Genomic DNA, 72,089 nt, shown 5'->3' with positions numbered 1-72,089 from the left:
CCTCTAAACATTTGGACCAATCAACATGCTCCTAATAGGCCAAATACACCCCAAAACCCCAGAATAACCCTTCTTGGACCTGGGAAGTGACATAAAGACCATTATGGTCATTTTAATTTACGTTTTCTGCTATTAACATGCCTAATTCGAGACCTTCAAGGTCAAACATGAAAACCACCTCATTTGAGGGGGAGGGTAAAAAACCCTAAAATCTCTTCAATATTTCATGGGGAACCACCGAAAAATGATGATAGGAAGCTTCTACAAGCAAAATCTTCGAGATTTCATGCATTGAGAAAGCCCTATGAAGTCTTAGACACATAGAGAAGAAGCTGCAGACGTTGTTTGGCTTATATTCTCTATAAATAGCACATTTTTGAAGGGAAAAGAGGAGGAAAAATAGAGGGAGAGCACCCACAATTCAAAGAAACTCGACTTTGAGTGAAAACATATCCAAACCCCATGTCAATGGGAATCCTAGGGTTTTGAAAGGAGTCCAAATCACTCAAACTCTTCCAATCTTGTTCCTAACACATAGCTAAGTCTAAGAAACTCTAAAATATCTATTTCCTACCATCCAATAATATTTGGAATCAAACTACCAACGGGGATCACCCTCAACGTGCATTTCAGAGTCTGTTTTAACTGCAGGAAATTATCTGTCAAGGTTACACTCGAGAGGTAAGCCTCTTAGCTCATCTTGTCAATGTTTTTGCTTGATTTTTAGTAATTTTATTTGATTTTTAAGTCATTTGTGATGGTGCGCAATCCGGCCGGTCCTAGCTGTCAACGATCTTGCCTCAGGCTGGAGCACAAGGTGCCTGAAACGAGGGAGAAAGCGAGTAATCTCCAGGGAAGAACCTAGTGAGAATGCTCCGAAGCTCAAGTTAGTATTTCTTCAAAGGCAAGATAAAACCAGATGGCGCAAAGTTCACATACCTCTTCTTGGGGGAAAGGGGGCCTTTTATAACCACTTCGCGCACTCACTCCTAAGCTTCTGTCAGGTCGGGTATGATTACCCCTGCGCTTCTGCCAGTTCGGGTGTCATCACCTCTACTGGGGCTGAACCGCCACTGCTCTTTGTCGGAGCCGTCTCTGTAACTGGAGATGGCGGTGGCAGGTGGTCGTTGAAGTGCGGCTGTCAAGCATCAGATCCCAAGTCAGTCGGGTGCGCCGCCCCTGGATACGGACTCCTTCGGTGTCAGGTACGGTGCAGTTGTTCAGTTCGGCGTCCTAGAGGTGAAGTGCTGGAGTGGTGTGCGAGGTGAAGTCTTGAGTTCGGATAGAGGTGTGGCCCGAACTGCCATGGGGCAAGCCAGTTCGGGTTGTTGCCCTTTGTGTTCGTAAGGCTTGGGGTCTAAGGGAGAGCTTGGGCTCCTTACGGGGAGTTCAGGCTCCTTGTAGGGAGTTCAGATCGTTGGTTCCTCCTTTCGGAGCTTGCGCCTTGGGCGGGCTGTTGTGCCGATCTGTTGCCTTTCCCATGTGTTGAGTGGCTACGAGGTTGGGCCAAATCTTCCTTCATCAATTGCCCCCACTCCTCACGCAAAAGGACTTGCCCTGGCGCGGGGAGTTCGCAAGGTGGCGGGTGGATTTGTCCCCTACTTTGAACTGGTTTTGACTGATAGCGTGAAGTGCGCTTTCGTTAGGATTTTTCCGGGTTTCTCGAACGCCAAAAAGTCGGGGAATGCGCCAATCTGTCTATAAATGCTGACAAACGTGACAGCGCGCGCTTATTTCAAAATTCAAAAAGCGCGCCGCTTGGAGACGTGACAGCGGGCGTCTTTTCAAATTTGAAAAAACGCGTCGTTGCCGCCTTTAATGCGAGGAGACGTGCGCTGGTGCTCTTTCAGTTTCAAAAGACGTGCGGCCAATCACGTCTTGGTCTCAGGAGACGTGCGGTCAGCGTGACTGCGGGCCGTTGGATTTGCTTTGATTAGAACTGTTGATTTTCGGTTACTGTGGGTATAAATAGTGGGGGACCCCAGTCGCTTTGTCATTCTTCTGTGTTTTGCTTCTTGAGCTCACGTCCAAGTTTCAGCTCGCGTTCAACCCTTTAGCTCGCGTTCAAGTTCCCGTAGTCCGTTTGCTTTTTCCGGGTGAATACTTTCAAGGAATCCTTCTTCTCCTCCCGATGTCTAGCTCGGATAGCTCAGACAGTTCTTCAAGGGGGTCAGATGCAAGTTCTACGAATCGAGTTTTATCCCCCGACAGTCCTAGTGAACCCGAGGTAGAGCTTGAGGAAGAGTTCGAACCCATAGGCCGAGTCGCCTCAGGTAGTTTGGCGTCCTCCTCTCGTCGAGGTCGACGTTAGACAAGTTTGGGCCCTCGACCATGACGCCTGAGGGGCTTCACTCCCTTATTACCCAGTTCAACTTGCCTAGGGAGTACACCTACTTCATACCCTCGGGCAGTTTCCCTTGGGAACACGGTCCTGATGAGATCGTGATATTCCGGGAGCAGCTCGTTGCTGGGTTGCGCCTGCCTTTCTACCCCCTCATTGTCGAGGTTATAAACCACTTTGGCGTTACTGTCGGCCAGCTTCACCCGAACTCTATTCGTAACTTGGTGGGGACAATCTCCCTATTTTGCGAACAGGTCTTGCCTTTAGACCTGAAGATCTTCTCTTCCATTCTAATGCTTAAGAAGCAAGCGGGTCCCCTTCCCGGGCGTAGGCGAGCGTATTTCCTGTCTCCTCGCCTGGGTTTTAAGATTTTACACGATCTTCCCAACAAGGTTCCGGCGTGGAAACGAGACTACTTCGGGGTGTGAAGTGCATTGGGGTGGCCGTTCCAAACCGGGTGGGGGATGGCTGCCCCTGACGCCGGTGTTACGCTTGATAGGGAGACGGCGAAGGGCCTCCAGCAATGGGCACGGCTTGGGCTAAAATGCCACCATTATCTGACGGAGGCCAAGCTCATCGAGGCCAGTCTGAGTTCGGGTAGGTTCCTTACTCAGAGGCTTGCCTTTTGTTTTGCTCTTGTTCTTTCGTTTTCCTGATGCCGAGCTCTTTTTGCAGGTGTGATGGACTCAGAGAAGACTCGTGGTGGGAACCTGTTTCACGTCATGAAGAGGAGGAAGTGAGTCACCAAACGAACTCGTGCCGAGCTGCCACGAGATGCGGAGCCCGAGGTACCAGACTACCCGTCAGTGGATCCGCCCAGGGAGCCCGAGATGGCCCCTCCAGTACATGAAGCGGCAGGGGCCCCTTATGCCGAGGCTACTTACACGGGGGCTCCCACTTACTCTGAGTCTGCTTATACGTGAGTTGAGCCTTCAGGCTCGGGAGCCCAAGGTGAGTTCAGGAGCGTGTTGTCGCCGAACCACGCTCTTCAGAAGAGTAGGGAGGCCATTTATCCTGAGGAGGTCGCGGAATGGACCGAGCATCCTTTGAACCAGGTAGCTTGTCGTACTGCCACTCATGCCATGGTGGTAAGTTAGCGATTTCTTGTCGGGCAGAGGAGGTCGCTCCCGTCCTTGAAGCAGAGCCGAGCTGGATCGACCCACTCGCGAGCTTCTTGCTAGATGGAACCCTCCCTGCGGACCGCAATGCAGCCAGGAGGGTGCAGCGCCAGGCAGCCATACGTCATAATAGACGAACGACTGTACCGATGGTCCTACACGCTCCCCTACCTGCGTTGCTTGTGACCTGCCGAAGCCGAGCTCTTTTTGCAGGTATGATGGACTCAGAGAAGACTCATGGTGGGAACCTGTTTCACGTCATGAAGAGGAGGAAGCGAGTCGCCAAGCGAACTCGTGCTGAGCTGCCCCGAGATGCGAAGCTCGAGGTACCAGACTACCCGTCAGTGAATCCGCCTAGGGAGCCCGAGATGGCCCCTCCAGTACATGAAGCGGCAGGGGCCCCTTATGCCGAGGCTACTTACACGGGGGCTCCCGCTTACTCTGAGTCTGCTTATACGCGAGCTGGGACTTTAGGCTCGGGAGCCCAAGGCAAGTTCAGGAGCATGTTGTCGTCGAACCACGCTCTTCAGAAGAGTAGGGAGGCCATTTATCCTGAGGAGGTCACGGTGAAAGAATGGTAGGATCCATCTAATGGACGCCATGAAGCTTGCGGAATGGGTGGGGCGAATTTCAAAAATTTCCTACCTTCTCCCAACTGGGAATCATATTCCCTGAATTTAGAATACAATATTCAAGGATCTACTTGAACCCTAATCAAACCAGATCTGTACCAAAAGATAAATGGGAGGATTATACCTGATCCGGAGAAGCAGTATCTCCCAAAGTTGGTGTTCACGCCCAAAGAATGCTCCAAGATCTGTCCCTGCTGAAGATGACACAGCTGTGGATGGAACAGAACCAGCAGGGTGCGTCCTACACACTGGATCCTTCACAAGAATCCCCTGGATGTACTAAACACTGAATTCTTTCAGTCTTTCTTGCAAGACTGATGTCAAGAACTGGTTTCTTGACTTTCTTTTCTGCAAAGATCGAATCTTGCAACAATACAGATGGCGGCGGCAGGAGGAGATTTCCAGAAACGAAAAAGGGCTGAACTGTTTTCTTTTCTGGAGAGTATGAGATCTAATCTCAAATCGCAGGAACCCTTCTTGCTTACCAAAAACCCTTGGATCGAAAATCTGATTTCTCTCCCTCTTGGTACATTCGAAATCTCCTCCTTTCTTCTTGATTAAGAAATCTCCTAATTAGGAGTTATCCCAATCCAAATCAGTATTTGGATAGGGGATATTCTTAATCCTTTTCCCAGATGGAGTTAGCTTACTCCTGATCTTATCAGGAGGTTACCAGATTCAAATCTGATTTGAATTTGGTCTCTAAGAGTGGATAAGGCTAAGAGCCCAATCCTTTTTGCTAACTTCAATCTCAAATTCGCCCCATTGATGGGTGATCATATCAGCCCACTTCGAAATGGGCTTTTGGCCCATTAAGTATTCAGTGTTTAATTAGTTTCCAGTCTGCTGCCCAGTTGGGCTTCTTTGTATGGCGTGGGACCCAAGCATTGATCTACACACCAGCCACATGGGTTCGGCCCAGCCTTTAATACAAGGCCCAGCCAAATTCACTGAAAATCTCAATGAACCCCTTGAGTCCATCGTATGAACCCTATGGGCCCAACACTTACATTAAGTGGTCCCTGGGCCAAGCCATCTTATAAAAACCCAGGGACTGTGGGCAGGTGCAAGATTAGCCCATCAGGTATTATCCTAAATGGTCTTACACTTAACCTCTCAGCCCTTAATGATCAAGCACTGCCCGACAAGAGAGGACCTCTCCCTCGGCTGCAAGGAACAGTGCCGCACTCTCCTCTCACATGGATCCCGGGAATTAAAACCATTTGCAAACATTTTGAAACCGTACATATATATGTAAATATATTAATTTTGCAAAAACAAAATTCCAACGATGTAAATCAACTGCCGGCAGTTTGGTTTCCATCAGAGAGAGTGCATTCCCGATCATTACCCTTTGTCCGACAAAGTGGCTGATTCTGTCACTATGACCACCCACTCAGATGAATTCTCAAACTGCCCCAACATACCCAGGTTTTGATCCCCACTAAGGATCTCACTGATTGGCATATCAAAGGCAGCCTGATCCAACACCTAGTGAAGTGTCACAATCGAGTCTAGGGGTCAGGTGTAACTTTCCAGTTTTGCCCATCTATCTCCAAGGTCCAGGGCAAGACTGGAAATCTGGTCCGGTTCAAGGATTCAAGTAATCCCATGCTGTATGTGCCTCGGGTCTTACCCTGATGGTTGAGACAGGCCATCCCAACACTTGGTGGCACACCAGTATCAGCCTTGGCAGGATAAATCTCCCCAGACTTATCCAACGGCTGTGAACATTTAAAACTAACATGAGTCTCTACAAATGTCCAGTTTTAGGGTTTTACACAGAATTAAACCAAACAACATGAATCAAACATGCACTTTATTTATTTCCACTAAACAACAAAAGTACATCAAAATGATTGAAGCTAAGGGCATACAAAACTGTCTAACAGCTCCCACTTGCACTTAGGTCCAATCTGGTACAAGCCGGAGTCCCATACTTTCCACGTGTTTCTCAAACACCTTCTGTGTCAGTGGCTTAGTCAATGGGTCTGCCACATTATCCGCTGATGCTACCTTTTGAATTAGGACGTCCCCTCTACCAACGATCTCCCGCAGTACATGGTACTTCCTCTCGATGTGCTTTGACTTCGAGTGGGCCCGAGGCTCTTTAGCCTGGGCGATCGCTCCATTGTTGTCACACAACAACGGGATGGGTGATGTGCTGGATGGAATCGCTCCCAATTCGTGTATGAATTTCTTCATCCACACGGCTTCCTTGGCAGCTTCACTTGCGGCAATGTACTCGGCCTCGGTTGTGGAGTCTGCAGTGGACCCCTGTTTGCTGCTTTTCCAGCAAACAGAACACGATCCTATCGTGAAAACATACCCAGATGTAGACTTTCTATCATCTGGATCCGACTGGAAATCGGCATCGGTATACCCTAGAACTTGCAGTGAACTACCATCGAATACCAGACAAAACTCTTTCGTCCTTCGAAGGTATTTGAGTATGTTCTTCACAGCAGTCCAATGCTCCTGTCCTGGGTTTGCCTGGAATCTGCTTACCACACTCACCGCCTGAGCTATGTCCGGGCGAGTGCACAACATGGCATACATGATGCTCCCCACAGCTGAGGCATAGGGAACGTCTCTCATGCTCTCAATCTCCTCAGAAGTCTTGGGAGACATCTTCTTGGAGAGAGTGACTCCGTGCCTGAAAGGAACGTTTCCTTTCTTGGAGTTTTCCATGCTGTATCTTTTGACAATTTTGTCAATGTAAGCAGCCTGGGATAATCCAATTATCCGCTTCGATCTATCTCTATAGAGTCGAAGACCCAGTATGTATGAAGCTTCTCCAAGATCTTTCATGGAGAACTGCTGTGATAGCCATACCTTGACCGAAGTCAACATTCCTACATCATTCCCAATGAGTAGGATATCGTCCACATACAAGACTAAAAAGGTGATCTTATCCCCACTGGATTTCCTGTAAACACAGGGCTCATCCGGATTCTGCTCAAAGTCAAACGTTTTGACTGCAGAATCAAAACGGATGTTCCAACTCCTAGAAGCCTGCTTAAGTCCATATATGGATCTATTAAGTTTACATACCATGTGTTCCTGACCAGCAGCAATGAAGCCTTGCGGCTGCTGCATGTAGATATCTTCACTAAGATCTCCATTCAGGAACGCTGTTTTGACATCCATTTGCCAAATCTCGTAATCATGGTACGCTGCTACAGCTAGCAGGATCCTAATGGATTTAAGCATGGCCACCGGTGAAAAGGTTTCCTCATAGTCGATGCCTTCTTTCTGAGTATACCCTTTCGCCACCAAACGAGCTTTAAAGGTCTCAATCCTGCCATCGGGGCCCTTCTTCCTCTTGTAGATCCATTTGCAACCAATTGCTTTTACCCCGAAGGGCGGATCCACTAGAGTCCAGACTCCATTGGTCTCCATTGAGTCCATCTCGGCTCTCATGGCCTCCACCCACTTCTGGGAGTCTATGTCTAACATAGCTTCCGCGTAAGACACGGGATCCTCTTCACTAGTCAAGGCTTCCACCAGGTAACTATCCTGGTCATAACCATATCGGACTGGTGGTCTGGATACCCGGGTGGACCTTCTAGGTTGGTCATTACCTGGAACATGTGGGACATCTCCCACTGCTCCTGAGCTCTCCTCATCAAGAACTATTTCCTGACGATGGGTGTCCAGGATGTAATCGGATTCTAAGAATCGGGCGTTTCGACTGCAGAACACTTTCTGCTCACTTGGGTCATAGAATAGATAACCCACCGAATCCTTTGGGTAGCCTATAAACAGGCAACGGCTGGTTTTAGATTCCAACTTGTCCGCACTTGTTCTTTTAACGTGTGCAGGACAACCCCAAATCTTCAAGTGTCTCACACTTGGCTTCCTTCCGGTCCAAAGCTCATATGGAGTTTTCGGAACTGATTTGGTTGGAACCCTATTCAGCACGTAGATAGCAGTCTCTAATGCGTATCCCCAAAAGGATGTGGGTAATTCTGAGCGTACGAGAAGTGACCGGACCATGTCTAATAAGGTCCTATTTCTCCTCTCTGAAACACCGTTGAGTTGAGGTGTAGCAGGAGGAGCTAGTTGTGACACTATCCCATTGGCCTTTAAGTAGTCCCTGAATTCATCAGAGAGATACTCGCCACCTCGATCTGATCGAAGGGCCTTAATTTCTCTCCCTAACTGTTTCTCGACTTCCTGTCTGAACTCTTTGAACTTTTCAAATGATTCAGACTTATGTCTCATTAGGTACACGTAACCATATCGTGAAAAATCATCTGTAAAGGTGATGAAGTACACGTGTTGATTCCGTGTCCTAACACTCAGGGGACCACATACATCAGTATGTATTAGGTCAAGTGTGCCTGCACATCTTTCAGGCTTACCGTCAAATGGCCGCTTAGTCATCTTACCTTGGAGGCAAGGTTCACAAGTGGGAAGATTTTCTACGGTTAGAAAATCCAAAGGACCATCCTTTACCAGTCTTGTGATTCGGTCAACACCGATGTGGCCAAGTCGGTAATGCCAGAGGCACGTGAGATTTACTGTATCACGAGTCCTTTTCTTGGGATTTTCGACCGACGTAGTTTCGGTTAAGTTAGTTTCCAAAGAAGGATGCAGAACATAGAGACCGTTCTCTAGCTCCCCGCATGCGATGAATTTATTATTCCGTTTAACAGTAATCATATTACTAAAGTAAACAGTATATCCATCAGCACACAATTTTGAAACAGAAATTAAATTCCTTCTCAAGTTCTGTACATAAAGACAATCTTTAAGTACAAGGACTCCTTCTTTAAAAACTAATTCTACGGTTCCTATTGCCGCAGCTGCAACACTTGCAGTTGTTCCCAAGAACAGTGTCACTTCTCCTTCACTCAGCCTTCTGCTAACTTTGAACCCCTGCAGTGAGTTACACGCATGAGTTGAAGCCCCGGAGTCAACACACCAGGACACAGAAGTAACTAACATATTAGTTTCTATGACACAAGTTTCGATATTACCTTTCTTAGATTCCAGGTAGGTAGGACAGTTCCTCTTCCAGTGGCCGGTCTGCTTGCAGAAGTGACAGACATCAGATGCCTTGTTCTTCTTCTGCTTCTTGGGTTTGGTAGTCTTCTTCTGGGGCTTCTTTGCCTTTCTCTTTCTCTTGCCCGATTTGTTAGCTTCAGCAAGCATAACCACAGGCTCATCCTTCTTGAGTAAATCCTCGGCCCTCTGCAACATATTGCTGAGTTCCTGGACGCTGACATTCAGCTTATTCATATTGTAGTTCATAGTGAACGCATTGAAGGAAGAGGGCAAAGAATTTAGGATGGCATCCACTTGCGTGCCAAGATCTAGCCCGGATCCAAGAGCTTCAAGTTCGTTGATGTACCCCATCATCCGAAGACAATGGTCATGAACTTTCTGCCCTTTGGTCATCTGCGCAGTCATGAACAATTTCAGGACCTTCTGTCGAGTAGAACGGTTCTGCTCCTCATACATTGTCCTTAGACTGTCCAATATGTCCTTGGCAAGTTCGATCTGATCGAACTGCCTCTGTATTGAGTTGTCTAATGAGGCAATGACAAAGCAGCGGGCTAGGGAGTTCTTATCCTCCCAATCTTGGTAGTCCCTCCTACGGGCCTCAGAAGCCCTATCACCCGGACGTTCCGGGGCAGGATTTTTCACTACCTTGTCTAACTTTTCAGAAGTTAGGACCAGCATAAGATTTCTGTACCAGTCGGCATAGTTTGGGCCCTTAAGCTTGTTATCGTCTAGAAGCTTTGCAAATTGACCGTTTGCCATTTTCTGATAAAACAGCAAAATCATTAGTCCACAACCTTAGTTCGATTCATGTTTACCTACATAGATATGGCTTTTAATCTATGTTCCATTTCCATTTTGTTCATCTCTGAGATTTCCCTCCTATCTCAGTGACGGAGACGACGAAATGTCTCTGGAAATGTGGGAAATCACATGGGGTGCGTGAAGCCAACTGTTTCAGCTGCATAACCCCACCACCTTTCTGTGACAGATCATATCCACTCATCAAATGAGTTTCCCTTTGGCCTCTGTCAGACAAGGTTCAGAGCCGTTTTCAGGTAAACCCTTCTGTCAGTGAGTGCACACCCATCATATTCAGGTTACGCCAAGGTACCGTGAGAGAGTTCCCATTTTCTGGTGAAGCCCCTCCCACATCGGTCTATGACGCCCCTATCATCTTATGAAACACTCTAACAGATCCAACAGCAAATGGATAGCCCAATTTTATGGTGCGTTTCCTCATTACTGATGGACCCATCATTGTGCTAATGACGGAAGGCCTTTAGAGAGTCCATCATATGGATCTCCCTATCACTTGCATTCATATTTGCTGGAGGGAACAAAATCACGGCCTAGTTCTAATTTAGGTCAAACCAAAGTGGCTCCCACTGACTTTCATAAAGTCAGATTTCTGGTGGGCCTTAATCGGCTAGGGGTTCCGTACGCATCCCTTTTCAGGGTTGTGGGGCCCACCAGGCAAAGAGGGGGGTCATCCAATGACCTTCAGGGACACTATGGCAATGATGTGCATTCAGCCATGGTGTGCGCAAGAGCCACTAACGAGTCATCACGGGCCAAGTACTTATGGCCCATGGTCGCAGCACATCAAACATCCAAACATCACATGTAAAGGAGGAATTGATCCAATCAATTAATTGCTGTAAAGCCCATTCAACGGCCCATTTAAAAACCAAGTCATTAACGATTAATGTCCACTAGGTGTATGGGCTGAATCGCAGATAGCAGTTCGGCCCATACAGCTTATCTCACAATAATGGGCTTTTGCAGTTTTAACCCTTTAAAACTGGGCTTTACAGGTGGGCCGAATTAATCCCTGTAATTGAACATCAGATTTGGAACAAAAGTGTGAGACAATTGGACTGAGAACAGCCCCTTTCGAAACCCAGATTCGGTCCAAACAGTTTTGGTCCAATCTAGTCCGAAATGGTCCAAAACTGATTTTCAATTCAAGAATTAATTATTGAATGATCTGAAATTAATAGTTTTGATTTCTAGCAAACACAAAACAATTATGGACTGTTCGCACCACCTGCAAAACAGAGGTTAATCACAAGGGTTGCAGTTTCATAAACTGCAAATCGCAGAAAACGATTTCTCCATCTGCAAATCTCCAGCGCCGCCATCTTCTTCCATCTTCTTTAATCAAGAAAAATAACAGAAATCCTATTTCTATTAATTACATTCTTGATCAAATCCTATACATTCAGTCTAAAAAATAAAAAAAAATTATTTACAAACCGAATTGAATGAAATAAATAAATAGAAAAGAAAAAGGGTGCGCAGACCATCTGCGCTAAAACTGCACTGCGATCTCCAGGTTTGAACAGTCCATTAAATCAAAATAAATAAAGAACAATTCCAAATAAATTTTGGATTTAATAGAAATTAATTTCAGATCAATCGCCCTTAACAAGAAACAGTTTCTTGAAAAAAAAAGGAAAACAATCTGCGCAAATCTTGAAAGAACACCTTCTATCCATCTGCGCAGGGTCAGATCTGATTTTCTTTTGGTTCAAGATTTGAACCTGCGGCTCTGATTCCACTGAAAGAATGGTAGGATCCATCTAATGGATGCCATGAAGGTTGCGGAATGGGTGGGGCGAATTTCAAAAATTTCCTACCTTCTCCCAACTGGGAATCATATTCCCTGAATTTAGAATACAATATTCAAGGATCTACTTGAACCCTAATCAAACCAGATCTGTACCAAAAGATAAATGGGAGGATTATACCTGATCCGGAGAAGCAGTATCTCCCAAAGTTGGTGTTCACGCCCAAAGAATGCTCCAAGATCTGTCCCTGCTGAAGATGACACAGCTGTGGATGGAACAGAACCAGCAGGGTGCGTCCTACACACTGGATCCTTCACAAGAATCCCCTGGATGTACTAAACACTGAATTCTTTCAGTCTTTCTTGCAAGACTGATGTCAAGAACTGGTTTCTTGACTTTCTTTTCTGCAAAGATCGAATCTTGCAACAATACAGATGGCGGCGGCAGGAGGAGATTTCCAGAAACGAAAAAGGGCTGAACTGTTTTCTTTTCTGGAGAGTATGAGATCTAATCTCAAATCGCAGGAACCCTTCTTGCTTACCAAAAACCCTTGGATCGAAAATCTGATTTCTCTCCCTCTTGGTACATTCGAAATCTCCTCCTTTCTTCTTGATTAAGAAATCTCCTAATTAGGAGTTATCCCAATCCAAATCAGTATTTGGATAGGGGATATTCTTAATCCTTTTCCCAGATAGAGTTAGCTTACTCCTGATCTTATCAGGAGGTTACCAGATTCAAATTTGATTTGAATTTGGTCTCTAAGAGTGGATAAGGCTAAGAGCCCAATCCTTTTTGCTAACTTCAATCTCAAATTCGCCCCATTGATGGGTGATCATATCAGCCCACTTCGAAATGGGCTTTTGGCCCATTAAGTATTCAGTGTTTAATTAGTTTCCAGTCTGCTGCCCAGTTGGGCTTCTTTGTATGGCGTGGGACCCAAGCATTGATCTACACACCAGCCACATGGGTTCGGCCCAGCCTTTAATACAAGGCCCAGCCAAATTCACTGAAAATCTCAATGAACCCCTTGAGTCCATCGTATGAACCCTATGGGCCCAACACTTACATTAAGTGGTCCCTGGGTCAAGCCATCTTATAAAAACCCAGGGACTGTGGGCAGGTGCAAGATTAGCCCATCAGGTATTATCCTAAATGGTCTTACACTTAACCTCTCAGCCCTTAATGATCAAGCACTGCCCGACAAGAGAGGACCTCTCCCTCGGCTGCAAGGAACAGTGCCGCACTCTCCTCTCACATGGATCCCGGGAATTAAAACCATTTGCAAACATTTTGAAACCGTACATATATATGTAAATATATTAATTTTGCAAAAACAAAATTCCAACGATTGAAATCAACTGCCGGCAGTTTGGTTTCCATCAGAGAGAGTGCATTCCCGATCATTACCCTTTGTCCGACAAAGTGGCTGATTCTGTCACTATGACCACCCACTCAGATGAATTCTCAAACTGCCCCAACATACCCAGGTTTTGATCCCCACTAAGGATCTCACTGATTGGCATATCAAAGGCAGCCTGATCCAACACCTAGTGAAGTGTCACAATCGAGTCTAGGGGTCAGGTGTAACTTTCCAGTTTTGCCCATCTATCTCCAAGGTCCAGGGCAAGACTGGAAATCTGGTCCGGTTCAAGGATTCAAGTAATCCCATGCTGTATGTGCCTCGGGTCTTACCCTGATGGTTGAGACAGGCCATCCCAACACTTGGTGGCACACCAGTATCAGCCTTGGCAGGATAAATCTCCCCAGACTTATCCAACGGCTGTGAACATTTAAAACTAACATGAGTCTCTACAAATGTCCAGTTTTAGGGTTTTACACAGAATTAAACCAAACAACATGAATCAAACATGCACTTTATTTATTTCCACTAAACAACAAAAGTACATCAAAATGATTGAAGCTAAGGGCATACAAAACTGTCTAACACACGGCATGGACCGTGCTTCCTTTGAACCAGGTAGCTTGTCGTGCTGCCACTCATGCCATGGTGGTAAGTCAGTGATTTCTTGTCGGGCTCTTTGCTTTTATCTATCTTTCTTGTTATCGTTCTTTTGATCATTTGTTTTTTCCTTTTGGTAGGTGAATTCTTCTATCCATGCCTTGGCGGACCAAGTGGAAAGGAGCTCGAGGCAGGCGCGAGCTGCCGAAGAGGCTTCCCGTGCTGCCAAGGTGGCTTCTCGAGCTGCTGAGGCGGCTTCTCGCCCTGCACAGGCCAGGCTGGCGAGGTCTCAGAGAGATACCGAGGCCATGGGAGTTGTGGTGAAGTATATGGCGGACCTAAGGCTAGATTTGCAGCATCAGGTTGAATACCTTCAAGAGGATATTGGGGAGAGGACACAGATCTTTTCTCAAGGCATCGAGGATGCCAAGAAGAAGGTCGTCGATGAATATATCGCCTCGTCGCTCTTTGATGACCTGATGGTGGGCTCGTACAGAGGGGGCTTTAAACTAAGCCGGTGGATGATCCGGAATACGTACCCCGAGCTCGATATTAGCGCTATAATCACTTCGCGCATTACTCAGGAGATGGTCGACGCTACAGACGGTGAACCGGACTCTAAGGATGAGGCAGGACCTTCGGGTATCGTTGAAGTGCCTTCTGATGGTGAAGAAGTACCTCCGAGCCTGTGAGCTCGATATTGTATATATATCTCTTTTTTTTTTGGAAATGTACACTCCCTTATTTTGCAATGGAATGACTTTCTTTTGGTTAAGTGTTGGTCGCTCTCTCTCCCGAACTGACCGTATTTGCCGAACTGACCATATGCCTGATCTGTTTTGCCCGGGCTACTGCACTCGTGCGGCTTGTTTTGCCTTCGCTTGCCTATGCTGAGGTCCTTGTTAACTCGGAATTCTAGCCTTAAGGCTCTGGTAGCGACTTAGTCCACTTCGCTTAGTGATCTATAGATAGTATCGTCTCAAGTTAACGACGTTCCACGCTCGGGGTACTTGTTTGCCCTCTAAAGTTTTGAGCTCGTATGCCCCCCCCGAGCGCTCTCTTTACTCGGTAGGGCCCTTCCCAATTTGGTCCAAGTTTGCCCACGCCGGGCTCGGGTGCCATCACCTTACAGAGAACCTGGTTGCTAACGCGGAAGTTCCACTTCTTTACTCTGGCATTGTAGTACCGAGCTACTCTTTGCTGGTAGGCTGCGGTCCGGATATATGCGAGGTCTCTTACCTCATCCAGTAGGTCGAGGTTGGTACGTAACTCGTCTCCGTTTGTCTTATTGTCATATGCTTCAATTCGTAGTGTAGGTATTTCGATCTCCGCCGGGATTACCGCTTCAGTGCCGTAGGTGAGGTTAAAGGGGGTTTCTCCTGTGGCGGTTTTTTCAATGGTTCGGTGAGCCCATAGAACACTTGGTAGCTCGTCCGTCCACAACCCTTTAGCTTGGTCTAGTCGCGCTTTCAGTCCGTCGAGGATAGCTCTGTTCATTACTTCTGTCTGGCCGTTTGTCTGCGGGTGTGTGACCGATGTGAAGTTCTGTCGAATTCCCATATCTTGGCACCATTCTTGAAACTTGATATCCTCGAACTGCTTGCCATTGTCGGAGATCAGTACCCGAGGTAACCCGAAGCGACATACTATGTTCTTTCAAAAGAAGTTTTGTACGTTTCGGGCTGTGACTGTTGCTAGAGGTTCAGCTTCTATCCACTTTGTGAAGTAATCTACCGCCACCACTAGGAACTTCCTCCCACCTGTTGCTGGCGGGAATGGCCCTAGGAGGTCGATGCCTCATTGCGCAAAGGGCCATGGACTGGTGAGGTATTTGAGGTCGGCAGTAGGCTGATGGTGGATATTGGCATGCTTCTGACACTTGTCGCATTTTCTGATGAGCTCGATGGCTTCTACCTTCATCGTTGGCCAGTAGTACCCATGTCGAAGTGCCTTTTGGGCGAGGGCCCAGCCTCCCAAGTGTCCGCCGCACAGACCTTCATGAGTGTCGCGGAGTACGAGCTCAGCTTTGGCAGGTCGCAAGCAACGCAGGTAGGGGAGCGTGTAGGACCGTCGGTACAGTCGTTCGTCTATTATGACATATTTGGCTGCCTGGCGCTGCACCCTCTTGGCTGCATTGCGGTCCGCAGGGAGGGTTCCATCTAGCAAGAAGCTCGCGAGTGGGTCAATCCAGCTCAACTCTGCTTCAAGGACGGGAGCGACCTCCTCTGCCCCACCGAGAATGCTAGGTTGAGGTAAGTCCTCTATGTACACGGTTCTCATGGTGTTGTGACTTGTGCTGGCTAACCGGGACAGGGCGTCGGCCTCAGTGTTCTTTGACCTCGGGATTTGCCTGATGAAGTGTGACTGGAAATTGAACAGAGCCTCCTATACTTTTGCCAAGTAGGCGATCATAGTCAGCTCGCGTGCTTCATATTCGCCCGTAACCTGGTTGACCACAAGCTGGGAATCGCTGTAGATAACTATGTGTTTTGCTCTTACCTTTTGCGCTAGGTTCAGCCCGACTATCAATCCTCATATTCCGCCTCATTGTTGGATGTCGCGAACTCAAAGCATAGTGCGTATTCCAATTTCGTGCCACCCGGGCCGCGCAACACTATTCCAACCCCGCTGCCCTGCTGGTTCGAGGAGTCATCTACGTGAAAGATCTAGTGCTCTTCATCCCAGTTCGCGTTTGACCTAACCAGGAGAGATGCCACACTGGCTGCTACTTCACGGGGTTCAGACTCTATTGGCTTGAGAGCTCCAGGCTCACCCGAACCAGGGATCTCGGGCTCAACCGGCCTAGGGACTTCGAGGCTAAATGTGCACTCGGCGATAAAATCTGCTAAGGCTTGGGCCTTAATAGCAGTTCGTGGCTTATACTGGAGGTCATACTCGTTGAGCTCGATGGCCCACTTCGTCAGCCGACTGGAAACCTCGGGCTTGAGTAAGACTTGCCTCAGAGGTTTGTCAGTCAAGACGATGACATGTGAGCATGGAAATATGGGCGGAGTTTCCGAGCTGCAATTACCAGTGCGTATGCTAGCTTTTCTATCTGCGGGTATCTTGTCTCTACTCCCTACAGAATTTTACTAACATAATAGATGGGTCATTGGACCCGATCTACTTCTTTTATTAGTACCGAACTGACCACCTCGTCGCTTGCCGAGAGGTACAGTTCTAAGACCTCGCCCTCCTCGGGCCTAGTTAAGACCGGCACACTAGCGAGGTAGTTTTTTGGCTCATCGAACGCGAGCTGGCAGTCTCGGGTCTATTCGAACCCTTTGCCTTTGATTGCTTTAAAGAAAGGCAGGCAGCGGTCTGCCGATTTAGACATGAAGCGGCTCAGAGCGGCTATGCGGCCGTTTAGCCTCTGAACCTCTTTTACTTTTCGGGGTGGTCTCATATCTAGGATGGCCTTTATCTTGTTCGGGTTGGCCTCAATACCGCGCCGGTTGACAATGTGCCCTAGGAACTTATCCGAGGTGACACCGAAGACACACTTGTTTGGGTTTAGTTTCATGCTAAATTGACGTAGAATTTGGAAGATAGAATCTAAGTCGTATTAATTCCTGTGAAAACTGTGTCTTGACGACCATGTCGTCTACATAACATTCTATTTTTGTGCCAATTAAGGGCCGAAACAACTTATTCACAAGTCTTTGGAAGGTCGCCCCAGCATTCTTCAGTCCGAAGAGCATGACCTTGTAGCAGTACAGGCCGAACTCGGTTATGAAGCTGGTTTTTTCCTCATCGGACTGGTCCATCCTGATTTGGTTACAGCCCGAGTAGGCGTCCAAGAAGCTTAGCAACTCATGTCCCGAGGTCGCGTCCACTAGGCGGTCAATTCTGGGGAGGGGGAAGTAGTCTTTTGGGCAAGCTCGGTTCAGGTCGGTGTAGTCGACGCACATGCGCCACTTGCCGTTTGCCTTTTTCACCAGCACTGGGTTGGCTACCTAGCTCGGGTAATCAACTTCCCTTATGAAGTCTGCTGCGAGGAGCTTTTTGACCTCCTCGTCGACCGCCCTCCAGTGCTCTAGGGCTAAGTTGCGTTTCTTCTGTCTAATGGGTCTGACTACAGGGTCAGTATTAAGTTTGTGAGTTATAAGGCTAGGGTCAATACCGGGCATATCGGCCGCGAACCATGCAAAAATATCTAAATTTTGAAGTAGGAAACTCACCAATTCGGATCGTAGAGGTTCCTCGACGGAAGCACCGATCTGTAGCGTTCGAGCTGGGTCCATAGCCGAAGTTAGGATTGTGATTGTTTCCTCTGTGGGCGAAGCTCGTTCCTCGCCCTGCTCTGTAGGCTGCTCCAGTTCGAGGTCGTCGGCCGCCTTGGTTTTTCCCTTCAGGGCGGCAACATAACACTTGCGGGACTCAAGCTGGTCGCCCCGCGCTACCCCCACACCGAAGTCTGTAGGGAACTTCATTGCCAAATAGTAGGTGGAGATCACTGCCCGTAGGACATGCGTAATCGGCCACCCTATTATGGCATTGTATGGGGAGGGAGTCGCGACCACCCGGAAATCGTGGTTGAGTCTGACCGCACAAGGCCATGTGCCGACTTCCATAGGTATTGTTATTTTCCCGAGGGGCCTGACTTCCTCTCCGCTGAAGCCCACCAGAGGAGTGTTCGCGGGCTTCAACTCGCTTCTCTGCAACTGAAGCTGGTCAAACGCCGACTTGAAGAGGATGTCTGCCGAGCTACCTGAATATACAAGTAGGTGCCTGACTTCAAAGTCGTTGATCCTTAGTTTTATGACAAGCGCGTCATCGTGGGGGTAGTAGACCCCTCGCGCATCGTCTTTCGTGAAGAAGATCGATTCTTCCGTCTTTGGCCTCTTTGGAGGGTTCTGTTCTTCTCGGGCCGCTTCGCGAACTGACATTCGGGCCATTGCCGAAGTACAACCTGCTACCATCGAACCTCCCACTATTACGTGGATGGTTCCCCGAACTGGCCTCTCTTCCGGAGGCTATCATTGTGGCGGTTTGGCTGGCTTGCTGCTGGATTCGGGGGCATCCCTTCCGTGCTCCCCTTGCCGACCTGTCTTATTATTATTATTATTATGCTGTACAAAATTTCTCAAGTACCCGCGACGGATGAGTCCCTCTATCTCGTCCCGGAGATTATTACACTGTTCGGTACTATGACCGTGATCCCTATGGAAACTACAGTATAAGTTTTATTTCTCTCGCTTGGGTTCCCTTCTAGGCGAGGTGGCCATTTTACGTATGGGGCGTCTTTGATCATCATCAATATCTCGGTCCTTCTCGTGTTTAAGGGTGTGTAGTCCGTCCGAGCTGCTAAGGGAGCTCGAAACGGCTGGCTCGGCTTCATCTCCCGGGCCAGGTTTTTTCTTCTATCAACTGAGTTGGAGGGCTCTTCTTCCCTCTTCCTTTTCTCGATCCCGCTTTCGGTCCTTTGGTTGATCTCCTCCTCTATCCTCATGAACTTATCCGCGAGCTTGAGCAATTCGACTACAGTTGCGGGCTGGTTAGCTACCATGTGCCATTTGAACTCCTTGTGTGTTACTCCTCCCTTGGCCGCCGCGAGCTGCACCGCGGGGTCCAGTCGCGGTATCTGCAAGCACGCGTCATTGAACCACTTGATGTAGCCCCGGATGGACTCTCCTTCCCTCTGGACTACTCCGAAGATGCTTTCCTCGGTTCTGGGGCACCGCTTGTTGGTAACGAAGTGTGCGGTGAAGACCTGCACGAACTGGGTCCAGCTTCTTATTGACTCGGGGGCCAGGTTCCTGTACCAAGTGCGGGCCACCCCCTTGAAGGTGGTGGTGAAGGCCACGCACATGCACGATTCACTGGCCCTGGCTAGGTGCATTTGGGACTGGAAGGCATCGACGTGGTCGTTGGGGTCGATGGACCCATCATATTTGTCTAAAAGGGGGAGCTTGAAGTCTCTGGGCATGGGGACTACAAGGAGTTTTGATGAGAGGGGGGAAGGAACTGAGAGAATAGGGGCAGCTTTTACCTCGTCCGAGCTTGTCTCTTCTTTACCTCTGAGCTCGGGCAGGACACGGGTGGCAGTTCGGCGACTTCGCCAGCGTCTTCATTGCTGAGTGGGCCTGGTACTGGCGCTGCTGGCCTCTATGTTGCCGAGCTCGATGGGCCCAGACTGTTGGTAGTCTGCCGCTAGAATGCTGAATCGATTCTCTGTCAGCGGGAGCTCAGACTTGGAGTGCCGAGATACTGACTTGGTGGGCGAGGTTCCCGACCCGCCGGTGAGCTGCGAGGCGGGGGTGATTTTTCTTTCCCCTCGGCCCGAGGATGAGGCCTGCCTCTTGTGGGGGTTCTGAAGTTGGGAGGCTTCTCCTCGGTGATGGCGTCCACCCTGAGGGGAGGGCTTAACCGGCTTTGGAGTAGGGTGTCGAGGTGGAAGCAGTGGTTGGTTTAGAGGCAGTTGGGGGAACTGCTGCTAATAGTGATACTGAGAGATGTGGTGCAGTACTTGGTGCTGCTGGAATTGTTGCATTTGGGCTTGCATTGCCCGCATGCATTGCATCAGGTCGTCAAACTGGTTCTGGCTGGTCGGCAGGGGGACAGCAGTTGGTTCAGTAAAGGTTGTTTCGACAGGGAGAGGAAAGGGGACGTTCATGGCGGGAAGGTTTACGGGCGCCACTGTTCGTGACGCATTCAGGCTGGGGATCTCATCCACCGGAAGGGGGATGGTGAACTATCCGATGCACACCACGGGGACTTGAAGTTGTTCCCCGTGGTGTTCATCTCCGTCCCACGTCCGGCATTGCTAGAAGAAGCCATGAGTGTTGGGGTTTTTTTGGAAAAAAGAGGTTATGAGAGTTTTAGAGGGAGGATTTTAGAAGCTTTCCCACAGACGGCGCCAATTGATGGTGCGCAATCCGGCCGGTCCTAGCTGTCAACGATCTTGCCTCGGGCTAGAGCACAAGGTGCCTAAAACGGGGGAGAAAGCGAGTAATCTCCGGGGAAGAACCTAGTGAGAATGCTCCGAAGCTCAAGTTAGTATTTCTTCAAAGGCAAGATAAAACCAGATGGCGCAAAGTTCACATACCTCTTCTTGGGGGAAAGGGGGCCTTTTATAACCACTTCGCGCACTCACTCCTAAGCTTCTGTTAGGTCGTGTATGATTACCCCTGCGCTTCTGCTAGTTCGGGTATCATCACCTCTGCTGGGGCAGAACCGCTACTGCTTTTTGTCGGAGCCGTCTCTGTAACTGGAGATGGCAGTGGCAGGTGGTCGTTGAAGTGCGGCTGTCAAGCGTCAGATCCCAAGTTAGTTAGGTGCGCTGCCCCTGGATATGGACTCCTTCGGTGTCAGGTACAGTGCGGTTGTTCAGTTTGGCGTCCTGTAGGCGAAGTGCTGGAGTGGTGTGCGAGGTGAAGTCTTGAGTTCGGATAGAGGTGTGGCCCGAACTGCCATGGGGCAAGCCAGTTCGGGTTGTTTCCCTTTGTGTTCGTAAGGCTCGGGGTCTAAGGGAGAGCTCGGGTTCCTTACGGGGAGTTCGGGCTCCTTGTAGGGAGTTCGGATCGCTGGTTCCTCCTTTCGGAGCTCGCACCTTGGGCAGGCTGTTGTGCCAATTTGTTGCCTTTGCCACGTGTTGAGTGGCTACGAGGTCGGGCCAAATCTTCCTTCATCAATTTGCTTGCTTATTATTGTGGTAAGGTTGAAGGAATTTAAGGTTCATGGAAAGATTCTTTAGTTTTATCAGCTATGGTACTTAAGGAAGAGAGGTAAGGGGGGGCCGGGGGAATTCAGTACCCACTCCCTGAAAACATCCCCATTAAACCATGGTTGACATTTTTTTTGAAAAAATCATTTTCTATGAACTTTACAGTCCTTAAGTCCTTACTTGTGTTCTAGTCTTGTTTGTTGATTAAGTAAATCTAGTTTGTTTCCTAGAAGCCTAGATAGACCTCAAATCGGGTTGTGTTTGCAACTAAGGAGAGGGGTGCCTAACCCCTTCCCTCCTCTTATTTAAAGAACTCTTGAATTTCTGTTTCTAGGCCGATGAAAGAGTGGAGTCCCTACTCATCTAAAAATCTGAATGGTTTAACCTAAAAAGAGGACCCACTTCCTCTTAAACAAAAATGGGTGGCGACTTTATTGGGCTATCCATGAGCTTTTTGGAGCTCACGATTAGGAAGGACATATCACATAAACTTGATTTTCTCAAGTTTAAAGGCGATGCAATTTTTTGGATAACCATTTTACCAAATAAAATATTAGGCCATTTAACAAAAAATGTTGAGTTGGTGCCTATGTGGCAATGTTTGTCTGGAACACGACAATGATTCCAAATATCCCCTAAAAGTTTTTTTAGATGAACTGCCCTCCAAATCTATTTATTCAAGGTGTTGAGTTGATGATTGCAGGGTGTGTAGTAATAACAAGGGTAGGGATGCAAACGAATCGAATCGGATTCTAATCGAGGTATATCTGAATTCCATCCGACATTGTTAATTGCAGATCCGATTTGATGTGAAGATCCAATTGGATCTGATAGACATGGATTTGAATTCGAATTTGATTGGGAAGTCGAATAATCAAATTTGATTAGATCCAATTTATTTTCTTTAAAAATTAATAAATTATTAAAATAAAAATAAAATATAATAATTTAAATAAAGAAAAAATACTTCATCATATATATACATTTTTTATAAAAAAATAAATAATATAACAATTTTACAAAAATACAATATAAATAATATATTTATAAATAAATAACATATATATATATATATATGCATTATATATACTAGGAAGTGTGCACGTGACAATTCTAGATTATGATAATGATAGTAATAATGTATCCAAAATTTCTTATAAACTTTATGTATTTTTTTATTTTATATATTTTTATTATTAATTAGATATAAATTGCAAAATCTAAATCTAATGGCATAAACACATCATCCAAATATGTGATAGTTGGATTGAGTTGTGAAGTTTCAAGTATCAATGATAAGCTTACATACTTGGCTAGAATCTTCCTTTTGTAATGCTTTATCTTTTTGGTGTATTTTTTTGTTCATTTATCAGAAAAAATGTAAAATTTAAATAGAGGGAATTCAATGAGGTGAAAGTAGTAGTTCAATTTACAATTTAAACCTCAAAATTAAATAGGGACTAAATTCAAAAATGAGTATTTTAGTTAAAAAATGTTCCACAATATTATTCATATTTTTAATAGTAGTGTAAATATAGAATTATAGATGTACTCAATTTTTTTTCTATAATTTCTTTTTGTATTTCTGCATGTAAAAATAATTTTGATATGTTTTACTCTTACTTTTTGTTTAATATGATAAATATATGATATTATACATGTGCCTGAAAGCTTTTTTTTTTGTAAAACTTATGTATTTTTTCATTTTTTATATTTTTATATTTTTATATTTTACTAATTTTATTATTTATTTATGACATTAAAGATTAACACTTTTGACCCAAAGTTGAACTATTGATCTTTGCCAAACAATAAAATAATTTCAATTTTGGTCAGTTCTAAATTATATGTATTTCATTTTCATTATCAATAAAAATAATTATTGTTTATTATACTTATTTTTAAATTTGATTAATAAAAATATCGTAAATGTGTATAATGTTTCTAAATTTTTGTAATTTTTTATATTTAAAAAAAAATCATTAGCTAACTATGACTTCATAGGTTGACCAACTCCATTTAAATGGTTGAATTGATTAGTCACCACTTGGATAAAGAATGGTTCTGTTCTTGAGTCAGTTTTAAAATATATGGATTTATATTGTTAAAAATATTGACATAGATCTAATTAATAGCATTTATTAGTGAAAAATAACTTAAATATAAGATTTAATACGAGAAAATGAGAGTTAATACCTTAAGTATAAGACTTAATGAGAGGGGATTAAATGAGGTGGAAAGTAATAATTAAAACTACATTTTCAGCCCTTAGAATAAGAGATGTACTAAATGCACAAATATAAGTATTTTAATAGCCATTAAAGCTATAATAAAATGACTTTTATACCCTTTCTCAATCAAAGAAATAAAAGGTAATTTTAATCCAAACTTTTATATATAGTAAGTATAGATTTATGTAAATAAATATATAACATATACATTGGGTCAGATCTTTTTGGATCGGATAGGGGTGGCCCAAATTTGATTCGATTTTTAATCGGATCCTATTATCCTATTCGAAGATCTGGATATAGGTGATCCAAATTTGACCAAATAGGATGGAATCGGATCTATTTGCACCCCTAAACAAAGGGAAGCACATTTAAATGAAACAGGAAAAAAAACACTATTATTCTAACAGGGACGTCAACAGATCAGGTTTGGGAAACCCAACTCAAAGCCTCTGAACCCGAACCTATCCCAACCGGTCTAAATGAAATAAAAATCCAAATCCAACTCAACTCGTCCAATCATTACAATGATACGATGTCATTGGTTCAGGTCGGGCATAAGATGGATACAACCCAATTAAGGCCCAATGCAGATTTACCACTTAACCTGATTCCCGATCCATTGATATCTTCGTGAACAATTATAAAAATGTGTAATTGATTTGGACATATCCCCAATGAGAAGAGAAGACATACCCTTATATCTAATGATACAAGACGGCCGGGGTTGTTGAATCAATGATCAAGCAAGGTTTTACGATAAAATTATAAACATGAGTGATGCATCATCATCAACACTTGCAACTAAGTTCCCGTTAGTTTTTTTTTCGGTTATTCAGCAAGTACACATTAAAGTTACAACAATATAATTCGGTCTTATTATTAGAGTAAATATGGACCGTATGGTTTGGGAAGTCGGTATTAAATTCACATTAATCTTGAAGATCTGTTTTGGCATACTTATTGCATGAAATTAATTCTTTGCGTGCATATAAATATAATTTTAGTACTGAGTCAATGGACCATTTGTCTATTCGGGCTTTCAAAGTTGAGCAATAAAAGTTTATGGGATTGTTTGATAAGTTTTTTTGAAAATATCTTTTAGTAGTTCTGACAATTAAAAGATGTATTGAGTTTTTGCATTAAGATTTGAGCAGTTTGAAGCTCGTTTGGTTAAGGTATGTTTTTAGATCTGTGGAAAGATGAATAGAAAAAAAAATGCAAAAGTTTCATTTGGAGTTTCTCTTAAATTGCCCATTTTAGACTTCTTGTGTCTTTTTGGTGCATTGGCTTTTGATGGCCATATCTACTGCAAACCAAACCGGAATAGACCGAATCGTGGTCTATCAAGCTTGTAAATAGCCAATAAACAGTGTAGAAAGATACACCAAACAAAGCATAAGTCATTTACATGGACTCATTCACACCTACCATTATCGAGGAACATGGGTTGCATCAAAAAATTAATATACAGTTTGATAAGCCTTTTTTAAAAGATCTTTTTGCAAGATTTAACATCCGAAAGACAGCCCGAAGATCATTTGGTTAAAGGTGCATTTTTCTGTGTAAAGGCGAGACTTGAACAGGTGAAAAAAGATGAAAAACTCTATTTCTAATATTTTGAAATCAAATTTCACATGTTTTGTAAGACGGTCTTTGGCAGAGATTTTTTTTTTTTCAACCAAACAGAAAAAAACTGAAAAGTGAACTGTTGGACTTTTAAAAACGTATAGCCCATGCGAAAAGATACACGAAAGGAGGTCTGAGACAATATTTAAGTTGGAAATGGAAGAGATTGAATTTGTCAAATGGGACAGTGCCCCTCGACCCAAGTATTTGATACATTGGTTGATACGGCTGATATGTATCAATTTGGGAGGCTACTGACACACCGCATAGGTGATAGGTGGATTTGCTGAAACTTTATTCCATTCCGATACTGCATCTTCATCATTTCCCACCCAAAATGTAGTTTTAGCTGGCTCCACACCCAAATAGATGATCATGGATGGATTGAACTGGGTTCTCGGTCTATAATTTTAAATTAGGAAAATCTATAATACCGGAAAAACAGAAGGATTTTGACCAATAATTTGATGGAACCACATTAATCTTTTATTTTATGATAGCAGTTGTTTGGTTGCAAATATTTCCTGTATCATACCTTTTAAATAATAAGTATAAGATTTATGTTGACTTTAGATATTATAAAATATTATTCATAATATGTATTAATATGCACCATATTATAATATTTATAAAATACACGTATAATTGCAGGCCCGGGCTGGGCCGGAGAGAAAATGAGGCTCAAGTAGGTCGTGGTTCACGAATAGTTCCGAGGGATGAATGGAGTCACAGTTTCAACAGATCGGACTGGACTGGACTATTCGTGAAGCTCTCCGTCTCCGCTCCAGTTGTCGGTTTTGCCGCAAATACAAGATTCTTCTGTGGTCCATTCAGCCGTGGGGCGTGGGCCTTAATATATTAAATTTTAATATAAACAATAGCTGTATTCGACAAATGCATCAACCATAATCAATTAGACAATTACCCACGGGCCACGGCCCAAATCGCAAGTTGTCGAATTTATAGGTAACGGTAGGTAGGTTCCCGCAGTCACTTCTCACTTTTCAGTCAGTTTCAGCTAATTTCCAGGAAAAAAAAAAAAACACCCACCAAGTCTTGCATTTTAAATAAACAACGCCACAACTTTTATTCCCAAATTGTACTTTTAACGACCACACTGCATCACATAATGCTGAGAGTTAATTAGGTTAAATACGTCCTTTCCACCTACAAGTTACTAACAAGGACAGTTCAGTCATTTGCTTTGGGAAGAGATGAAGAATAAAACACTACATTATTGGACTGGTCGGTTCGAGACAAAAATACCAGATCTCTCCTTCTCGTATTCAAGGTGTCCAAACGCAAAATTTTGCCCCGTCATCCACCAAGAGCCGCGCGTGAATTTCGCCGCTTAAGTATCCGATTCCGCTTTCTTCTCCTCTTCTACCGTTCCCGGAAATCTTTCTCTTGCTTTTACGAAAACTTAGGAAGCATTTCGCCATCCCTGTCAGCTTCGTCACATTTCTGATTGCTTCTTCCTGGAATCTAAACGATATTCCTTAAACTTCTCCATTTGCAGAGCTGAATTTATTGTATTTACTCGTAGTTAGAACTAGAAGTCGGTTCCAACTAATAAACTAGATCCGTATACGAATCTGTATCAATAACTATTTCTGCTTATCTGTGATTCAGATTTTCACAATAGTATTGCTATTTCGAGCCTTCTTTACTATGTCGTGCTGGCACCTTGAGAATTTGGTGAATTACGAATGTTGCATAAGGATTGAGGTTCGAGTTTTTCTTCCCATCAGATTCAATTAATGCAGAATTATTTATCTTAATTCTCCGAGTATTCCGTGGTACCTTCTCTGCCATTACATTGACCTTCATGGTAAATATATTATATATATATATATATATATATACATAAATGACAATTTCTTTTCGTTTATTCCTTCCCCATACCTCTCTTTTTCCTCATATAGATCTATCTGTCAAGTAATCTCTGCTCTCATTCACCGATTTCACAATTAGATCTTTATTCCATCTCCATTCTCACTCCGTCGGCACTCTTTTAGTAAAATAAAGATTTCCTCGATTCTCTTTCTTTATATAAATTGGCACTTTCTTAGTTCCTTGGTTCTCTTCCATTATCTTCGTCTTACATTAACCCAAATTCGCTCTGACGATCCGTTTTTTTTCCTTAATTGTCACCTCAAGAAAAAAAGTGCAAAAAGAAAACTCCAATTCGCCAGCAAGAATCATTTATTTCATTCGATTATCAAGGTATCCTTTTTCTTATCCTCTTTCTTGATTTAAAACCATTGGGAAGACCTGTGACCAGAGAGAGAGAGAGAGAGAGCGCTGTTTAATGAAAATGGCAGCAACATCAGTACCAGTTTTACAAAAACCGCCCGGCTACAGAGACCCAAACGCACCGCTCCCATCCGTCAAAAAGCCACCACAAATTCGGAAACTACCTCCATCGTTCTACCCTAAAAGAAGACGCAGAGGTTGCTGTCGACTCTGCTGTTGCTTCCTCTGCATTTTCATCTTCACTCTTGCCTTCCTGCTGGTCCTCGCCGGTGCGCTTTTTTACGTCTGGTTCGAACCAAAACTGCCGACGTTCTACTTACAGTCATTCAAGATCCCTCGCTTGGATATCTCCGTTAAACCTGACGGCACGTACCTCGACTGCCAAACGGACGTTAGGTTCGAGGTCACCAATCCTAACCACAAGATAACGTTCAATTATGGTAGAAGTCAGGTTCGGATGACCGTTGGCGAAGATGACGTTGCTTTAGGATCGGCCTTCATACCGGGGTTTAGGCAGGAGCAAAAGAACACCACAGTGTTGAAGTTTGGGACACAAGCGAACCACATGTTGATCGACGACAACATCGGCACGAAGCTGAAGGGTGGATTCCGAAGCAAGCAGTTGATGGTTTTCGTGGAGGTTCGGACTAGGGTGGGGTTAGGTTTGGGGGGATGGAAGATGGGGATGTTGGGCATAAAGGTTCTCTGTGGGGACGTGAGCTTGAAGAAGTTGGACGGTGGTGCCATGCCCAGATGCAAGGTCAATTTACTCAACTGGTGAGTTATCTTCTTCCTCCTTTTTTTTTCTATTTAATATCTCCATGCATTGCATTCAAGATAGGTTCGAAAAAATTCTAAAAATGCCAAAAAATATAGAAAAGTATAAAGTACAAAATGGATGAATATTTGTTTTTCTTTTTCCATCAAACATCAGTAAGAAAAAAATATATATATATATATATATATATTTCTTAATTTCTTTCACTTTGGCCGGTTCTCACAGTCGTACTTAACGGTCCATGATCGGGACAGTTTAGTTTAGTTTTGCGTGTAGTCATGACTCATGAAGATGGTTATATCTTAGGGTCCGTTTGCTTTGTAGTGGGAATCAGAATCGAAATCCATTAGAATCCGGATCAAAATGGTCTATTATATTTTTACCAAACGTTTGGATTCTGATTTCGATTCTAAGGTGTAACACGAAGAATCTCGAAGAGATCACCCATCCAGGTACATTAATTCAAGAATCATAAGCAGCATCTGATTAGGCCCGGAGATTGGAAGGCGGTAGTGTCCAAAGTCCAAACTTCTTGAATTGCACGAGTCGGGATGGATGTGCAGCAAATGCAATAGTTCTCCTACACTTTCGTTCAGTATGGGACAGGTGTTGTATTACATGTGTACTTATTCCAATGAGATAATACATGCAGTGAGACATGTGTCAGAGAACGAATGGGAATTGAAGGAAAAGAGCAGCTCATCCGGACTCGTAATGATAATGCTCACAAGAAATTTCTGTTTATTTGGAAGGCTGCGAACTATGACCATAAAAGCAAAGGAAATGGAATGGGAAAAAGACGAAAAGGAATAAAGCTTTGTGGGTGGCTGAGATTACCTTTGTCAATTCATTGGTTCAGGCCTATTACAATCTTGGAGGGAACCGGGGAAGGTATTTTGGATTACTCCATGTGTGGGAGAATTATGAGCACGAATGCATTATGCCAACACCGCGTGGCTGGGCGTGGTGGTCAGTATGTAGGACAAACTGACAGCAAACAGCCGGAGCACTTCCTTAGGAATGCATCCGGAAATAGACGGGGGTCTTTGTTGATAATAATATTACTATTTCTCTTTCCCCCTTTTTTGTTCGTTTCTCCTGCTCATAATAATAATACTCACGTTTTTTTTTTTACCTAATTAGAGGGGGGTTTATTTCTTTCCTCTACCTAGCTTATCCACCCTATGAAAAGAATTGGGCCTTGATTTAGGCAGAAGGGAATGGTAGCGATAGAGGTTGGTCTGTTTTCCTGTTTGGCTTCTTTAGTTCCCTCTTGTCCAATCCATGAATCCAATAACCCGCGTATCTACAGGCTATGGAACTATGCTATCTCACATAAATCCGGCCCTTTGTTTTTTACTAAACTCTGACTCACTAGTTCAACTATTTTAATATCAAAAAACTCTTAATACTGATTACTGAATATACACATCCTACCCATATATATGGAACATATCCAATAGGTAAACTGGGTTCCCAACCTATATTATGCCAATTGTCAAAGATACACTTATATCCAATATATGAAAAAAATAATGAAATTTTAATCTTAAGACATTTTTTATACTTTTTTATTTTTTGAAAAAAAAAATATAATATTATAGTCTCATTTTTGTTTTCAATTAAATTATTTACTTGGATAATTGCATTTACCTGTATTCTTTATTCTCCAAATAATTTTTTTTCTTCTATTATCATTTTTATTCTTGTACCTTTATTTTTAAAACTTGTTTAATAGGCATTTTTGTCTAATTAGCATCTTTCCCCCTATATAAGAAAATTACCCACTGAAGAAAAGGATAAGAATTTTTCGAATAAGTGGCCTAAAAACCTTCCTTGGAGGGATATGAATGCAACTTAATTGGGCAGGCTTTGGTTAGACTTTTGTCAAAATTTGAATGAACCCAATCCAAAACCAAGTCTGGAACAATGCAAAATAGTAAGTCAAGCCAGCCCAAGTTGCACCCCTATATATTAAGGCTCAGTTTTGATTTGAAAAGAGCACAAATGCAAATATATACAGTACAAATACATACAAAAGATAAGGTTTTGCACTCAAGGAGAAAATGCCATTACAGTGGTCTCGCATTGGTTAAAATGCAATAAGAAAAATGAAACTTCTATTTCTGGCATAAGAAATTAATAATGAACAATGGTACTTTGTCTTTAAAAAAAAAGTTGTATAATTCATTTATTAAAAAATTTAGATGCATCTCGCTAACCTAGCTTTTTTTTTTTTTTCTCTTACTTGCTTCCTCTTGCCTCCTTTATTTTTCTCCTCCTTTCACGTTGTTTGGGCACACTCCATTTTCTCAAGTGGGACACAGATGATTGATTACACAGCATCTTTTATTAATTTCTTTATACAATCAATTAGGTTGTCCTCTCCTTATCAAACATGTGTGACCACCACCCTTTATTTTGAGGCGTCATTATAGATTAATCCCATTGAACCATACATATTGCATTTGTGTATCTGGATGGCACTTAAATAATTTATTGCTATTTTGCAGGATCAACATACACTGACAAAAATTCATACATTGCAAGGATGAAGCAACCCAACTATTGTCTTATTGAGCAGATAGAGGCTTGGTTTTGGATTTGGTTGTGATATGTATATTCATTTTTCTTATTTTATTTTTTACATATTTTCAATTTTTATGGGTCACAAAAAAAAAAACAATATACTAGAGTTGTGCTCGTTTAGTTATGTTTTGGATATGATTAAACTCATAGTAATTATCCTTTTTTTAAGCCATAAAAACTCATACTTATCATTCTATCTACTCCCATGCACGAATAATCAACTCTCTAGACCTAACAGCAGCAGAATGGATTGGTTGGGACTGAGAATTAGGCTGTAAGCTGGTCCTGAACCGCCGATTAGGCTGACAATACGATAAAGGATATTGTGGGGGGCTTGGGGGCTGAGTTTTGTGAAGGAGAGACAGAGTAAAAGACTATATAAATCTTTATTTGTGGCTGGGTTTTGGACCGTGACATGTACTCTTTCAATTGCAACCTTTTGGTCCAATGTGGCATTTTGGTCAATACACCAAGCCAAGTGCCGTGATCGAATTAAATGACACGTTGATGCTGTCTCATCCAATCACACGGCTGTTTCGAATCCTGCCTGCTTCACCGACAAATTTTTTCTTCCTTTTTCACTATTGTTAAATAATGTTTCTTTCTTTCTGGTAGTAACTAGGAAGTTATCCTTATTTTGAACTGTTTGTTTTTTCCCTACACCGGAAATTAAACATGTGATGCAGCCCATAACATAGTTACAGCCTTCCAGGCATTACATATAACCCTCCGTAGGCACAAAATATTCTTGGCATTTTTGGTGTAACCGTGTAACTACATCAGAATCAAATAAATAAACTATTAATCACTCTGAACAATTGATTTTTTTATCGATCCTTGTAATATCCATAGCCTATTTGTCAGTAGGGCTCACCAAAATTTGAACTCGAGCTTGTGATTGGCGCTCACCGGCCGAGAAGCTTGTAAATGTGGATAGTGGATGGAGGAATTCAAATTCGTCACATTTTTTAATGATTAAATATGTTGAGTCGCAGTGAAAAACCTTGAACGGATGTAAAATTTGTAATTAGTATAGTTTTGCTTTCTTTGCTTGTAATTATGCTATTCGAATGTAAACTTCGAACTTTTTATCTTAATTGCACTTTTTGGCAGTGCAAAAATTGAGTCAAAATTTTCACCACCTTCCACCTGCCTCCATTTTTTCCCATGGACAACATCATCTTTCATCCTACCTTACTCCTATGATAACCTTCCTCCTACCTCCATTTTGTTCCATTTAATGTGATCACTTTAGCTTGCTTCCTATTTTACTTCTCACAAACAAATAGAAATAAGACAGTCAAATCTGAAACAAAAATACACTAGATTGTATATCCAACCCTTTTACACTCCCATGCATTTATACTACAACCAAATGCAATATGCAACTATTATTTATTATATTTTATTAAGGGTAAAAGACTTGAACAACACTCTACAAAACTAAGACTGGGCTCAATGAGATTAAGATCAAAAGCATAAGCCCACATACTCCACCCATCCACAGAGAAGAGATGTGAATGTTAAATTACATCTCATATGTTAAAAGGTATAGAAGGGAAAAATAGAATTTTAAAAACTTTAAATGAGTTGATATGTGAGGTTCACGAGTAGAGGGTATGTTTAAGCCCAATGGGGTCCGGTCCAATATTTAAGTCTATTTAAAAAAACTTAGGATAGATTTAAGTCAATCTATGAATACTCAGGGTATGTTAAAATCTTTTACCCTTTTGTTAAATGGATAGTGTGGATTTATAATAGGTCTTAGTACCCTTTGATGCCAACGGAGTGTATTATTGTCTTTATTAGTTCAATGGGCATACATGGGAATGCCCAAACTCAATGGGCATGGAGTGAATTTACTAAAGCTAAATGCATTGGGGGGTTGGGCTTTAAAAGTCTGGAGATTACAAACAAATGTTTGTTGATGAAACTTGGATGGCGTTTCCTTAAAGAAACAGAAAGTCTATGGAGTAAGGTCCTAGGAGCAAAATATCTATCACAAGGATCCTTCTGGGGTGCAAAGAACAGTCCAAGTAAATCAACCATTTGGAACACTCTCCTTAGATGTCGCCCTCTGCTGTTGAAAGGAGTTAGGATTTTAATCAACTCAGGGTGGGATACCCATGTCCTTTTGGACCCTTAGACTTTTCCCCCATTGAATTGTGGTCACATGGTGAACAATGCCAAGGCTGAAAGTTTAAAGGTTGCTAAGCTTATCAATCCTCTTACTGGCACATGGCATTTTGACCTTGTTGAAAACCTGTTTAAAAGTGAATTTATACATTCATTTCTCCAAACTCCATTATCACAAGGTCATGAGCTCATCTCAGATAGACTGATTTGGACTTGCACACCTTCTGGGATTTTTATTGCTGCTTCGGCTTATAAACTTCTATCCTCAGAGGATCCAGGCACTTCTTCCCAAACTAAAGCCATCCCTGAGGTAAGCTGGAAAGTATTTTGGAAGTACAAGAAGCTCCCGCCACGGGTTCATGTTTTTTTGTGGCGTTGTATTAAGAACACCTAACCTCTTGGCGCAACCCTTGCAAAGTACTGTCAGGGAGTAAACTCGACTTACTGTGTGTGTATGGAAGCTAATGAAACAATGTCAAATAGATTTTTTCACTGCCCTGCCATGAGAGCAGTTTGGTTTGGTCTCCAAGTCCAGTTGATTGATGTTAACTCCCAGCATGAAGTCAAGGATTGTTAGCAACTTGCTGGACTGCAAACAATAATCACCCACTTCCAGGGCTTGACAATTTCATTCTGGGGTCTTTGGTATTATGGTATGCCTAGAAAGCTTGCAATAAAATGGTTTTTGGGGGTAAAAAATTTAACCCCGACTCAGGAGGAAATTTTTACATGGCCAGAGACATAAACAGTGAATGTAGTACCTCAGAACAGATCGAAGCTCTAGCTTTCCTTGAGGGCATCAAGCTGGCCATTGAATTACAGATCTCTTCCATTGTTCTAGAAGGAGATGTGCAAAAGATAGTCTCTCTCCTGTTGAACCCCTCCTTAGTGGTTCCCTTGCGCATTCACCACTTGATAGTCGAGTGCAGGAGTCTTTTGCGAATGTTCTCTCACTTTTCTACCTCATTTGTCTATCGTACGGATAATTGTGTGGCTCATTGATTGCAAAAAGGGCTTGTTCTTTATCTAGGCCAAAGACTTGGTCTACTCCACCTGATTTTCTAATACCTGTACTATTGAAAGATGCAATGAGATGATTCAACCTATGGGCTTTTCAAAAAAAAAAAAAGGCTGCAATTGGGTTGGGTTAGTTTTAGGCATGATGTCAATGGAGTCCATAAATCCAAGACTTACTATTATTTTTATTTATTTGGATGATTTGTTTATTAAACTGGTAACCTAATAAGACGCAGATCTAATTCCATCAAGGTGGCGTTTGTCAAGTATTTCCATGTGGACTTTTGGGCTTCGGCAAATTTGAAAGACCGAAAATTGTTTTTTTTTTCCATTTGATAACCAAAAGCTGGAAAGATGAGAAGATGTGTGTGTGGAAAGACCCAAATAGACTGAAAACACCAAATTTCGGGAAGCTCCAAATGAAGCTTTCTAGTCTTCCTATGTGATATATAGCCTTTAACCACATTTTTTAAAGCCCAGTAGACTGAGTTGCTTGCGAAACGGTCTTTGTCTTTAAAGACAAGACCCCAAAAGCTCACTATGTCTTTTGGCCATCTGGATTGTTGGAAGATCTTTCTAAAAAGACTTGTCAAATGACACATTGATATGCTATTATCTTGGGTTGGATCCAAATGGCTTTAGAGGTGGGTGTTTCCAACTCTATTTTCAAGGGCAATGACCAAGTTAGAATTAGAGTTGTTCATGAGAAGGGTTAAACCGACCAAACCGGTCCGACTCAAACCGATATGGTCGATTTTTAAATATATCGGTTCAATTTTGGTTTATAAACATGCATAACCCGATTGGTCAATTCGATTTTGGTTTATGTATTTGTAAACCGAAAATAACCCAAACCGAACCGACTAAGTTAAAAAAAGGCAAAATATTCAATTTCCAATGTAAATTCACAATTTTCCAATTTGTCCTCTTTCTAGTTTCAAAACAAAAAGTTAGAATTTATATAAAAGTTGTATTTTCCAAAATTTCCTTCCTAGTTTCAAGAAAAAAAGTCAGAATTCATTCAAAAGTTGTCTCACACCATTTGAGGATTGAGCATTAATAACTTGACAGAAAAGACCAGAAACAACCAAAGCCAGGTCTTAAACTGGGACCCCTAAATGAAGGCTAGTATTCAGGTGGTGCTCCTCCCTTGTCACCGAACTCACCAGGAGGTCCTCGGGGACCTCCACGGTATCCATCACGATCACCAAATCTAGGTCGGTCTCCCTTAAAACGATTTGGGCAACGTGGGTGACCTCCGAGAGGTCCCATGGGCCTATCGGAGTACTTAACAGATTTCTTCAATGTGGCGGGGACAATCTCCGAAGGTAGGTTGAGGTAGGTTCGGAGGATTTCAATCTCATCATTGGTGAGATACCAGTAGTAATGCATCATTTGCAGTGGATTGAGACAAGGGAGGTTGAGGTAGGTTCGGAGGGCTTCAAACTCTTGCACGAGCTCCCGAACAAGGTCCCGGCCTGGAAAAGGCATTATTTTGTGGTTCGTAACATTGAGGGGTGGCCTTTCCCAACCCATTGGCAGGTAGCCATCCAGGACCCAGGTGTCCAGTTGGACCTAAAGACAAGGGGGGCGCTCAGATCTTGGGCGGAGCTCGGCTTAAAGTTCTTAGACTTTGTGACCGAGGAGAAGCTCATGTAGGCCGGTCTGAGTCCTGGTAGGTCGTTGTTTGTTGTGTTTCCTTTGTTTTATTTCGGTAATGTTTCTGACAGTTCATTTTTGTTGCAGCTATCATGGACATCCCCGCGATTGAACTCTTCGAGAATATGAAGAAGGGGAAGAAGAAGCGAGCTTCAGAAAGAGCTCACATTGAGTCCTCGTCGGCTGCCATTCCAGAGCCCGAGCAGCCATCCATCGCCGGATAACCTCCTGTGATAGACTTGGTCGAGGAGGAATCTGGCAAGCTCTCCCCGCCCCGCGCGCCCAGGAAGGTGATGTCTTCAGAGCCCACCCCTGCAGTTGTCGCTTCTTCAGGCAGCGATGATGCAGCTCGGAGCATTCAGACTCTGAAATACGGCCTCCTCAAGAGCAAAAGTGCAGTATATGCCGAGGAGGTTGCTGGCTGGGCCAAACTTCCGGTCGCTCAGCTTGGAGCCCGAGCGGCTACCCACTGCATGGTGGTAAGTTTTTTGACTTATCTTCTTTGATCTTATATTTAGCTCTTCATGTACTGACGCTTGTTTTGTTCTCTTGGCAGGTGAACTCCGCCATCCACGCCTTGGCTTATTAGTCCGAGGTGAACTTGAAGCGGGCTCTCGCAGTCGAGTCGTCTTCACGCGAGGCCTAGACCGAGCTGAACTTAGCCCGCAACGAAAACAACCAACTGAAGAAGGACGCGCGGGCTAAGAAAGAGTTGATCACACTGTTAATGTCCGAGAAGCAGGAGCTCGTGGAGCGGGAGGTAGCACTGAAGAGGGAGGTAGAGAACCTCGTGGCTCATGTGAAGGAGAGGACCGAGATACTTCTTCAAGCAGTGGAGGAGGCCAAGGTTAAGGCCATCGAGGAGTACAAGACTTTGGCGAAGTACCAAAAGGAGATGATCGAGGTGGGGACAGCAAGCTACCGCAAAGGTTTTAAACTTAGCAGGTGGCTAACCCGACGCGAGTTCCCCCAGCTCGACCTCAGTGTCATTACTACCTCGAGGATCACAAAGGAAATGGCCGTCGAAGCTGCTGAAGATTCGGACTTCGAAGCAAAAAGCGATAGCGACCTGTTTGATGATGTTGAGGAGACTGGTGCTGGCGAGATCCGCATGGAGAAAGATCCTCCTGCCGAAGCCTCCGACAAGGGTGAGGAGCCCCGAGATGACTAGAAGCCTCTTCTCGATGATGTATACCCCGAACTTCCGAGTTTGGTTCATAGTGGAAGTTTCTTCTTTTTTTTTGTACTCAAACTTTACATCAATGAAATATAAGCATTTTGACTCTCTGTGCAAAGACTAAGAGTAGTTGCCTCGAACTGGCGAACTAAACAACATAGGAGCAAAAATTTCAGTGTTGGTTGCCCTGAACTATCAAGCTAACGAGCTGGACTACGAGTAGGGATAACTGAAATAGATTTTTTCTAAGTGTTGGTTACCCCGAACTGTCGAGCTAACGAGCTGGACTCCGAGTAGGGGTAAATTCGCATTATTGTATGCCGAGGTGGGTGGACATTGTAGGGTATATACCCGACCTGTCTACACACGGGCTACTCGCTTAGGTGTCGATTATCCCTTAGTGTCGAGCCGTCGGGCCTGACCTCAAATGGGATTAACCTGTTGTTATATGCCGAGGTGGGCTAGACGTCGTAGGGTTTGTACTCGAACTGTCTATGCCTTGGGCATAAAAACCGATTTGCCTATGCCAAATAGGCGACTAGGACTTGTCCGCCTATGCCGAAGAGGCGACTAGGACTTATCCGTCCATGCCGAAGAGGCGACTAGGACTTATCATAGTGCCGAGGTCTTATGTTAGCTCAGCATCATGGCCCTTGGGCCCCTTGGAGTGACTCGCAGTCCTCTCTCCAGTTCGGTGATCACAAGTAATATCTTCTTAGGTTGTCGATGTTCCACGCTCGAGGTACTTGCTTCCCTTCTAGAGTCTCGAGCTTGTATGTACCTTCCCCATATACCCGTCATACTCGGTACAGACCTTCCCAATTTAGTCCGAGCTTACTAACACCGAGCTCAGGTACCATAACCTTTCGAAGAACCAGGTCGTCGATGCGAATGTGTCGCTTCTTGACCCGAGCGTTATAGTACCGAGCTACTCTCTGTTGGTAACCTGTAGTCTGGATGTATGCAAGGTCTCGTACTTCTTCCACCAGGTTTAGGTTAGTACGGAGCTCGTTATCATTCATCTCTTCATCGTAGGCCTCCAAGCGTAGCGTAGGCACCTCGATTTCTGTAGGGATCACTTCTTCTGTGTCGTAAGTGAGATTAAAAGGAGTCTCACCTATGGCAGTCTTGATGGTAGTCCAATAGGCCCAGAGTACACTGGGCAGTTCGTCTACCCACAATCCTTTGGCTTGAGCTAAAAGAGCTTTCAGTCCGCGAAGTATAGCTCTGTTGGTGACTTCTGCTTGCCCGTTCGCCTGGGGGTGTGCTACCGAGGTGAAATTTTTCTGAATTCCCATTTCGGCACACCAATTTTGAAATTTTATATCCTCGAACTGCTTCCTGTTGTCGGAGATGAGTACCCGAGGTAGCCCGAAGCGACACACTATGTTCTTCCAAAAGAAGTTTTGTATGTTGCGGGTCGTGATTGTTGCTAGAGGTTCAGCTTCACCAAGGATGTTGATTCCCTGTTGCGCGAAGGGCCACGGGCTAGTGAGGTATTTCAGATCGACAGTAGGTCAATGGTGGATGTTGGCATGCCTCTGACACTTATCGCACTTCTTGACGAGCTTGAGCGTGTCTGCCTTCATCGTGGGCCAGTAGTTGCCCTGCCGTAACGCCTTATATGCGAGAGCCCTACCCCCCAAGTGTCCGCCGCACAAGCCTTCATGGGTGTCGCGAAGTACGTACTCAGCCTCTGAGGGTCTTAAGCAGCACAAGTAGGGAAGCGTGAAGGATCTTTTGTACAGCTGTCCGTCTATAATGGCGTACTTAGCTGACTGGCGCTCTACCCTTCGGGCTGCATTGCGTTCTGCAGGGAGGGTCCAGTGAAATAGGTAACTCACGAGTGGGTCGATCCAGCTCGGTTCTGCTTGTTCTACAGGAGCGACCTCTCCTGCCCCCCGAGAATGCTAGGCCGAGGTAAGTCCTCTATATACACGGTCCGCATGGTGTTGGAGTTTGTGCTGGCTAGTCGGGACAAGGCATCGGCCTCAGCGTTCTCGGACCTCGAAATCTGTCTGATGAAGTAAGAAACGAAGTCACGCAATATCTCCCTAACTTTGGCCAAGTAAGCAGCCATGATGAGGTCGCGAGCTTCATACTCGCTGCTGACTTGGTTGACTACGAGCTGAGAATTGCTACATATAATGAGGTGCTTTGCCTTCATCTCTCTGGCTAGGGTGAGCCCGGCAACCAATGCTTCGTACTCTGCTTCGTTGTTCAATGCCGTGAACCCGAATCGGAGTGCGTATTCCAGCTTCACCTCGCTTGGGCCGTACAGAATTATTCCTGCACCGCTTCCTTGTTGGTTGGACGAGCCATCGACGTGGAGAATCCAAGGCTCCTCATCCCAGGTTGGACCTGCTCTGACCGGGATCGGCACCGCACTGGTTGATGCTTTCATCGTCTGTTCGAGCTTGGTTATCTCGGGAGTTGCGGTACTGAATGTACATTCTGTAACAAAGTCGGCCAAGGCTTGGGCTTTGATATCCGTTCGAGGTTCATACCAGATGTCGTACTCACTTAGTTCGATAGCCCACTTCGTCAGTCTGCCAGACACCTCGGGCATGAGCAAGATCTGTCTCAGAGGCTTGTTGGTGAGGACGACGATGGTGTGGGTTTTGAAGTATGGACGAAGCTTGCGAGCTACTATGACTAGCGCGTACGCCAGTTTCTCGATCTCCGGGTACCTCGTTTCAGCATCCTGCAAAACTTTGCTAACATAGTAGATGGGTCGTTGGACCCGATCTACCTCTTTGATCAGTACGAGCTGACCACCTTGTCACTCGCGGAGAGGTAAAGCTTTAAAATATCCCCTTCCTCGGGTCGGATCAGAACTGGGGTACTAGATAAGTATCTTTTTAGCTCGTCGAAGGCGAGCTGACACTCTACAGTCCACTTGAAGTCTTTACTCTTTTTTATGGCTTTAAAAAAGGGTAGTCAGCAATTTTTCGACTTGGACATAAAACGGCTCAGGGCGGCTATCCAGCCATTCAGCCTCTGAACCTCTTTTAATTGCGGGGTGGTCTCATATCTAAGATGGCCTTTATTTTTTTCGGGTTGGCTTCGATGCCACGCCAGTTGACTATGTAGCCAAAAACTTACCCAAGGTGACCCCGAAGACACACTTGTTGGAATTTAATTTCATATTATATTTTTGTAAAATTTGGAAAACACTTTGCAAATCATTTAACAAAAATTTTGAATACTGGGTCTTCACGACCATGTCACCAACATAGCACTCGACTTTATTGCCGATTAACGGCTCAAAAATTTTGTTTACAAGTCTTTGAAGGTCGCCCCGACATTTTTTAATCCAAAGGGCATGACCTTGTAGCAATACAACCCGAGCTCAGTTATAAAGGTCGTCTTTTCTTCATCAGCGGGGTCCATCCTGATTTGATTGTAACCAGAGTAGGCATCCAGGAAGCTCAGCAACTCATGCCCTGAGGTCGCGTCCACTAGGCGGTCGATCTTGGGCAGCGGGAAGCAGTCTTTTGGGCAAGCTCTATTCAGGTCGGTATAATCGACGCACATGTGCCACTTGCCATTTGCCTTTTTCACCAGAACAGGGTTAGCTACCCAGCTCGAGTAATAGACTTCCCTGATGAAGTCTGCCGCTAAGAGCTTCCCGACCTCTTCATCGACTATCCTCCACAGTTTCGAGACGAGGTTGCGCTTTTTCTGTCTAACTGGCCTAACTAAGGGATCGATATTTAGCTTATGAGTTAAAATCTTAGAGTCTATTTCGAACATTTCTGTCACGGATCAAGCAAATACATCTAAATTTCTTAATAAAAAGCTTACCAGCTGAGAGCGAAGTGGCTCCTCGATCAAAATGCCAATCTGGAGAGTCTTGGCTAGGTCATCGGTTGAGACCGGGATGTGAACCGTTTCTTCTGTTTGTGTAGCTCGCTCGTTGGCATACTCTGTTGGTCGCTCGAGCTCGATGTCAGCCGCTAGTTTGGTTTTCCCCTTGAGGGCGGTGCCAATTGATGTTGTGCGATCTGACTACTCCCTGCTGGAGGATGATCTGGCTTCCAGTCGGGCGGCAAGCTAAGTGAATCTGCAAGAAAGGATCAGAGAACCCGGGGTGGCTAGCTCGACGAGGTCGCTTCGATGCTTAAGTCAGTAAACTGATGCGAGCTGAAAAGCTTTGAGAGCTTAGAGAGCTAGAGAGTTGGAGAGTAGAAAAATCACGCGTACCTTGCACCATTGGGGTTGGTACCTTTATATACTGTCGTAGTCGTGGAGCTCACGAAAGAGCTCCGGGATATCCGGGGTGTGGAGATAGAGTTCGTTTTGCATCTGAAGGAGCAGTATACAGGTAAGGCTTATCATTCCACTTCCGACTCCGGTGGAGTCGGGATGAGTCCTCATCGTGATCTCGAAAAAGTCGGGATCTGTTAGCTCATCGTGATCTCGAGAGATTCGGGATCTGTTGGAGAGACCTCTGGAGTTGGTTACACGGGAATCAGTTACGTGGCGATTTGAGTTATTGGTCCCGAGCTGATACTCTGGTCTTTTAGTTTTGAACTGGATTGAATACCGAGGTGAGCTTTGTGCCGAAGTGGCCCTGCATCGAGGTAAGCCTTGTGCCGAGGCGGCCCTTGTGCCAAGGTGACATACCTAAGCTCAATTGTTGCGAATTAAACTTACCAGGCTGAGTTGTCATCTCTTGGTCAGGTCGTGTCCCCTTTTCGCTAGGTCGGGGCCAAATCACCCTTCATCAGAACCCTATCTGACACTATTTATGTCAAATCTGATTCGATTCGAAGATCTGATCGGATCTTATAGGACTTCATTTGAGTTCGAATCCTATTGGTATGTCGAATCTTCGGATCTGATCTAATCTGACTTGCTTTCTTTAAAAAATAATAAATTATTAAAAGAAAATTAAAATATACTAATTTAAATAAAGTAAAAACAAAAAAATACAAGTAGTTTTTAATTATTCTCATTGTATATATACATGTTTTTATAAAAAATAATATAATAAATTTATAAAAATATAATATAAAATATATTTATAAATAAATAAAAAACATATATATGTATTATATATATATATAATATTTTCGGATCAGATAGGGGATGATCCGAATCCGATCCGATTTTATAATTGGATCATATTATCCGTTCCGATCTAAAGATCCGAACAGGGGTGATCCGAATTCAACTAAATAGGATAAGATCATGATCGGATCCATTTGCACTCCTAGTCTTTCTGGTAGTATAGATTTTTCCTTATAATATTTTATTTTTATTTTTTTAAAATTCAAATATAATTTGATTGTGAATTTTGATTTTATTGTTCAAATAATCAAACCAGGACTCCGGATCTACTACCCACATGACATTATAGTCATAAGTATGGAATATCTCCTCATGATCTACATCTACGGGAGATGTTGCCGATATACAGATGCAATGTCTTGTGGATAGTAGATTCGAACTAGTTGGAATCCAACCAAAGAATATTGGGTTAGGGTTGAAAAGCATAAAGCCAATTTAATTTAACTTTGGGTCAAAAGTCTAATCCAACCCAAAGTCTATATTATGTGCCCCGATGCATTGAAGCCTATATTTATAAAGTTAAAATTATTTTAACAGACAAAAAAAGAACAAGTTAGATGAATCTGAACCCAACCTGGAAGAAGTCAAATCAGGTTTGGTTGAAGGTCGGATCGAGGGTTTGAGTTGACACACTTGGGGTTTAGTGATAAACTCAGCCTTAATGAGAAGTAAGAAATGTCATGTGGGCGGGCCCATTGTCGGCCCACATGAGAGTGGTGGAATAAATTGCAAGCAACTCATCTAATAAATCAAATCTAAGCTCATGGCCATAGGCAGAGAACATAATAAACCTTTTTCGTAAATGCCAACCTTTATGATTTTATATTACGTATTGCCTAGGTCTGTAAAGGCATGTCGACTGATGCTCTCCATCCATCCATTTCCAACATCATATTCCATCCTTATGCCTTTATTAGTGCGGAAGGAAGCCAGAGATCCACAGAAGCAAAGGTACCAGTTGGGTTGTTGATGGTGCCATTCTGGTAAATACTGAGTGGGCCCCACGACGCCAGTCAACACGTGCCCTAAGGACGTTGAGTCGTGGTGCCCATTTGAACGTGTATGGACCTGAATCCAAGTAAAGTAGCAAGAACAACACAGGCCCAAATTCACAAGTTGGAGAAAAAAAGGTGAGGGAAAAGAATCTGAGAGTCTTCTGAATTTTTTTTTTTTTTTATTATTATTATTTTGGGTTTGGTTATGGTCTTATGGCCTTTATGGATCATGGATGGCGAATGAGAATATATCAAAACTTCTTTAAAGATTAAAGTTTCCTTTCTTTTCCCCATCTCTATCTCATTTTTCTAATGGAGCTAAATGGTTGCAATGGTCCAACCCTAAAAACAAAACCATCGAATTTGTATTTCTTTCGGTGTATTCATTGTTGACCGCCATGGATGGACATTGGACAAAAAGTGAATCTTACTCTGTCGGCATCTCCAGCTACGTTTCTTGCTGGTCTAGAGTAGGATTCTTTTACTTCAGACTAACAACGTTCAGTCCATAGATTTGCTACAGGACAATTGTCCTTGATTTTACAGACTTACCAGTGGGAGAAAGAGTGACACTTCAAATCAAACAGCGGGGCAAAATTTATGATGCATCCATGTATAGTGCAGCAAAAGACATTATTGGTTAACGATACAATTTATGAAAAATGAAATAATGAAAATTAAATAGACTTTATGTGCAATTAATGTTAATGATTTGGATATTAATATTAATGAATATATTGTAATTGAACTTTGGATTCTACTTGGAGTTCTTTCTTAATGAAATTGTGATTTATTAGAACCTATTTGCATTCATTATTTCTTTCTTTTTAATGCTTGTAAAATGGGTTTTACACATATACCTATTTTCCTTTTTCCTTTATCTTTTATTTTTGTTTTTTCTCATATAAAGCCAAGCTGTGGAAATAGTATTTCTTTTTTACCCAAAATTTATTAAGTGGAAGGGTGGCCACCTAAGGGAGTATTCCATAACATTAATTGTTGGTTTTGTTTTTGAAAATAACATAAAATCATTACAATTTTAAAAATGTGGCAGTTGTTTTTCTTTTCAAGAACAAAATCAATCATGTTGTAAACACTTCTTGAATTTTTTTTAACTATTTTTTTAAAAATAGGATAGAAGGAAACTAAGGGGGCATTCTATTTTTTTTAGATTTTGAGGACTATTATCAAAATCTGACTAAGAAACCCATGTTCTTTTCTCAAATTTATGTGGGGATTAAGAAAAAGTCTATTTTTCCACGTTAAGTGATATCTATCTCGTAGGTGGGTAAACAACTTCTCCGCATAAGGGGAAAGTCACTAACACTTGAGTGGGACAAAAATGCCCTTTTTAATAATGAATTTTTATGACTATAATGGTCATTGCATTATTTACTTGGGAAATAAAAGAACATGGGTAAATGCAGTTACCCTAGATAAGTAACTTACCGAAAAGTGAACGAAACCTAAAGAGGATATATCAACATAGCCCGCCTTAACTCCCAAACCATTGAACATAGAGCTCTCCCTAATGCACTTAGACCAACCCAAAAAAATCAAAAATACATTTAACACTAACCAATCTCTAAGACATAAAGAACTAAGCATATAACTAAAACTTTACCTTGACTTGGCAACTAAAGACCCAAAAAGGAGGTTTCTTTGTTTATTTATTTACTAGTAATTAAGCACATGTGTTGCACGTGAAAATTTTTTCTTCACATTAATTACTTGAATTTTAGATATATTATAGTTAAGATAGAAATTGAAAATTAAAAAAGTAACAATATGATTAAAAATAAACTTAAATACTTATTATTCAATTATGACATCATGGTCTTTTGAATTAGTTTTAAATTATGGAAAATTATAGTCAGAGTCGGTTGTACATTTAAAATTTGGTTGCAAGTTCGTCCATAAACCAAAAAAACTCTAACAAACAGTTCTAAATTTCAAGTTATAAAAACCCTCGGCATGTCATCAGAGGGTTATGTGGCTATTGCCAACATGGGACTCTTAATCCATATTGGACACAACAAAAAACTTATATTGAAATTGCCCTTTTAATGTTGGGCGATTGGAAAATAAGAAAAGGGTTTTTAGTCTCTCTCTCTCTCTCTCTCTCTCTCTCTCTCTCTCTCTCTCTCTCTCGCTCGTTCGCTCTCTCTCAATCTCAATCTCCCTCGCACTCTTTCACTCACAGTCATCTTTGTTTATTCAACGACTATGTGATTTGAAAATAAATAAAAATGGTTTTTGGTTTCTATATTTGCGTTCTCTATATCAAATTCTCTCATTCTCTCTCTACCTAGCGTTCTTCCTCAATCTTTCTCATTCTCTTTCTCCCTTAATTTATCTCTCATCCCATAATTTCTATCGTTCTCCCTCAGTTTCTCTCCCTCTCCCTCTCTCGTTTTTTTTATTTTCTTAATTTTTTACACGTTTATATGGTATTAATCAGATCGTATAAAAGAACACGAGACCAACTTGGTATGCTTAAAAAATTATTACACCAAATTGATAAAATTCACAAGAAACTCTTGGCTATGACATTTACACCAATTGGAGAACGATAGAGATTGAGGGAGAAGGAGATTTTGATCGAAAGGGAGAGTGAGGAAGAAGAATGAGAAAGATTGAGGGATAACAATAGAGATAGAGAGAGAGAGAGGTTTTGATTTGGCTATAGACCGAAGCAGAGAGAGTGGGAGAGATAGAGGGAGAGGGAGATCAAGAAATGACTATGAGAGTGAGAGAGAAGGGACGGAGATCGAGAGACAGAGGGAGTGGAGAGAAACTGAAAACCTATTTTCGATATAGGTTTTTTGTTGTGTTCAACATGGAATAAGAGTCCCATGTTGGTAACAGTCACATAAGCCTCTGATGACATGGCGGGGGTTTTTATAGTTTGAAATGTAGAACCAATTTTCAGAGTTTGATTGGTTTCTGGACCAACTTGCAACCTAATTTTAAATGTACAATCGACTTTGACTATAGTTGGTAACAGTCACATAAGCCTCTGATGACATGGCAGGGGTTTTTATAGTTTGAAATGTAGAACCAATTTTCAGAGTTTGATTGGTTTCTGGACCAACTTGCAACCTAATTTTAAATGTACAATCGACTTTGACTATAGTTTTCTCTTTAAATTATATCTTTCATTTATATTATATAAAATATTTTTTACTTATCACACTTAATTTTTGTTTGTCTATGGTATCATTTTACTTAAACGACTAACCCACCATCTAAAAATAAAAATTGTTTGATTTTTAGGTTGACATTAAATTTTGTATTACATTTCCATCATTGGTAAAACTATTTCTTATGTATAAAACTTATTTTTGTTCAATATAATGAATGTACAATATTTTATTTTTTATAAATATATAACATTAGATATGTACCCAAAGTTTTCTCTTATTTTTTTTGTGATTCTTTGTATTTTCTATTATTAAAAATTTTATTATTTGACTACAACATCATTTAATTTCTAGGTAGATTTTGAAATTGGCTTTCCATTTTCATCATTAATAAAAATACTTCTTACATTTCATAGTTATTTATTTTAATTTTTTATTATTTAATTATGGCATTATTTATTAATCCATTTGCATTCGTTATTTCTTTGTTTTTAATGCTTGTAAAATGGGTTTTACACATATACCTATTTTCCTTTTTTTTATCTTTTATTTTTGTTTTTTCTCATATAAAGCCAAGCTATGGAAATAGTATTTCTTTTTTACCCAAAATTTATTAAGTGGAAGGGTGGCCACCTAAGAGAGTATTCCATAACATTAATTGTTGGTTTTGTTTTTGAAAATAACATAAAATCATTACAATTTTAAAAATGTTGCAGTTGTTTTTCTTTTCAAGAACAAAATCAGTCATGCTATCAAACTCTTCTTGATTTCTTTTAACTATTTTTAAAAATAGGATAGAAGGAAACTAAGGGGGCATTCTATTTTTTTTAGATTTTGATGACTATTATCAAAATCTTACTAAGAAACCCATGTTCTTTTCTCAAATTTATGTGGGGATTAATAAAAAGTCTATTTTCCACGGTAAGTGATATCTATCTCGTAGGTGGGTAAACAACTTCTCCACATGAGGGGAAAGTCCCTAACACTTGAATGGGACAAAATGCCCTTTTTAATAATGAATTTTTATGGTTAAAATGGTCATTACATTATTTACTTAGAAAATAAAAGAACATGGGTAAATGCAGTTACCCTGGATAAGTAACTTATCGAAAAGTGAATGAAACCTAAAGAGGATAAATCAACATAGCCCGCCTTAACTCCCAAACCATTGAACATAGAGCTCTCCCTAATGCACCTAGACCAATTCAAAAAAATCAAAAATACATTTAACATTAACCAATCTCTAAGACATAAAGAACTAAGCATATAACTAAAACTCTACCTTGACTTGGCAACTAAAGACCCAAAAAGGAGGTTTCTTTGTTTATTTATTTATTTTTGGTCTTACCTAAATTGAGTCATTGAACACCCACAACCCTGAAAACAACCTTTTATTGAGAAATTTGAACAACAATCCCTCTACTGGGAAATATATATTCCCTCAAGAGCGTTTATAAACAATTGAAGTGGCTAAGCTAAATGACTTACTACTACTTTGGCTTTTAGGGAATGGTTTATTAAGGAGGTCGTTAACTCTCTAATGGCTGAATAGACCCAAGAAAAGAAAAGAAGAGGAAAAAAAAAGAACTCTTGAATGGCCGAAAAAGACAACTATCAAGTTTTTAATCTAACTCTACTTTAAAGTGTGTTTTATGCCATGAATGTTTTGTAATAGGTGTTTATCAAAATGCTGCTATGTCATTGCCAAATCAACATTTTTCTGGTCAATGTTCATTTGTATGCATTGATATTCATAAAAGTAGGTTTTGATTTATGTATACACCAACTATTGAAAAAAACTTCATTTTAACATTTTCATTAACGATTGAACATTTATTCACTATTCCGCTGATGTAGCACCTAATAACACTTAATTGTTAATAAACAATTTATCAATTAATTTTTTCGATTTTGAAAACAAATCAAATACAAACATTTATTTAATAAATATAAGCTATACCAATTCATTGGTGACTCTTTTATTCTGGGGCTACCGCCTAAAGTCATTCGTGGGTCCCAGATTCACATGAGGATGGGGCAGTGTCAGTTTACGTTACCCCAACTGATTTCACGCATCCACACCTTTTTGAGTTTTGGCCTCTGCAAACCGGAACGGAATCTCAATAGACGCAAAATGCATCCTTTTCAATCTTCAATCCCAGAGATTCTCATCGTATGGCTATTTTTGAGAGGGACGGGCTTCTGATCTATCCAATCAAAGTCGCACGTCATCAAAATTATCATTTTCTTTGTGGGAATCAGTTCTTTGGACGATGGAGATTAGGAATCAGGAGCACAATTGTATTCAAAATTTAGGTCATGGAATCATTTCCTACTGACGACCCGGTTAACCAACCAGTGGTGACTCGTGAGTTGGAACGGACAGACATCCTCGGTAAACCGAGTCCAACCCGTGTTCGAAAAATAGGAAAAAATAAAGGAAAACAAAATTTGGAGGGGGCCCAAAGAAGAAATGGCCAATCAGCGATCGGTTGAGTATTTATTCCTAGACTTTAGAGCTGGTTTATAAATGTCATTGTTACGGCCTCCCAATTTCTCTGTTTCTGTGATTTCGAAGAGAAGGCAAGAGAGGAGGAGGGTCGAAATTCTCAGGTATACCTCTTTGTCTTTTGATTTGCCTCTTCCCCTGTTTCTTCTTCTCCTTCTTCCGTGTGGAGACCCTCTTTTGTTTTTCTGTTTTTTTTCCTCGTGGAATCTATTTCTTTTGTTTCTTTCTTTCTTCTACTTCTTCTCTCTATCTTAGACGATTTAGGTTTTCGAAAAACTCAGGTTTCGCGATGGCTTCCAAGCGGATCTTGAAGGAACTGAAGGATCTCCAGAAAGATCCTCCTACATCTTGCAGCGCAGGTATCGTCTTCATCGGAAGAACCATAAAGATATTAATATTAATATTATTTTATTTTCTTCTTCCTCCATGTTGATTTCTGTGTTCTATCATTCCTAGGGTGGATCTGGTGCTCGATCCGCGTGTCGCTTTTGTCGGATTTGTAGTGTGTTATTATTGATGTTGTTTTATTATTTTTATCGTTGTTGTTATTGTTTATTCATTTTATTATTTTGTATGTATATAGCGTTACTCTGCTGGTTTTCCTGGTTCTGGTTTGAAGTCTATTTAATATGTTGGGGAGTTGAGATGTTGCATAGTATGGATAGATTTCTGCACTAACTCTCAATGCTTTACATTGAAGCAGTTATACCAGATACAAGTATTTGAATAGGAGCATAAGGGTTTTTGATTCCAAGGCTTCTGGGGAGAATGGAGTTGTTCTCGAGTGAAGTTTTGAGATTGTTGGTTCTGCAATCGCTTTTTTGTTTGGAACGACAACTGAGCTTTCCAACTTCATGGAGAACATGATTAAAAAAGATAATTTTTTTTTTTCATTTCAAATGTATTTCGAAGACTTCCCTCTAACAAAACTGATTTGTTTGATGGACACGCTTATCCTACTCTATGCTTATTGGTGGTAAATAGTAAATTTTTCTGCATCATCATTGTTAACTAGCACGTAAACAAGATTTCTTTTTTCTTATTTTGGTGTATCGTTTTTTTTTTTTATTTTTTTCTTCTGAGTTTGAGAAAACTGGATCTTTATGAATAATTTCGTATCATTCTTTACCTTTACCTATTTATAGCACTATGGATTCATTATATACACAGAGAATAGCAGAGTCAACCTTTAAACAAATGAATTACATCACATCAACGGATATTGTTTTTACAGCCTTTTGAAGTATATAGATTTCTTAATTCTTTGTAGGTTCACATAATGCCTGTTAATGGATTGAATTGAATGTTTGAATGATAGGACTGTTTACCCTCCCTTTTGGAGGAGATTCACTTGCCTCTTGGCTAGATTAATTGAATGTTGGATAGATGCTATTTAAATCATCAATTTGATGGCAATCTTCACCACCTTCTGGTCAAAATGTGAATTGAAATGGGGTATCAAGTAATTGTAGGAATCTTGAAATATATAGATTGTGTTTGCAAATAAAGCTGATGTTGTTGGTGAAAATTTCATATAAAGTTATTGTTTTGATTTAAGTTAAGACACATGGTGCATTTGGTTGGTGGTTGACTTCTTTTTCTGTTTGGCTTTGGAACATGAAACCACAAATTGGAATTATTTGACACGGGTTTATGGATTTGGGACCACAAATCTCATTGTTCTAGGACCATAGATAAGGGTTCTCTGAACACTAGGAATTCTAGTGTTCTTAGCCAGGAAAAATAGTTGTCAAGGTGGCAAGGTGGCCATGGTTGGTTGCCTTGCTTAAGTGCCTAGCTATTTTTTATATGGCACTATGATTTTTATGCATTAATTTTTAATTTTAAAATAATAAAGAACATATTATTAAGCTAAATTATTCATTTCTGGGATTATATACTAGTTCTTTTATTATTTTCTTATTTGTTAGGGTTCAACCAACACACATATTGGTGTATGCTGTCTTGAACCGTTGAAGACCTAAAAAAGTGAACCAATAAGCAAGGAAGAACTTAAAATTTGTCCAATCAATGCATTTTTTATTCATGTTCTTCTTTCACCCTTTATTTTCTTCTTTTCCTAGGATAAAAACAGTATTTTCTGGATTTTCTTTTATATTTCCTTTTCTCATGAATATTTTGATTTTTTATGTTTTAATATGAATTTATACCTTTTTATGAAGATTATATATCATTATTAGTGAAATATGGTTGCTGGTGCTATGGCACCTTACCCTAGGATTCATGTTTTTTCTTAAAAAGAACATTCATCACCTAGGCAACAAGGCACCCCTGTCACCTAACCTTGCCTCGGCTCCTTGAAAACCATGCAAGAAGTGTTTTTTCTGATGCTAGCATGATGTCATTGGTGATTTAGTTTGTTTTTCACACACCAGATGATTGTGAATCTCCCTATTCTATGGTAATAATAAGTGCTTTTTTACTTGTATTATATAATATAACCAATATATTGGGCAGTTAAGAAACAGCATGCCCAAAAAATGAAAGGTAGAAATATGAATGCTCAGATGGATGAGTGGTAAAACTAGAACAGGGTCGTATATGAAGTCGTACAAAGGAACCTAAGAGCAATACCAATAGGTGATAAAATGAGAGAAAGTATGGGTGGCAGCATGGGGGAAATGTTTGACTAAGGAGATGCTTGCTTGAAAGGGAGCAAGCTTGCTGGAATATCTTTGTTCTCTGTGTAACAAAGATACAGAATTTTCAAATCATCTTTTTTTTTTTTTCAGTGTGTTTCCTCTTCCAGAGTCTGGTATCATTTTTATAAGGCAATTCCTGTTTTTTGGTATTGCATAGCTTCCGTTAAAAACCTCCTGGCAGGATGGCAAATGCAAGTTATGTCTAAGAAAGGGAGAGCATTCTGGGCTGTGATATCTCTAGTAGTCATCATCAGCTCTATGGCAGGAAAGGAATGTAGAATAGTTGATCATAAGGCTAATGCTGAGGAGGTGGTTATTAACATTTTAGTGGATCTCATCAAGAGTTGGATTTCAAATCTTAAATGTTTTGGTGGGGAGGATTTTTCATCTTCTTTTTTGAGAATAGACTTTTTTGGTGGTCCTTAATGGGTGTATATGGTGTACAGAATCTCTGTATAGCGGACCATTCATATTGTTTGCTTTGTATATATTAGTACAATTTACATTACCATTTTCAAAAGCAAATAAATAAATAAAATAAGAGAAAGTAGACTGAGATGGTTTGGTCATGTGCATAGAAGACCATCTACAGCTCCCATTAGAAGTGATCTTTTATATGTTGAAGGAACTAGAAGAGCTAGTGGCAGACCAAAAGGAACTTGGAAGTAGTAAGAAATGATTTAAGTGCTCATAATTTAATGATGTATATAGCACTAAATAGAATGGAATGGTGAAAGCTGATGTAATGTCCACATGACAAGTTAATTGGCCCAACCCACATAAATAGTACCATGTGGCAAGTTACTTGGCCCATGGACAAATTCATACAAGCATGTTCATTGGATCAGAGATCAATGGGGATGATTGATTTAGATCCACATTTTGATTGCTCAACACAAAAGGCTACGGAACACCACCAAATGGGCTGCATGGTTTAAGAAATCAATTTTCACTTCGAGAACAGTAGGAACCCAGTTTTTCAACCACCAACTTAATGTCACATTAATTTTGAGGAGGGCATATTGCCTTTTATCTGAGGGTGGGCCTTGGCGGCGCTGGTGCAGTGGCTGGGTTGCTCCATTGCAACCTGGGTGACCAGGGTTCAAATCTTGGATACAGCCTCTGTATGTGCCAGGGGTAAGGATGCGTATGTCTGTCCCTCCCCAGATCTTGCATTGGTGGGAGCCTTGTCCACTGTGCTGCCCTTTTTATTGCCTTTTATCTTGTTTCTCATAGGTGTATCAACTTCAATATGGTAAGACCTGGCTTTTAATCAATTTCAGTCTCTGAAAAGATCTCAAAATTTTGTTGGGTTTGAAGTCTTGTTGGTTGCTTAGATACACCTTTTGAAGTTCTACTCTGCTGCATGGAACCCATTACCTCATGTTGGTTCCATCTATCTAGGTTCTTGGGAGGGTTAAACTTGATATGGACCTTTGGCTTGCATGGCCTAAATTTCTGCCATGAAAAGATAAACTATTTTCATTCACTTGTGCATTAATGTTTTCATTTATTTTCTTAGGGATTGTTGATAATTCCTTTCTTAATCTGAACGTTTTCATTGATCTACAATCTATAGGACATTCATTCTAGATTGTTTCTCTAATGTATCCTTAAATTTTTATTAAAATTATTCTGATTTCGTTTCCTTCTCTAGTTAATGACTTAATAGTTTTATTAAATCCAGATGATTTTTGTTTTCTTTTGTAATTTGCATCTTTACTTATAAGCATGGAAGCTTAATGTAGTTTGTGTAGATAGGAGAGTCATCCTGCAGCAAGGATGCACATCCACAGATTTAAAGTAAAATATCACAAAACCACACCCTACAAACATAGGGAACATCAAGCTAATTTCTACATGGCAATATGAAATACTTATATATTCTCACCAATAAGTAAACAAGGACTTAAAATTTTATTTTCTTCTTCTTCCTTTCATTTCCTCTTATTCTTTTCCTAGGACAAAAGCAGGGGCTCTGCCCCTATATTTTCTGAAATTTCATTTCTTTCTTTTTCCTTTCATGAATATGTTGATTTTCTATATTTTAATATGAAGTTTAGACATCTTTATTAAAATTATAGATAATTGGTAATGAAAGATGGTTTCTAGATGCTATGGAACCTAGGGACTACCCTAGGATTCTTGATTTTTATTTTTTTTAAAAAATCCATCACCTAGGTGACAAGGTCCCCCACTGTTGCCTGGCCTTGCCTTGGTGCCTTGAAAACTATGGGAGCATAGTCTGATTTTTTTTTTCCCAAAAAAAGGCAATCGCTCCACTGTTTTGCCTGCTGATGACCATTCCCAAAGTGGTCCACTGTTCTGTTAGACAACTTCTTACATCAATTTTGCCGTCTTTGGTTTTAGGTGCAGAATTTTTGTCCATTCCAGACTTAAATTTCAAAAGAATTTTCTAAAATTTAGTTTTTTCCAATTTGTTGCATGTCTTTCCCATGTTCATATATGTGTGTGTGTATGTAAACTGCCATGCTATAGAAAATTTATAAAATACAACAAAAATGAAAAATAAAGGAAAATTAGGAAATTGCAAAAAAATACAGGATATGCAAAAGAGGAAAAATACAGAATGCACTAAAAATTGCAAAAGAAGCTAAAAACAAGAGAAACTGTGCCCGCTCATCAATCTTTGAATGAACATTTAGTAATTGTTGCATATGAAAGTTCGGAGGTCTAAAGTGTCATTGCATTTGAAGTACAGCGTGATGGTCTGTAGTAAACCCTATTTTCCATTTTTGCTGAGTCAGACTCCTGGACATGCAACACTAGCCATTACCTTGTTAAATTGTGCCTTTATTTTTAGTTTTGCTTATCCCATTCTGGGTCTGCAGCCTCTTATACTTGGGATATTTGATAAGTATTAAATACTTAAATAAATAGCAATTCTGACTGAACAATAAAAATAAAATCTGACTTATCATAATTCAATCTAAAAGAACTTTATTTTAACACTTCCAATTTTCTTATCCATGCATACTTTCATTTCAATCCTTTCATTTTTATTTTCATTATATTTCCTTTCTAATATCTGATGTCTTACTAATAACTTCTAGAAAACCTGGCAACATGCAACCAACCATCTGAGTTAGGATATGCAGAAGATCTAAAGTTTGTGGGAAAAAACCCATTTGGTGGAAGCTGATATATGCTACATGCTATTTAACTGAGAAAATAAAAATAATTCTAAGAGCTATTAGATTGATCTTTTTATTTGTTTAGAGTTGAGTTTAATGATGCAAAAGGTGCGCATTTAAGTAATGATTAGGCTGTATACCTATAGTTGGGGAGGACAGAGTAGCTGTAGGATCAACGTTGGCAAATTGGCATTTATATACCGCTATCATATGAATCTCAAGGTAGAATAGACACTTGTAATAAATGCACATTCAGTGAAGTATAGTAGTTCTTTTTCAATCATTATTCTTCATTTATTGTAAGAAATAAAAAAAGTGAATCATTAAAATGTGGACTGCATGCTACTCATGGAACTTGGTAGAAAAAGATGGCAGCAAGCACAGCCATTATGGAACTATCACCACCCATCAGGAAGGGGGAAACAAATTTACATATTTGAAATATATTAAAGTAGTATAGTGATCATTGTTAGTAGCTTAATGGAATATTTGACTAATAATTTCAAGTGCAATCTCTTTCTTGTCCTTTGTTCTAAATGAAGGCCTATTCTTGTAAGATCTAGATCTGCTTTTAGTGGATTGGTCGAACAAGATCCTTAGACTATCATTGACTGTTATACTGTTTATTATTGGATAGTTATCCTTGTCTGTGTTGGTATTCTATAGGTCCTGTTGCTGAAGACATGTTTCATTGGCAAGCAACAATCATGGGTCCACCAGACAGTCCTTATGCAGGAGGAGTCTTTTTAGTGACCATCCATTTCCCTCCAGATTATCCTTTTAAACCACCCAAGGTATTTGGCTAACAATAATTGCTTCTAGTGAATGTGAGAAGTGCTATCCTTACTATTTTACTAGAATATGTGTTTATGGTTTTGGTTTAATTTGTGGTTCTGTCCTAATCTTGTTAAGGACATTATTTTTTCCACATAAAAAGACATTATTTTGATTGTTTGTTGATTTAGTAGGAAATTACTAGAAATTGGACTGTTCTTTTTTTTGTTGTGTTTCTTCCCCAGTGAAATATTCTTCTCATAAAAGAAACTATTTTGGTCAGATACTAGTTAATCATCATTGGTAGAATGGACTGTGTAAGTTACCAGTTTGGTTGCATGCTCCTTGTGTCCTATTGGTTTGAGTACATACAACCTGCTTATTATGTCTTACAACCAAGTGTCCACTCTCGCTGTAGTGTTGTAAGTGTTTTTTCAGTTTTGCTTATTGTCAATTTTGTTCTTTATTTTTCATACTGAACTCATACTAAAAATTCTTTGCTAAACCATTTTACTCCTTCCAATCTATTGCCTCTGACCAGGCTCGGGTTTAGTTTACAAATCTGACTTTCCATTTGTTGGCATTATTGTGTTTTCTAGATCACTGATAAAAATGATGGATATCTAGATTGTTAGGACATTATGGCAAGAAATTTTAATACCCAACACTGTAAGGGGGTCAGTTGTTGACCTTTGGATACATTCTATTGCTGAATCTGGAAAACAGATTTGTAAACTAATGCTCGGTTTGTCTGTTTATCTGTCTGTCTTACCTTTATATATCCACCTCATATCACTATGGATGGGTTATGTAGGTCGCATTCAGGACAAAGGTTTTCCACCCAAATATTAACAGCAACGGCAGTATTTGTCTTGACATCTTGAAGGAGCAGTGGAGCCCGGCACTGACCATTTCCAAGGTTTGTGTTCCATATCTATTTTCTAGTAAGTTCTGAATCATCGGTAATGGGGTGCAAAATTAATCTCCTAGGTGAAAAAACAATATGATCATTACTAATGATCTGGAAAACATGATTGGGGCAAACTGCATTATGTTTAAGTTCTTCCTGTCCCCATTGTTGCTAATAGTTACGAGAAAAATTGTCTCTGTTTATTTCTTATGCTTACTTTATAAGCACCTAAGGCTGCTTTGCTTCCATTTAGAGGGTTGGTGCAAATCACAAGTTTGGCCATAAAATAGGCTTGGAATATAATTGAGATTTTGAAGATAAGAAAATTTTCCAACGGTGAAACAAATGAAGCCTAAAGAGTAGGAAAAGCCACAACCCTAATGAAGTAGGTTCATTTAATTCTTGACCATCCTTTATCATCAGTTAACTGGATGGGACAAATTCTTGTTTTGGTTATCAGGTGTTGCTGTCAATCTGTTCCCTGTTGACGGATCCAAACCCTGATGACCCCTTGGTACCAGAGATTGCTCACATGTACAAAACGGACAGGAGCAAGTACGAGTCAACCGCAAGAAGCTGGACTCAAAAGTATGCAATGGGTTAAGTGTGCCGTCTGGTGCATGTGTGGAGGGCTGCTTTCCTTTCTTGTGACTTTGGTCTTTCAGTATTATGTATGAAGCATATGATTTTGTCAGTCGTTAAAACTCTGACAAAAACAGAAGGTCTATATACTGCCCTCCATTAAAAATAACAGATAATGCTAGTTTTGATTGGTGGAATGTATGCGAATTTTATCAAGAACTTGATCCTTCTAAGAAGGCAACGGCGTTTCTGCGTTCCCTTTCCGCATTCTTGAGCCTTGAGGAAGCAAGAGATGAAAAACTCAAAAAACGTGAGAGGGCATTGGCTATTAATTATTATATGCCAGGTTCTTCATTTTGAAATTTGGATGGTCTTTCGTCAGGGGGATCATCGCTAAGGAATCAGCCAACGTTTTCATTGGGATTTTGGTAATGGTGACCTGGAACATGTTATGTGCCTTAGATCTATTTATCGAAAAATAGCTTTACCAAAAATGGTACATAGAACATAGAAGAGATTATTCAAACAAAGTTCTAGAATGAGACTCAGTTAAAGAGTATGTCATTTCCAATTTCCAACTACGTGGGATGGGTTACTTCATTTAAATCATTTCTTATTACTATCGTATCGTTTTCGGTTTATCCCTACGTTTTTAGCGGAAAATTTTGGCTGTTTGAGAGAGATTATATTTGCATGGCACATTATGGGTGTAGGGTAATTTTAAACTAATATTCTTTTAGCCAAAATTACATGCAGGGAATTGAGTGAGCTAATGGGTCATCTCCGGCAACTCCTAAACAGGGAAAAACTTTGGCTGTTTGTAAAAAATACCCTAATTTTTACTTCCCAACACCTTCAACTTTTAACAAACCACTTCTCATCGGGTGCTGCTGTTGATGGTCTTTCTCTTTCATGCAGGTTACCAAAACATCTTACTACTGGTCAGAAATATTCTCGTGATTTCATTTCTGATATTCTCCTTTCTAGTTTTTTTTTTCATTTATCTAAGATATGTATTTCTACGATACATATCTTATCACTTATTTTAATTGAAATAAATGCATTGCAGGTTTCAGCAGGCAAGAGAATTGCATTCTGATAGACTTCTTGCATTTTATACTTTATGGATGGCCTTTTTTTTTTATGAAAATCAGTATTCGTTATGTATTTATGAAATATATACAGGTTTCCTAGGCATACTCGTTGTGTATAACGATTTGCAGGAGAGTCCAAAATAATATTCCTTGAAATATCCTTTATTTTTACGCCTCTTAAAACCTTGCAACCTTGGTGAATGGCGATATATATATCCGCACTTCAAACCTCTTATTAGTGGGATAAAAAGTTTGTAGCCCAAATGGAAGACCCTTTTTTGTTTGGAATTGGAAGTTGTAAAGTTGACTGCTCAAAAAAGAGGGAAGCAAGAGAATTTAGATCATTCGATATCTACAATGGCTACTAATTGAGTGAGATTGATCGCTAATGAATTCAAGAAGGTAGAAAAGACGGTCACTTTCGTCAAATACATTCTATTTTCTAAACAAAAGAATCAGATTATTAAAATGAAATGGTGATAGAAGATGGATTAGTTCTTCTTCCTCATTAAATGCAATTCACAGTAAAATTAGAATCATGGTTTTCAAAACCAGACCGGACCGGACGGTCGGACCGAAAAACTGGGAACCGGTCACCTGACTGGTTCCATTTTCCCCCAAAATCACTTTTTTTTCCCAAAACCGTTGATTTTGGTCAGCAAACTACTGAACCGGCCAGTTAATCGTTCAAACTGTTCGAACCGTTTGAACGGTTTCAACTGTTTTTTCATTTTTTTTTAATTTTTTTGTCAGAATGGGCCAACCGTTTGAACCGATAACCGGACCCCTGACCGATTTGGTTTTATAAACCATGATTAGAATTCAAACTGATAATAAATAGTAAAGGGAAATCTATTAAATTACCTTAAATTTTAGGAAATGGACCAAAACTTCCACTGTTATTTGCAAAGCTCCTTAAAGTATTCTTTTAAGTCTTTTGACAACTGATATCCATCATATTGAAATGCATATTTTACCCTCCATTATTCTTAAAATTTTCAAATACATACCATGTCTTTGATAGTGTAGTAGTAGCAAAAGCTAAAATCGAAATCCTCAAAATCTCATGAATATTTTTAAGGGCATTGTCTATTATACTCTTCATATTCTTCAATTTTTTTTTTAAAAAAAAAAAAACTTTGCACAGTCACCATCCACCTCTCTTGTCTCCAACTCATTACAACATGTGAAGGTTATCTTTGTCTCGAATGGCCACATCTAAAGAACTCAAGGATCATCAAACTCTATGTATGAAGTTCAGAATTTAGGTGACAGAGGAAAGTGAGGGTTCTAGTGTGCACCTGGTGTGTCCATGATGGCCACACACACAATCATCTTCTCCGCACGTCACGGCATCTTCCTATTTTAGATGTGCTACTTGGTGCTGAAGCAAGTATAGAAATCTTATATAGAATTTCACGAGAGAGAGAGAGAGTGTGTGTACAATTTCGTGCGTATCTTGTGAAGGCATGGAGGTCCCTTTATATAGGCATTGAGGTCCAAGTGGTGTGCCCGAGATATTAGGAAATGATAGGTCTTATCAGTTCGTTATTTTTGAGGTACATTGTATCGGCGTTGCAATGATCCTCATCCGGTTCCTCCCAGAGTGGATAAAACTGGGCTCATCACTGCCAGGTGGGTGACGTGTCGTCTGTGCTTTGGAACTGATAGGTGAGGTGAGTGGATGAGGTCGGATACATCATGTAGGTCAGTACCCTGGAGGTCGGCCAACCATGCAGGTCGTCAGTTGCCCTGGTTGTGGGGGATAGGTTGGTCACCGGAGTCATTGACTTATGCCTTCGAGGTGATGTACTCCGGTCTGTTATTGAACGGTCCATAGGTCTCCCGTTGGTCGAGGTTCAATTCACAGAGAGCGGCTTAGGCCGGTCTAGTTGGATGAGGTCCGACCAAATGCGGTGTTAAGGTGTCATAAAGTGGTTTGGAGTTTCCACATAGCAAGATGTAATTGGAAGGCCAAATCACCTTTCATCAATAATTAATTATGAGGAATCAAGTTGCATTGTTATGGAACTATTATTAACTAAATTTATCTTCATCATTGCCTCAAATACACCCTCTTTTATTCCATATGAAGTGTAGGCATTTTGGAACATTTCAACAAGAGAAGCATAATAAGATTTTGCTCTTTTATGCGGCATTGCCATTTAATTGCCAAATGAAAATCGGGCTTATTACCCTTAAGAATTCCATACAATGGCTCACCAATAGAACTCCATAATATCTCTACATAACATTCTGATCCAAGCTTTTCTAGTTGTTTTCCTTTGGAAAGTATCTCATATTCAATATCTTCCAGCGTATCTATTCAGCATTGTATTCAACATCAAATTCATAAACGCCAACCAAAACTCCGATAACCACTGTAATTTTTGCTAGCTAAGTGTGAATAGAACACAGAGTCGGAGAAAATAATAGTTACTTGTGGATTTTGTTCTTCTTCTCTGCTTCTTAGTTTGTCTCATGTGGTTCATTCAGTGTGCCAGAGAACAGGGAGAGAGAGTACTTGTCAAAGTTCTATAGAAGGTAATGAGAAACAAGAGTCATGTGTAATCGCATGCATTGTTTTAAAATGCTTAAGCCTTGAGGCATGAGGCTTACGCTTTGAGGCGACGTGCAGAGACTTTGCGTCAAGGCTTAAGCCTCAAGCCTTAAGGCGTGAAGTGTAAAACGGCTTAAGCCTCAAGTATCAATGATTATTTAGTGATTTAATACAAAAAAATATTTTATGCATTTTATAATTTAAAATATACAGAAGAAGCACTTCAAGAATTATGTGCCAAATAAATAAAAAGAGTAAAAATGAAAAACCAATGGAGAAAATCAAGTTCTATGTTCTATTAGGCTATGCTTGGTTTGAAGGACAAGGTAGGGAAAGGGAGGGAAAGACTGGGAAACCTATACAATGTTTGTAAAGATTTTCCTATTTTTCCCTTCCTTTCCCTGCATTTTCCTTCAAACAAAACATAGCCTTAGTTTCTCTTGGGGCGTTTTTTTATGGATTTTGAGAGGGGGAAAGTTGGTCAATAGGATTTTGGTTCCCATTGACTAAGAATCCCATGTTCATTCTTTAGATTTATGTGGGAACCACCGAACCAAGGAAAGTTTATTTTCCTATCACTTACTCGGGTAAGTGATACCCATCTCCTAGGTGGGTAAATAAGTTTCCCACCTGTGGGGAAAATTGCCAACACTTGAATGAGACAAAAATACCCCCTTTTAATAATGCATTTTTATGACTAAAATGGTCATTACCTTATTTATTTGGGAAATAAAAGAACATGGGCAAATACACTTAGTTGGATAAGTATTTCCCAAGAAAAACTTACCCAAGTAATTGCATTTTCCTGGGTAAGTAACTTACCGGTGTTTTAGTGAGTTCAATGCAAAAAGGGCCAATCAAATTCTTAGTTTCTCTTGGATATGTCAAGTGGGATTTTTTTTTCTAATTATTCTAAATATAGCATCCCAAGTTTGTTATTTTTCTCATTTCTTTTCCTAATGTATTTTTTTTTATTTCTATTGATGTTTTTTTTTTTGCATAGATCAAATTAACTAGTTGTTTTCTTTTTTCTAAATTATTGAATGACCATAAATATAATATCCAATTATATAGATGATTCTTCATATGTTTTTTTTTCTTCTAAATTGGTTATTTGAATTATTTGAGAAATTTGCATTTTGAAGCATGATATGTAAAATGTTATTATTTATTTAATTCTTAAATGCTAAAACTTATTGCTTATAAACATTTATTTTATGGATATTTATACCTTATATCATTCTAATTTGGTATATTATATATTATTTTTATCAATTTATAAACTTTAATTAATTTAATTCTTAAGCTTTGGGGCTTACGCATGAGAATGGGAAGTGATAGTATATTAAAGTTAGGGGAATGTTGGTCAATTGTCAAAAAACTTAAAAATACTTTAAGGGATTTTACAAACAATAGGAATATATAAGTCCATTTTCCAATAGTTTAAGAGATTTTCCCAAATAATAATGACTAGACTTTAGATTTCATTCTCCCCCCAAAGTTTTAATGAAGGCTCTTCTTATTTGATGTCAAGCTCATATGGATTATTACTAAATCTGAAGGTGTTGTGGCAGCAACCTCAAACTGAGCTCCCCTCCTCACCATGCATTATTTAGAGGCACATTTTAGGTCAAAATACAGAGCTTGAAGCTTGTTAGAGAAATAAACACGTGTAACAAGTGCATTCCATCTGGAATCTTCCTAGGCCGATTATATCCATTTGTCTCAAAGCTAGCCATCTTGTATATATCGATGAATGAATCATTGAGCTTCTCGCAATCTTGTTCTGTTTTGTTTTTTCATGGTATCAGAGCTCTAAGACTGTCGCTGATCCTCAACTCCCATTTCCATCCCCATTCTTCACTCCTTTCTTCAAGATCAACAAAGGCGGGTAAATGGAAATGCAATTTCGCCATTCTACCTGCACCCTTCGGATAATCCTAATGCTGTATTGGTATCCTTTAAACGGAGAAAGCTATGGAATTTGGCAGTGGGCGATGCGTAACGCTAGCTTTAAGATCCAAAAATAAAGTCATCTTTGTCGATGGCACTCTTATTCGATTTGGAGGCAGGTTCAGCGCAATAACAACAACCATGGATCAAATGTAGACTTGTTCATGGAGGACTGGGCCAATGGGGCTTTTCCTCTTTATAAACAGAAAATAACCAGCTCCGAGCCCAAAGCCTAATCTGGACAAATCTTTATATTATAATATATAATATCTTTTTCACTATTAATAATATTATTATATACTATATATTATACATTATTAATATATATTATAGGTTTTACTATGTATATTATTGAGTCAGGCTTGGGCTTATGTATATTATTTGAAGCCTGAACCCAAGTGTATGTAGAGGTGTAAATGATTTTGGACCGGCCCGGCACGAAAGTCCACGGGCCATGCCAGGCCTGTCATGGAGGTTCGTGCCGTGTTGGGTCGGGGGTTCGAGGCCCATGGGCCGGTATGGCACGACAACATGTGCCGTACCGCCTACAACCCATGTGTTGACACGACCCAACCAGTGGCACAACATGAAGCACGACCTGTTCGGGAATATCCGGGGCCCAACGACTAGGTTCAGCTTTTTTTTGGGGATAGCTATATAACAACTAAATTAGGGGGCATTTTGGGTAAAGTTATAAGCAACTTTACAATGACCAAAATACCCCTATCAACAACTAAATAACAGATAGTTTTTTGGGTATTTTGGGCAATTGAATTATGTTCAATTCTTATAAATAGCCCTATCCTCCACCATTCTCATCACACCAATTCAACAATTCTCTTAATCTCTTCTCTATCTCTCTCTCTCTCTCATACTCATACATTCTCAATTATCTGAAATCTAAGAAATTTTGATTAGCTAATTGTCTGATTCTAAACTCTCCAATTCTCAAGTCTCAACTTTATCGAAGTTTCGACTTTCAACAAGAAGAAGGCTTGCCCAACTAGCTCAAGTATCTCAATTCGGGAGGCTTGAACGTTGAAAGGCTTTAACCATTGAAATCAAGTTGGGGTTTTGAATCGGAAATTCGGGTAAGTCGAATTAGATTAATTTTTATCTTTTTAGAATTAAAAAAAAATGGCCAGGTCTTCTGAAAATTGATTCCTCAACATGTTCACCATGGATGACATTCAATCGCATCACGATAGTGTTAATACCGATGCGATTGATTCAATGGAAGTGGAACTTTCACCCCCGGTAGTAGTGATACTAGGGGAAAAAAGGAGGGCTTTTAAGCTGAGTAGCCCGGTTTGGAAAGTTTTCAAAGTAGAGGATATTGATGGGAAGGGGAAAGGGCCGTTTACCAAAAATGTAGGAAAGACTTTAGTTATTGTAGCAAGGTGGTACGGGTCATTTGAGCAAACATTTGCTCACACATGAGCGAGAGGAAGATGAAGGGAGATAAACAACCCAAACACAGATTGGGAGGGGGATTAGTTTTGGTACTTTTAGATATTCACAAGAAAAAATGAGACAAGAACTTGCTAAGTATATTGTACATGCAGAACAACCATTTGTATTAGCTGAAGATCCAAAGTTAGAAAAATGGTTGCGTAGTTCTGTAAACCCACAATATAAAAAAGTTTCTAGGAATACTATAAGAACTAATGCTTTAAAATTTTTTTATACATATAAACAAAATTTAATTTCTTTGTTAGCAAATCTTAATTCTAAAGTTGCAATTACTTCAGATGTTTAGACATCCAAATTTAATATTAGTTATATTTGTGTTACCGGCCATTTTATTGATGAAAGTTGGCTTTTGAATAAAAGAATTTTAAGTTTTACAAGGCTTGAATGACCACATAGTGGCCCAGCTATTGCTACAAGTATTTTAAATACTTTGCATGCTTATGGATGTTTTCTATTTAGTTTTGATAATGCCAACAATAATGATTCTGCAATAAATATTTTAAAATATCAATTAAAACCATGCTTAAATGGTAAATTATTTCATATTAGATGTGCATGTCACATCTTAAATTTATGTATTCAAGAAAACAAGAATTTAAATATTTATGCCAAAATTATGGTTTACAATATAAACATTTTATATTAGATGTAAAGCATAGGTAGAATTCTACCTATGCTATGTTAGAAAGTTGTATATCTCATAAACAAATTCTTTTCTATTTTTATAATTTAAAAGTGACTAATGATATGATATTTGAGGAAGACTGGGAAATGGTAGTCTGTATAAGAGATTTTTTAAAACATTTTTATGATGCAACAAATGAATTATCTGGAATTTATTATCCAACTAGTTGTAATTTACCCTATCAACTAATGGTAATTAGTGATTGTTTTGCTAAATATAGAAATAATCCACAATTTCAATGTATTGTTGAAATTATGGAAAATAAATTTTAAAAATATTGGGAGAACATTTCTCCCCTTTATTGTTTAGCTACAATATTAGACCCTAGGATTAGGAAAGATGGTTTAGATATTTTACTTGAGACATATTGTGAAAATATGAATATTGATATAGGAAATAAAAAAGAAGAAATTAATAATTTATTATTTGAAATGTACAGTTTGTATGAATCTGAAGTTGTAGGAAATATTCCTACAAATTGTTGATCATCTTCATCTTCTACTTCTGACCTTGAGCCCAGTAGTAGAAGAGAAAAGTTTTTTTATTTAATAAGTAGAAGGCAGAAATCTGCTAGTTCTACAACAAGTTCATTTACTGAACTTAATTTTTATTTACAAACAAAATTTTCTAATTTAGGTGAAGTATCAAATAATTTTGATATTTTAGCCTGGTGTAGTGATCACTCGAAAAATTATCCGGTTCTCGCCGCCATGACATGTGATTTACTAACCCCTTTGGTGTCTACAGTTCCATCAGAGTCTTGTTTTAGTGCAGGTACCAGGGTGCTGAATAACAAAAGAAGCTGCATGAACAATGAGAGCATAGAGATGTGCATCTGCTTCAAGGATTGACTAGATGTAGAAGATAGATTACAAGACAAGGGAGGGCATGATACAACATCGGACATTTCACCCGAAGCAGATGATTCATGAATTTGACTAATTGTATAGAATTTTTCATTTTTTCAAATTATTGTAATTTTTTTAATTTTATTTAATTTATTTGATATATATATATTAAAATTTTAAACAATGTAATTTTGTATTTTCAATTTGTAACCATATTGTATTTTTTATATTTTATTAATTTATTCCATTTTTATATTTCATTCATCCAAATATGCAATGATCCAATCATTGTATTTGTAATTCACTAATTTGTACCATTCAAATTTAAATGAAATAAAATTCCTATTTTTCTTCCAATTTGTTATTCCATCATTCTTATTTCAATTTGATTAACTATTTTTTTTATTTGTGTTAAATAACTTAGATTTCTCATTTCTTAATTTTTTAAACAGCTCTCAATTCTCAAAGTTCATAGGAAAGTTAAATATTTTAGTTTTGCAATTTTACTTAGAAAAGAAATTAAAATTTTCAAAAAAAAAAGAAAAAAATAATAAAAACAGTGCAGCCCGGTTCGGCCCAGACCCAAAGCACGCCCTATGGCCAAGCCCACAACGTGGCCAAAAGCCCAGCCTGGGCCATATCGGGCCGACCCCCAAAATTTCCACTGGGGAGAATGACACAGCCTGCCTTTAAGATGAGCCGCCCGACACAACCTACTTTACACCTCTATGCGTATAGACTTAAAACTTTGTCTAAGTTTGATTTATATTGGGCCGAGGGCCGGGCTATCTGAGCTATGAACAGGTCTAATCAAATGCAGCATAGGAGATACTCACATATGGACAAGTCATTGTATGGATTACGACATGCTTCTTGGTAAGGTTTTCACATGTTCATTGAAGTACTTGAACAAGGTTTTTTCCTAATTAACAATTGATTACTCTCTATTCTGTCAACGATTTGCCACATATATGTTGATGACCTAATCATCACCGGTGACAATGTAATTGAAATTATTGTTCTCAAATCCATTTAGACAGTTACTTTGGTATTAAAGATCTGGGCAATCTCAAATATATTTTAGGTATCAGAGTTGACAGAAATCTATCAAGCATCTTTCTATATCAACACAAATATCTTCTTGATATCATCACCGAGAAAGGCAAGTTTCATTGTAAGCTTAAGCTTTTTCTACACCAATATTGGAACAACATAAACATTTCATTGACTCCAAGAGTCCTGTTCTTCAAAATCCCACCCAATATTATTGTCTCATTGGACGTTTAGTGCATGGTTTTTAAAATCGACCCAGTGACCGAACCGGTTAGGAGTCTGGTTGCCGGGTTGAATCATCCGATTGTTAAAATTGAATGCTCAGCCCGTTCTGCAAAAAAAAAATTCAAAAAAATAAAAAATGGTCAAAGTTGTTCGATCGGCTAACCGTCCAATTCAATGGTTCACTGACCAAAATCAATGGTTTTAGAGAAAAACAGAACCGGTCATCTGATCAATTCCTAGTTTTTCCAGTCTAACCATCTGATCGGGTCTGGTTTTAAAAATCATGGTTTAATGTACCTCACCGCCACAAGACCTAAAATCACTCATTCTATTCATATCCTAAGTCAGTTCATGTAACAATCCACTCAACAACACATGGATGGCGAAGAATACTGTTGTATCGTAAGTCTTCTCCCCATCCTGATCTTATACCGTACAATGGCTGCTACAACCATTAAACTTCTATGGCCGAGAAGGGTGCTTGTAGACTTGGCCATGCTTGAGAGTGTTTATGTTAAAAACAAGTGTTTAAAAACAAATGTTTATTTGAATAATCATTTTTTTTTTGTATTTGGTATCTAAAATTTTCAAGTGTTTATTTTAAAAAATCAGCACTTATTTTATATTGGGTGTTTGGTGGTCTCTTTCTCTGATAAGTACTTAAATAAGCAATTGTGATTCTTTTGTCCTTTATTCTTTCAAAATTTCAAAATATCCAATCCAAAGTACTTTCATAAAAGCAAGATTTTTAAAACCGAATTGGATAATGAACTGGCCAGGGGTCCTATTCCCAGGTCGAATGGACAGCCCGTTCCGACAAAAAAAATTTTAAAAATGAAAAATGGCCAAAACTGTTGGATGGTTCAAACGGTTCGACTACCAGAGTCAGCAGTTTGTTGACCAAATTAATGGTTTTGGGGTAAAACAGAACCAGTCACCTGATCGATTCTTGGTTTTTGCGGTCTGGTTCTGAAAACCATGCCTAAAAAATACTTTGATAAAAGTGCTTCCATAAAAGTACTTTCATAAAAGTATCTTAATAAAAGGACTTTACTCTCGTAAAAATAATTTTCATAAAATTACTTTTCTAAAAGTGCCTTTGTAAAATTATTTTCATAAAAGGGTATTACTTAGTATTCTAAAAATTCACTAGAAACAATTATGGGAGAAAAAGATTGAATAACTATACTTATTGTATAAACATTTAAAAACAACTGGAAAATAAGGTGTTATTTTTAAAATAAATAATTATTTTAGACTTATTTCCAAAACACTAATAAATGCTTAATGATATAATCCCCACCCAAATAAACACTTATTTTTAAGCACTCCCATGCCCTTGACTTTGAAGTCAAATCTATCATGCTTTTATTCTGTGATAATAAGGCTGCTTTGCATATGACTATAATAAATTCAGTATTTTACGAATGAAGGAAACACATTGACATAAATTGTGATTTTGTTGGAGAATACCTCCAAGTCTCCAACAGAAAAACCATACAAACTAGTCATATTTTGCACTCGACGCCAGCCACTTAGTACTGATCAATTCCACCATCTTCTTAACAGGGTCAGGTTGGACATTACGTCTCTCTATATCCAACTTGAAGTGGGGGTGTTAGAGAAATAAACACGTGTAACAAATGCCATTATCATTCAACTTCTCGTCATCTTGCTCTATTTTTCTCATTTTCTGAGAGCTTGTTTTCAACGGCAATTACGGAAACAACATAAAATAAAATTGATTTTTCTGTGTATAAGTGTGCCAAACACAGACATAACCCTAGGCCTACCTCCTCCCCGTCACAACCCCTAGAGAGAAATCATCTATCTGAGAGTTCTCACTTCGGCATTTTGGCACTTGTTTCTTCATTCCTATCACCGTTCCCGGCGATCTCAACTTCTGCTCCATCTAATCCCAATCTCATAGTCCCTAAATATTGACCCTCCCAAGTTTCTCCAATAACCCAATTGAACCGAAAACAATTTTATTTATATTTTTTTCTTTCTTCTGGTTATGGTTAAAAAACGCTAGCTCGTAACCTTTACAAAAACTTTCTTTTGGTAGAAAAACCTTTACAAAAACTGGTTACAACTTTTTTCTGCCTCGTGCCTTTTCGTTATCATAGTTGGGCTCGAAAATTTAAATAGGGTTACCCAACCACTAACCCGCTGCGGTGCAGATCCCGATCCCAATCTTTACTTCGCCGACCTTTTTTTCTGGGTTTGGGTTTGAATGCTGCGTGCAGTCGTCGGAGTCGGAGGGAGACAGAGTAGACTGCGCGATGGGCGAAAAGGTGAACAGCTTTTCTTATTATCATAATTGAAATTCTAGGATCAGTCATCATCAACTGCTACTCATTTGTCCATCACAATTCACAAGGAAATGTCAATTCTTTTGAGGCTTTGCCGAGGGAGGGGTAGGACTGCACTGCAATCCTCCTATTCGTCAAAAGTCCTGAAACCCTTGTATACATTTGAACCGAACGAGTCAACTCCTAAATATACCACAAAGCCTACTTCCTGGATTTGAATAGTAGCTTAGCTAGGCTTTTCCTCCAGTACTGCAACATCCAAAAGCGTGTGTGAATTCTGATGACCCTAATCTAGTTTCCCATCTCATGTCCCTAAAAAGCTAAAACACATTACAGAATAAAGGGATTAGGGTCTCTACTCTCTAATTCTATTCTAATATATATATAATGCTTCTTCTGTTGTTGTTTGTATTGGTTGGAATTGGATTACATGGTCAAACTCATGGGCAAAATTAATAAAAGCAAACCGTTGCAAGTAGCAACATCTCCTCTTGGGTCAACACCTTTTAATTTTCCCATGACCAGTCCTGAGTTCTGACTGACAACCCATGTATGTCATTTAATGTTAATACATCAAACCAATTATACTTTCAAAGTGTCATTACAAATCTTTGTCATCTAGCATTTATCAATGAATTTTGTTGTTTAAACCCATGTGGTCTACTTGTACTTTGGTGTTATGGATATTGTTTATGTTTACGTATTTCCTCCTCCTCCTCCTCCTCCTCCTCATCTACCACTACCAGTTTTTGAACTAATAAACTTTCATCCAAGTTGCACACCTTAGTTTACCCAGACTCCCAGTTTTGATTTAATTTTCAAATTTTCATTTCAGTTCACTCTTTACTACTTGGAATGCTTTGTGTGGAACCACCAGATAGATGATAGATCAAGGTCAAGATTTGAGGAGAGCCCATGTGTGAAAAACTCAACCAGGATTGATTTTTCCAGCACAGCCAGATTTAATCGGTGCATACATCCTTATTTACATATGTATCAGGCAAGCATCAGCCAGACTTAATTACTATCTCTGCTTGTTCCTGATTAATTGTAATTTGTCATGATTTTTAGTTCCCAACAGAGACCAAGTGATAGAAGCTTAGCTTAGGTTTAGGTGTATTGTTAAGAGTTAAAACTAATATTGGGACCCATGTCTTTTTATGACTAACAACTTGTATTTGGACTTTTGGAGTACTAGTACTACTTCACAAGGTATTGACACCCCTCCCTATTATATCTGTGCTTAGCATTGTTTATAAATATATTGTGCCTTTGGTACCCATGCACTCTCTCTCTCTCTCTCCACACCACGTGTGGAGTTGCATGACTTCACCGAATCTTACTTCAGACCTTATCAGTGCAATTTGAACAAAATAAAATATCAACTAAGCAAAGGAGTCGTGCACACGAGTGGAGGAGGAGGAGGACCTGACCCCGGAAAATCAGGTCTCCAACAGTCTATCTCCTAAGTTATATTAGTTTTTTAGGGGTTGTACTTCGGAACTTGTCTATACTGAAGACAAATTTGAGAATAACAAGCTGAGACTGACCTCCACTCCACTCAGGTGATCCCAGTACTGGCTAACTATTGACGCACTTGCTAACTTCACCTTGTCCTTACCTTTGTTTCTCTTCTTTTATTTCCCTTCAATCTCCCATCTCCCTCTCAAATTTAAGGCAGTGCATGATTCTTTTTGATGGGAAGAGAAATTTCACCTGACACCATACAAATAATATAAGATATTCATGCTCGGTATCAATGACTAACCCTGAAAACATCTCTGTTTTAATCATTTTAAAGGAATTTTCTTAGCAGATAATCCCTTACTAGAGGCAGAAATATTCGGTTCGGATGTTGGGAAAGGGCAACCCGAACCTGACCCATTTTCTCAAATGGAAATGGGTTTGGTAGAGATTAATTTAACCAAACCCCAGAGAAAACGGTCACCCCTATCTGACTCCATCACTCATTTTGAAGACATTTTTGTGTTTAAGAAACCAAACTCCCCAAAATGATAAAGCCACGTAAGCAAAGCATCAGAACAAAAGCAAAAATACCAAACCCCCCCCCCCCATTTATTTGTTTTGTGCTGTAATGCTGTTTACTGTTCTGTACTCTTTCCTTCCCTGTTCCCTCCCTCTTAATGTTGTCGATTACTGTTTCTAACGAGTCTTCTAATCCCTCCAAATGCGGGGGCCACGTCACCCTCACATGAAAAGGAACAAATGGAGCTCGTTGGACTGAGCAAGGGCGGGAACGGCGCTGGTGAATGCCCACTTAATATTATTTGAGATGTCAGGGCCGGGAGGGAGGGGGGGCCCATGGGCTTAAATGGCCACTCCAGTGTCTTCGAGTCTCGAGACACAACCCACACCATCCGGTTCAATGTTTTCGTGGGCTTTTACCCCAACCCAAACCTTTTCGACAATAATTAACAGTTAATTAATTAAATAACTAGAGAAATGCAAGTGTTTTAGTCCATTTCCCAAAAATGTCCCTCACATTTTCTATTAAATTAAGAAAGAAGATATGGTGAGGGGCATGAAAGAGGTGTTGTTAATTATTATAAAATGTTTTAACATACGTGTCTCATGGTGGGCCCAATAATCGAAGTGTTAAGCATCTATTAGATAGCACCAGAGCACACGATGCCTGCACATTATTAACAATATATTAACAGAGGGTTGGAGGGGTTGGTCTTTACTCTTTATTTCTTCTTCACAAAATCGAGAAGAAACCACGTGAGTTCACTCGCTCGCCAGTAGTCACCACTCACCACTCACTGGATTGAATGAACCATACCGACCCTTTTCAACTTTGACGGACTATAGATTAAAGATTAAACAAGTTTTGGTGCAATGCATGGAGAAGGAGAACCCCTTTTTCCTCTTTGTCTTCTTTTTTCTTTCTATTTATTTTAAAGCCCAACCACTTGCCCAGAGTTCAAAAAATTCCAATTCAACGGATCAAAAATATTGGTTAATCACTAGATATAATTTAACTATGAAATCTCAGTAGCCAAAGAGAGATAAATATACCCTGGATAGTGTGGTATGTCATCTCATGAACGTACTTTCTTGTTCCAGTAGTCCAACGAGTAGATTTGGAACAAAGGGGGGACTACTTCTAACAGAAGAAAAGAAAAGAGAGAAAAAAAAAAAGGAAAACCGAGATCAGGGAGACAATGGTGGAAGGTAGCTTGATTTTTTTAATGTATATAATATTTGATATGGTGTTGTATTATCAGATGACGTTTGTTCAAATTTCTTTTTCTTTTTGCTTTATGGGCATTAATTAATTAAT

At 40.3% G+C, this 72,089-nt stretch overlaps 3 protein-coding genes across 3 annotated transcripts; 2 read left to right on the top strand and 1 right to left on the bottom strand.

Moving 5' to 3' along the window:
• Positions 1 to 26,413: 26,413 nt before the first annotated feature.
• Positions 26,414 to 30,961, top strand: LOC104600302 (uncharacterized). The gene is made up of 2 exons (XM_010263178.3): positions 26,414 to 28,193; positions 30,708 to 30,961. Exons 1-2 carry the CDS (start codon positions 27,472 to 27,474, stop codon positions 30,721 to 30,723), a joined length of 738 nt encoding a protein of 245 aa, XP_010261480.1. The 5' UTR covers positions 26,414 to 27,471; the 3' UTR covers positions 30,724 to 30,961.
• A 6,608-nt stretch (positions 30,962 to 37,569) lies between these two features.
• Positions 37,570 to 38,070, bottom strand: LOC148804209 (uncharacterized). Its single transcript, XM_088900063.1, has one exon. The coding sequence runs from the start codon at positions 38,068 to 38,070 to the stop codon at positions 37,570 to 37,572; it is 501 nt and encodes a 166-aa protein (XP_088756189.1).
• A 10,445-nt stretch (positions 38,071 to 48,515) lies between these two features.
• LOC104600303 (ubiquitin-conjugating enzyme E2 28) lies at positions 48,516 to 56,776 on the top strand. The gene is made up of 5 exons (XM_010263180.2): positions 48,516 to 48,599; positions 48,777 to 48,854; positions 54,980 to 55,107; positions 55,902 to 56,006; positions 56,458 to 56,776. The coding sequence occupies exons 2-5, from the start codon at positions 48,785 to 48,787 to the stop codon at positions 56,599 to 56,601; spliced, it is 447 nt and encodes a 148-aa protein (XP_010261482.1). The 5' UTR covers positions 48,516 to 48,599; positions 48,777 to 48,784; the 3' UTR covers positions 56,602 to 56,776.
• The last annotated feature ends 15,313 nt before the right edge of the window (positions 56,777 to 72,089 follow it).

Source organism: Nelumbo nucifera, chromosome 1 (assembly GCF_055504915.1).
Source record: "Nelumbo nucifera cultivar China Antique chromosome 1, China Antique-T2T, whole genome shotgun sequence".
Lineage (NCBI taxonomy): Eukaryota > Viridiplantae > Streptophyta > Magnoliopsida > Proteales > Nelumbonaceae > Nelumbo > Nelumbo nucifera.
This window is presented reverse-complemented; position numbering and strand designations above follow the sequence as displayed.

What these genes read in the sequence shown, in the direction of transcription:
- LOC148804209 (XM_088900063.1), bottom strand. Translation starts at nt 38,070, where the DNA reads ATGGGAATTCAGAAAAATTTCACCTCGGTAGCACACCCCCAGGCGAAC.
- LOC104600302 (XM_010263178.3), top strand. Translation starts at nt 27,472, where the DNA reads ATGAAAATGGCAGCAACATCAGTACCAGTTTTACAAAAACCGCCCGGC.
- LOC104600303 (XM_010263180.2), top strand. Translation starts at nt 48,785, where the DNA reads ATGGCTTCCAAGCGGATCTTGAAGGAACTGAAGGATCTCCAGAAAGAT. An exon ending in TCCTACATCTTGCAGCGCAG is followed by an intron (nt 48,855 to 54,979) that starts GTATCGTCTTCA and finishes GGTATTCTATAG; the next exon opens with GTCCTGTTGCTGAAGACATG. An exon ending in ATCCTTTTAAACCACCCAAG is followed by an intron (nt 55,108 to 55,901) that starts GTATTTGGCTAA and finishes TGGGTTATGTAG; the next exon opens with GTCGCATTCAGGACAAAGGT.